The sequence below is a fragment of the Adiantum capillus-veneris genome, chromosome 2 (genome assembly GCF_014529385.1).
Source record: "Adiantum capillus-veneris isolate H3 chromosome 2, ASM1452938v2, whole genome shotgun sequence".
Taxonomy (NCBI): domain Eukaryota; kingdom Viridiplantae; phylum Streptophyta; class Polypodiopsida; order Polypodiales; family Pteridaceae; genus Adiantum; species Adiantum capillus-veneris.
Genome location: NC_140932.1, coordinates 131,162,475 through 131,234,563, shown reverse-complemented (window position 1 = coordinate 131,234,563; position 72,089 = coordinate 131,162,475). Strand labels below are relative to the sequence as shown.

Sequence of the window (72,089 nt, the reverse complement as noted above, 5' to 3'; positions counted from 1 at the left end):
TTTGAAGACTTTTTTGGTACACACACAAAGCATCCAATCTCCCTAGTGTTTGACCTTTGGACACAACCTTTGAATTTTGGAACGTTAGCATTTTGGAAGTCTTAATGGGCTGAACCATAGGGTCTTTAAAGCCCATTGTTGTACATTGCTCTTTTGCAGATGCCCCCCCCCCCCTTTGGATCCCTATTTTCCCTCCTTTGGATCCCTACTGTGGTCGGTCTATCAGCTTCACCAATATTCTATCTTTTTCTCCCCTAGAACTTCCGGATCCCCATATTAAATGATCAAATTAGCATGAGAAAATCATTTAGGAGAATTAGATATTATCTATAATGATAGATTGGAGACAAAGTACACTCACCATCAAGCACTTTGGCAGCATTTCCCAAGCTTCCAAATCTCACACCTCAATGTAGAGGTCAATTTGAGCGAGAATATCTATGGACAGCCCCTGAAAATATGAGCACCAATCCTCCTTCTTTCACCAAAGCATCTGATATATATAGTCTCTCACATATTCTTAGACGCTTGATTGCATGTATTCCAGAGCCCTCTGAGGTTCTCAAGCGCGAATTTTTGCGAAATGTAAACAAGAATCTTGCTAGTGGAAAATCTCCCAAACCCTTAGATAGACCTAACATATGGGATTTAAGCCTTTGTTGGGATGGAGTCCATAATGTTGGCTATCATATTGTAACCAAATCTGGCTTGAGGTCTTTGATGATTAGACCAATAATTAATTTTTTTGGCATTAATGTTGTTCAGTGTGCGATGATATTTCAAACTACATCTTTAATCGTATTGTCAATTACGTCTTTAAAGTTCTTCAAGTTAAGGTTTTAAAGTATTTCAAGTTGGATCGCTGAATTCTCTAAACCATCTCTCTTTTCCAAGTGCTAAGACCTATCTCATTAAAGTTTATTATTTTGCATTTTAGTTATGGAAGATATTGCTCCCGACCAGAATGCACAATAGCCTAATGATCCTTTGCTTAATCATACATTGACTCAACAAATTTATAAAGAGGAAGAGATTTGGGTGGCTCAAGGAGATTTCAACGCTTTGGATGCATCCCAACAAGACGAAGCAGAACTTCAAGGGGAGACACTGAATTACAGGCAATGCAGATAGCTATGCCCGAATCACTTTGTACGCAACACATTATTTCAAGTCAATGGAAATGCTAAGGCTTCCGATCCCTTGAAGGTTTCAGATTTCCAAAACATTGTCCTCGCAAGAAATGTCCTTGCAAGATTTATCCAACTATACAGATCGCCACCAAATAATAATCAAGTAGAAATTTACTTTGTGCAATAATGCTATTGTTACTATGTGTTGCGGCTCAAAATTGATGGGAACGATCATCCCACTATAGGAAGTGTTGGCAAAGGAAGCCTAATTGAGAAGAGTCATGCACAGGAAGACAATCAAGAAGACCCTCCTCGCAAGAGAGGATATACATACTTGCCCAAAGAAACCGCAGTCATTGAGCAGCTTGCAACCCAAGGTGTGGATTTGGCAAGTTGTGATAGGACTTATTCTGCAAAGTTTTGATAAATATTTTTGTTTGGAGCAAATTTTGTTCATTCCAGTGTTTTTCCACAGTATAGGACTTCATTCTAATCGTTTTCGTGAAGTTTCAAATTTTGACTCCGGGACACCTCTGGGGAACCAGTTTTGAGGGTCCTATGGTCAAAATATGGAAAAGTTTTGTAGCAGTTGTAGTCCTCAACACAAGGAAAATTATTTCTTCTTTGAGCTTTTACAGATTCCTTCATTTTGATGCCCGTTTCAGCACGTAGATTAGAGAAAAAGTGAGAAAATGTTGTTTTAGACTGTTTTTGTAGAAATTGCTGACTTGCAAGTAACTTTTTGGGAAAAATGAGCAGGATATGAATTTTTCACATAACACGACATTCGAAGAGCTCAACGAGACAAACAAGTTCATATGAGACAGCCTCGGTCAAATTCTGAACCGTTTGGGAGTTACGGCTCACTAAAAATGGCCAAAAGTTTCTAAATTTGCTAACTCACGAGTGTGGGTTGCGTTTTGTGGTTTTATGTGTTTGAATGCAGGACGTCTCCTTCTGAACCTATTTTTGGGCCGTTGTGTAAAAGACTGGAGGAAGGTCGAAAATAGCCACTTTTTGGCGTGAAGAAGATAGGCCGTATGCAGAAGGAGGCTATTCTACTGTGATGGCACCTTGAGATTGAGGGTGAGAATGAGGGTGAGAGTGAGAGCCATGACTACCTCTCTATTGAAACATGTTTAAGAAATGACGTTCTATAGCCTTTCAAATAGCATTTAAGTGAGGATCACTTCACACACAACACCCCTAAGTGTTCCCTATTTAAGGTCTGTGTACACATTAAGCACCAACAACTACTCACTTTTTGCACAGCGGTTCTAAATTTTGGCTCAAAATTTTCCAACATGAATTAGTGTACTTTGCCATGCAACATGACACTCAGGTCCTTGTGATGTCCCCCCATTTCTTAGAGTTTACATCGTGATCAATGAATCAATTTATTTTGCTAAGGTTTAGTTTTTTTTTTTTTGCATGCTTGCATGACAGAACTCAATATGCAAATATGTTCTAAAGAACCAATCAAACATTTTGTAAAGACAGCTAGATTGAGTTTTTCCACCACCATGTCCGGTGTTTTTGAAATATTTACCCACCCCTTGCTTGATTGTGAGACTTCTCCATCCCTTGAGTGCTCCATATGTCTAGAGATCCACATTCATGCATATAATAGGCACCATGATAAAATAGTAGGTGATGCACACCTTGGAAATTGTAAAGTCATTTGAGGAGAACACAATTATTAGATTAAGACTACAAGACAAACCACGTAGTGGTGGTTAATGTTTCTTTCTCCCCATGTGCACATAGTGGTAGATGTGAATTCACATAGTTGTCCTTATAATTATTTGAATTATTGTGCATATCAAGAAATAATGTGCATGAGCCTCTCAAAGGACACCCAAACAAGCTTTGGTTTGTCCCTTCTACGTTGATGTTTAGGAACATTGTGCATTTCACAATCCTTCCATAGCTCTATCATTTTTCTTTCTCATCTTGATTTTTATTTAAGTTCTGATTGCAATGACTACTATTTGGTTTTTGGAGGAACATGCATGCCTTTGCTCCACTCATAGAAATGTGTTGAGCAATTTCATGGTTGTCACCTCTTTTTTTGTTGGCCACCACTATTGAGACATGCCTCCATGTCATCTAATAGAATTGAGAAAACCTTCATTTTTGTGCAAGGCCTCCCTTGATCTTTCTACTAGCATCAATTGAATGCATAATCAATGTGTAGTTTGAGCAATTGACAAAAAATAACATGAATGCATGCAATATAATGAAATGAAAGTTTGTGAGTAGGGATCGAATGTTCGGTTTCGATGAGGAATCTCTAGAGACTTGATCTGGCTCTACTAACATTGGATAAGAGAGTACGGATATTTGCCTTTCTCTTTTCATTTTGGCCAATTTGTTACCGTCCTCTTGGTCCATACCATGCTTATCACCATGTTGATGCTTTTTTATAGAAATTCTTCCTTTTTGTCCATGCTTGCTAGGTTTGTATCCCTTTGTACATAGAATCCATGGAATTAATGTAGAAGCACCTTGTTTGCATTTTAGCATACACTTTATGGTTCTTAAGTTTCATCTCAAATGACACTCAACATCAAATATTAGAAAACCTTTCATCTCAAGCTTGTCACCTTCAATTTGATAATCAATAATTTTTATAATCCATGGAATTCTTGAGAATATCCATTCTAGCACTTCATGTTTCTCCATTGGAACTTCAATTCCAAGTCATCGTATCTTTTTTTTGCATTAGATATTGAAAGATGGATCATGAATCTCAACCTCTGAAGAATTTCTCTTTGCACAATAGTGAGGCTTGTTCATTAAGGTGACACTGAGCCTCTTGAGTGTGCATCTTTTGACAATTTGACATTCATCCCAATTTGAGGACAAAAAATCCACTTATTCTCAAGCACTAAAAAAATAAACACATGCCAAAAATTTTCAATAAATCAAATGCCATGTCAAGGTGAAAAGTACCAAAATTTTATAATAAATCAAATGCCTTGTCAAGATGAAAATTAACTACCAAGATAATATATATATATATATATATATATATATATATATATATCAACCTTTGGCAGGGAGACCATAAAACCTTATCATTACTTGTTAAAGATTTTGTAGATCAACACAAACATTGTTGAATCTTGTGTAAAAAACCCTTTGAGTTCTTGAAGATCTATTGCACACCTGATCTTGCTTCCTTGCATGAGGTCAATGGGTGGAGTCGGATAGCCTCATTAATTGAATTTTTAATATGCAAATACTCACCTATGCAAAGCACTATGTCTATGTCACTAACCTTCTTTGCAAGGTGATCTTATGAGGCACTGAAAACAAGTTTATGGTCACTCCTTGTTTTTGTGGAACATATTTGATGAGATGGTGGATCTCTTGGTAACCCTTTCAACTTATTCCAACCTCAACACATGTGCTCTACACTTCAAGATCTATCACACAATTAAGAAAGAGTATACATTATGTGCTTAGTGACCTCCTTTTGAATTGCCATTGCTTGAGGTGCATTGAGGATGGTCATAATATTTTATTTTCTTGAGGCAACTACCCAATAGGTTTGCAAATTGCTAAATTGTAGCACTTCCACATGCCTCTTGAATGAAGTTCCTATTAAAAAAAACATGTGAAAAGATCTTGAAGTAGAGAATTTCATCTCATTGAACCCCAATCATGACCAAAAATTTGGTACCTTGTTGCAGTGACCCTCCTTTTGCAAGTTCCACCTATGTGAGCAAGTGTTTTGATAGAGTTAAGGGTCTACTACCATTGTTGGCTACCCAAAGGTGTCTTTTTCATGTGAAACATTGTTTCTTGTAGCTTTGCAATTGATGCATCTTTTTCTTCAATAATTTCTATCACTTGATGAAGCTGGCTCTCAGGGTGTTTGATGAAGCTCATGCAAATGAACAGTCATTTCTTGGAAATGGAGAGCAAGAAATTGAATCTTGCTTGTCTCGTAGATTAATAACTTCTTATAATAGAGAAGGAGCCCCTGATCTTTGTTACCAATGTATTGGCAGAAGGTTGGTAAATGGAAAATGCATGCTAAGAGCAGGATCCTTAGGATACAAAGCACCTTCTATCCATAGGTCCACATTGGTCTGCCCTTCAACTCAATGATCTCTCATTATAGAAAATCCCCCTTGAGTATTTTGTGGTGTTGACGCATTCTCCTTTGGTAAAAAAAGTGTATGCCAATGGTTTGACAGGAACATGGTAACTTCGAGATATTGATGATATTGTTTAGCAGTTCCATGCTTCAACTTGGGCAATTGATATCACAATCAAAGTGGCTGATTAGTGATGAAAAAAAGATTTGGAGAGAAATGAACTTGTGTTTTTCAAACTAAAAATAAGTTCAAGAAATGGAAAATAGATGTCAAAAAGTGATTTCGTGATATACATTTACGTTGGAGTCTTCTTTGAGAGGAAAAGAGAAAAAGAGATTTATAGATATATGTTGGAGTCTTCTTTGGAGGAAAGGAGAGGATTTCAAATTTTTTTCATGAAAAACGCTATTTTTTTGTCAATACTCACCCACGTTTTTGCTTATGTGGCAAGTAGTGAATCTTTTTTTGGGAAAAATCCAAAGTAATTTTTTTTTAATATGTGTGTATGTGTGTTAAGACCCCCTTTTTAGAGGGAAACAAAATATTTTGGAACGGGTTTTAAAAAGGTGATTTTGTCATGCCATTTTTGTTGAGGTGGCAAGTGGTAATTATGCTCCACCCAACCTTCAAGTTAAACAAGTGAAAGGGTCACTGTGGCTTTTTAAAACAATAAGAATGTGATGACCCTACAAACTTAATGAGTAAGGTGCTTGAGAAGCTTCCCATGCAAGGGGGGGGGGGGGGGGGGGTAAGGTGGTTGAGTAAAAAAGAGACCCTACAAACTTGATGAGGAAGGTGCTTGAGAAGCTTCTTATGCATGAAAGTCCCAAAGTTAGGGGAATCTTTGACTTAACCTTCCACTCACCCAAAGGGCACCCCTTTTCTCAAAGCGCACATGGGACACATGTCAGACTCTCCCTATGATTAACCACATGGTGTGCTTGAATGCTATTGGTTGGGCTAAAGAGGGGTCCAATGAGCTTCTAGTTCCCTCCAACAAATATCTAGATATTTTCAAGCTCTCTCTCTCTCTCTAAGGGGTGAGGAGGACACTTGTCCAAAGACTACCCATGTACTTGAATGCATGCTGCATGTGATTGGCTAGGGGGGAGAGGGTCCAATGAGCTTGAAACATGTGTAAAATCTACAACTTGCCCCAAGCAAGCAAGGGGGGTGCTGAGGGGATATACACCACACACACACTCATTTTGTGGATCATTCTCACTTGGTGAAAGTTGAGGAACTCCACCTCCTTCTTGGGAGAAGTGAGCCTACACCAACACTCTTGGCTAGGGGGGAGAGGGTCCAATGAGCTTGAAACATGTGTAAAATCTACAACTTGCCCCAAGCAAGCAAGGGGGGTGCTGAGGGAATATACACCACACACACACTCATTTTGTGGATCATTCTCACTTGGTGAAAGTTGAGGAACTCCACCTCCTTCTCCAAGCTTGGGAGAAGTGAGCCTACACCAACACTCTTGGCTATGGAATGCAAATCCAACCAAGAGCCATGCTTCAATGCTTGACATCTTCTCCATCTTCATTACTATGCTATTATGTATTCTAGCAAGAAGAGTGATGATAAGTGAGAAAATATTTCTTTCTCCGATGGAATGTTTATTCTTCCTCTTCCCTATCCTCATTCCCCGCTAGTTGTCTCCACCTTCGAAGGTGTTTGAGGACTTGGGGCTGAGGCTTGAGATAGTTAATGGTTTCTACAAAGTTTCTGCCATGTTTGTGATGCATGAAGCTTTCCATATTCTTTGCATCACCTAGGTCACAAGGAACACAAAGATTGTATTGTATCAAGTCTCTCTTGATGGGAGAAACTATAATACAAATGCGTAGTGGAGGGGGGACCTGCTCTGTACGAATCCGGTCCTCAACTATTGTCATGTTCTCTAAACTCTCTCTCTTGCAAAAGTATTGTTCATGCCAAGTTAACTAAGTACCATGTTTATGTTGCTAGCCCTCTCTGCCCGAAAAAACATTTGCAGGTTTGGTCGTCAGTACAACATTTGGTATAGGTGTCGGTAGACACTTCGGAGCAGGCATCAAAATATTTAAAATAGATATCGGTGTGTCTAAGAGCGTGTGTTCCGATGATTATTTCATAGGCTATTCCGACGGTGCACATACTGGTGCATATACCAACGACGTGATACCGCTGACTGTTCTGATGCCTATTTAAGTGCATTTAAGTCTTAAAACAAAGTTTGTCTCGTTGCTATCTGCGCCAATTTTAGTGCAGCGTGTTGTAGTGATTATACTTGAAGATAGATTTTGAATTTTTTTAATTCTATAAATTCGTTATAAAAGAAGTTGTACCTGTAACATACTACTACTCCTACTCGCTCTGCTTTAAAAAAAATAGAGCTATTATAATGAAGATTCCATCCATACTAAGGTTGAAAAACCCTCTCCCTCTCACCATATTCACCCCTGCCATAACTCCCCGCTCCCCTGCCCCTACGTTGGCTACCCTCACAACCCTTGTCTCACCCATCGCCCACAGTGCCTAGACCCGCAGTTGCATGCTCAGGTCTCCCTGTCCGCCAATAGATTTACCTTGCTCCTCTAAACTAGCCATCGTCCCCTCCTCCGTAGCCATAGCTAGATCTCTCTCTCTCTCTCTCTCTCTCTCTCTCTATCTCTCTCTCTCTCTCTTTCTTTCTTCTACCCTAGTTTGCATGCTCCCTCCTTGAAAGAAAATTGTAATGTCCACCTGGGTTATCTTGAGTAATTCCATCGGCTATCAATTCAAGGATCCAAGAGGGAAAAGGAGGGGGTATAAGTAGAGGGCTGGCTGGGCAAAGCCAGAGGGAGAGAGAGAGAGAGAGAGAGAGAGAGAGAGAGAGAGAGAGATGCCATGCAGTTCTCTCTCCTTTTCTGTTTTCCAAAAGGTGAATCAGAGATAGAGAGAGAATCTTGATAGATTCTTCTCTCAGTTTCTTTCTCAAGAAGGGTATCACCTACTTTGTGGCTTTTGAAAAAAAACTTCCCACCCCTAAAAGTTTACCACCCACTCATGCTTCCACCCTGATGTGGCAACCCTTGCCACTGCTTCGAAAAGCAAAAGGGTGTCAATTGTCAGTACAATATGTGGCTTCTTTCGATGGATGTGTGGTGTACTCCACCCTGGTTGAACTTTAAGGCACACTCACGAGGCATTATTAGATAATACTAGCACCATTTCCTCTATTAGCTAGCACTTAGTTTTTACATTAGGTTTAAGCACAAAACCACGAACCCCATTGCATCTTTCCTTGGAGATAACAATCAAGTGTATCACTGTCACACATCTGCTAATTGCACTTTCATTTCATAGTACAAATTCTCATGATTTTTACGTTCTCCCTTGCAAACGTTTTCCTATCACACATGGGTGTAATTGGTTTGTCAAATCTAAAGGATGTCTTCACTTTGAAATTAAGCTCTTAATTCCTCTGAGAAAATGCCTTGTTCCCTTTATCTCCTATCAAGAAGGCCCAAACTTTGTCCACGTTCAACAACATATGTCAATGTAGACACACATGCATGACCTACATAGACTACTTGGTCACCTTCTTGAATTGTTCCAAAACAGAGAGAAAAACGGTACATATCAATCCGCCTATTTTTACACTAATATTCTTGTGCAAGAAATTTAACACCCGTCAGAATATTGCCCTCACAAAGATCCTTCACAGCTTTCAATGTTAAGATCAACCAGGCTGTATAAGACATGTTGAAAGAAGGGAGTTATTATGGGCCATCTATCTCCCCCTCTATCTTCCTCTTCACTACATTGAAATTTGCCTCATCTCTCTCTCTCTCTCTCTCTCTCTCTCTCTCTCTCTCTCTCTCTCTCTCTCTCTCTCTCTCTCTCTCTCTCTCTCTCTCTCTCTCTCTCTCTCTCTCTCTCTCTCTCTCTCTCTCTCTCTCTCTCTCTCTCTCTCTCTCTCTCTCGTTTGTGCACGCGCACCTCCGGGTGCATTATGAATTGGTAGCTATTTGAAGTCTAACAGTCGACTAATCATGGTTAATCATTTTGAGCAGTTTCCAACTATTTTGGAAGGTACAAAAAGCCAGTGTAAATCGTGGCTAGTTCCTACCTCCGTTATCAAGGAAAACGATAAAGGTTTACAATCTTCAAAGCTCTTTATTAGCCAAGATATGAAGTGTAGAGAGAGAAGGCTGATGATCGATGAAAGGACAACAAGCTGAATAGTAGGGCCACATGACCAGGTCCTGTGGCTACTATCTGATAGCTTTTGGAGAGCTATCAAAATATATTAGCTAGAAGTAGATTCCAGTGGAACCTAATCTAGAGCTTAAAGGTTCATTGATCATGCATAAAAAATGATTTTTATACATATGTAAGAAGCTATTTAAAGATGACAAGAAATGTGCAAATTGATTTTTGACTGTGAGTAGTTCCAAAGATAGGTAGACACAAGATAACTATTTTTTAAAACTTGATGCTTTCTTTAACTTTAAAATCAGATTAGGCTTCTTTTACTTGAAACTTAAAGCAAATTAAAACTCTTGAAAATTAGAGCAGGCCATCCTCAAAAAATTAGCCAAATTAGTAGCTAGAATTTGCATTGATTCTATCAAAGTTGTCTTCAACTTTTTTATTAAAAAAAACATATCCATTTAATTGAACAATTTGACATGACATTGAAACATCAAAGTTGTGTGTGTGTGTGTGTGTGTGTGTGTGTGTGTGTGAGAGAGAGAGAGAGAGAGAGAACAAGTGTGTGTGTGTTTGTGTGTGTGAGTGTGTGTGTGAGAGAGAGAGGTATGCTATGGCCATGGTGCAACAATAACCTCTGTGGAGTGTGCAAGAAGAAAGACTCCATCATGCAGTGTAGTTGTCTCATGCCGCAAATATATCCTCCCAAGATTTTTCTTGATTATTTGTTATTGTACTTGATGATAGATTTTAAAGTTTTTTTGTTTTGTAAATTTTTTATAAAAGGAGCTATTTTGTGGCTATTGAAAAACAACTTCCCACCCCTAAAAGTGTACCACCCACTCATGTTTCCACCCAGATGTGGAAACCCTTACCACTGCTTCATAAAGCGAAAGGGCATCACTTGCAAGTACAACCCGTGGATTCTTTTGGATGTGTGGTGTGCTCCACAGTGGTTAAACTTCAAGGCACACTCACGAGGATAGATACTGGTAGGACCATTTCTTCTATTAGCTAGTACTTAGTTTTCACATTAGGTTTCAGCACAAATACCACAAACCCTGTTGCACTTTTCCTTGGAGATAACAGTTAAGTGTCTGACTATCACACAATGGCTACTTGCACTTTTCTTTTTATAGTACATATTCTCATGATTTTTACGTTCTCCCTCACAAACTTTTTCCTATTATGGGCCTCTGAGCCCCATCTTCTTTGTAAGAATGATGGCATGTATCGCCGTTGGATTGATTTTAGGACGCTCAATAGGATCACTACCCATGACCTTTACCCCTCGCCTCAAGTAGACAACCTTCTAGATGAATTACGCAACTCACGCTCCTTTCCTTCCCTAGATCGTTCTAGCCTGTAGAGATTGTCAGGCCCCCCTTACACTATAATCATGCCCATAAGATCTCTTTTAGAGCCCCAATCGGCTCGACGAGATCACTAAGCATTTAGCCAACATCTTTCAAAGATCACCAAACACCATTTTCTATGGCCTTATTCAAGATGGTGTTGTTAATTTGGCCTACCTTGAAGACACATAGATGCATATGCATACATGGCATCCAAACCTATCAGTTCTTTGTGAAGTCCTTAAGTGCATTCAGATATACAAGGTACGACTTCAACTCAAGAACTGTAACTTTGAGGTACTACTAATTAAGCTCAGATTTATGGGCTTTGTCATCTCTGTGTAGAGAGCATTGAGATGGACCCATCCAAACTTCTCGCCATTCGAAATTACTCCCCTTCCTCAAACACGAGGAACCTTCAAAGATTTCTTGGTTGGACCAATTTCTTTATGCGGTTCCTACCACAAGTGACATCTATTACTTTCCCTCTTTGTCAGCTCCTCAAAAAGGGCGTGGAGTTACAATGAACAAGTGCATGCCAGGACAGTTTGAGCAAGGCCAAAAAACTAGGTTGGTGATTAGAGGAGGCTCAATTATCAACTATTTGAGCAGATAACTGAGTCCCCCCATTGTGGTCACACGTAGATTATTGAGCCCGGTCTGCCCTACTAAGCTTACACTTGTGTAACTACAAGCCAAAATCGGCAAAGTTGTTGCGCAAGGGAACTCCTTAATGACGCAATGATTGCATGATTGTGTGGCATATGTGTCTCGCCTCTACCTTGGCCGCCAACTTGCGATAGGTAGTGCAAAGCTTGCTAATATTCAAGCCTGCAACGCTAGGCACGTACCTTCTAAAATCACCGGATAGTGTGGCCACATAACCTCTAGGTGGTAGTGAAAGCTCTCCACTGAAAAAGCGTGTGACCATTGAGTGTCTTGGTAGCCTCCTTTTATTTTGAAATGGAGCTCGTTATGCACAATTACAAATTACTCATAGCTTGATAGCTAATTCTCACATGAGCGGGGGAGTGTGCCCTTAAATCTGTTACAAATAAGTCATTTACGACGTCAGCGTCTCCCGCCCAATACTCTCTCTTTCACGCTCCCTTCTCTCTAGTCTCTCTCGAGCCTTGAAGCCTCAGCTATGGCTACCTGCTGCTTTCTCCAGCATGCTCCGGCCTGGTAAAAGTCCTCTCTCTCTCTCTCTCTCTCTCTCTCTCTCTCTCTCTCTCTCTCTCTCTCTCTCTCTCTCTCTCTCTCTCTCTCTCTCTCTCTCTCTCTCTCTCTCTCTCTCACACACACACACACACACACACACACACACACACACACAACAGTAGCAGAAGCGTCACCAGCAATGCTCGAGCCTCTAGCCTTCATGTATGGCTAGAGTATGTATGCAGAAAGCGGCATTTCATCTCATTCACTGCATTACCACTTTGGCCAGAGAAACAATTTTATGTCTTTGGGAGAGAAAGGCCACCGATATGCATTTCAAGAATAGCTATAAATGACACTAGCTGGTGGCCCGAGAATATGGCTTTAGTTCTTTTGAAGGAAACCTTAAATCCAGTTGATTGTTACAAAGTAGTCTTCCCTGATGTAAATTCTATATCTCCAAGGATTTTAAGTGATAGGCTTGCTATGATCAAAAGCCTTGTTCCGAGCAAGAAATTGTGTCTTTCATGAATGTATACATCATCTATATTAAAAGATCCAACAAGCGTATTCAGATTAGTCGTTCTCTGTAGGTCTCTCTATAATTATTGAAGTTGCACAATGCTGCAAAGTTTTATCTAATGTGGATCTGTGACTTAAAGTATGTAGTATTACAACGTTCGACACTAGGATCATGTGTTAATGTGGTGTTTGGGCCATTATAGTCCGTGTAACCATGGCTCGTGACATTTAGGTGATACAGGCATACATGGCTTTCACCTCCAAGACTTTCAAGTGTACATGCGCGTATAAATGTGCATTTACACCTAAAGGATATCAAATGTTGAGCAGAAGCACCTTTTTTCAACATAGAAAACAGGAGACACTGCAGAAATTTCACCCTGATTTCCATCACAACAGAAATCTTGAAGCCCTTCAGGGGCAATCACCTAATGTGAATGATCTTGATAGTACACCACCTCTCCATAGTGCATCCGATAATGACACCACACAAAGAATGTGGTGTACATGTTCTGCATTTTGCCATGGTGAAAAATATGTTGGGAAAACGACATTTTTCAGGCATGCATAACTAAGGAGTGTTGCAGGTAGTCTAGCAAGTGAACTTGGGTTTGTAAATGAAGATGACATGGAGGTAAGGCACTTTGATGACAATGTACCAGACATGGAACCATCAGATGCCTCTTTGAATGTGGAAGAGGGCTTTGAAGAGGGCATAGATTTGAGATCAGCAAATACAAGTAGAGCACGTGAAGACTACAAACAACCTACTGGTCTAGATCATGCGCCGCTTGGAATTGCAATTTTATCAAAGATCATTCAATTTTAGACATTGTGGGATGAATATCAAGTTCCCATTAGCGGTCAAGACGAAATTCTTCGTCTACTCTTCAGTGACATGGGTGGGGCAAGAATAGGCAAGCATGACTCCACTAGAGAAGATCCAAGCCTGAGCAAAATCTTGGTTCGACTTGAACATGATTGGGATGGTCTTTTGTTTGATAATTATAGGGTGCCTACTTGATGGGAGCAGTTGCAATCTCTATTTCAAGGGCTTAGTATGGTACAACCTCTTCAATACAGAGTCTGCATGGGTGAAGAAGGGAATCTCCATGAGCCAGAGCTCCTACGTCCAAGCAAGGAGGACAACTATGAAGGATGTAGTGTGGAAATTTGTGCATGCATTAGTAATAATAGAAGAAGGAAAGCAAAGCGTGATTGCTTGGCATGTCGTGAAAGGTGCCCAAGTTGTCTCAAGCCTCGCAAGGAGACACTAGCCTTTGATTATCTCCCAATTGGGAGACAAATTGAGCTTATGTTGAAGAGTCGTTCTTTGTCCCATGGTATGCTCTCCATGTGGAGAAACCGAGACAAATGGTTGGGAAAGTCACCTGAACTACAACCGGAGTCTATCTATGACTTTTGAGATGGTGTCGTATAGTCTAGCACTTTTGGGACCCACATCAAACATTTGAGCTTCCAGTTATCTATACAACCCCAGGGTGTAATAAGGTGTACACAACGTTTTCTCCTTCATCCCGTCCGCCACAGGAGATTCAACAAGGGTGGAATGAGCAGACTCAAGAATATATTTTCGTGTGTAGAGATTGTCGCAGACGTATAGTCACTAGTAAGAAATTGATTGAGGTATGGTCTTAGTATTACTGGCATGGTATTTTTATTTTCATTTTTTGAGTATTTTCATATGGCATTATAATTTTCCAGGGAGATCCCCGTAACCTGGCACTTCTATTGCATTGGGATGGGTTCCAATCTTCTCACACCACACAGAAAGATAATGGGGTGGTAGAGATAAAAATTTTGAACATGAGAAAATCTTCCAACGTTAGTGTACTCCCAGTAATGTTCCTCCCATTTAGCTCCAAGAAAGTAGCCCGAAACAATAGTGGTCTATTTGGTGCTTTTCTACGTCCTCTTATGGAGGAATTGCAAGACTTGTTCACGTTAGGAATAACAGTACACTACAACTATGATGTTAACAAAAAAATTGGCATGGGAACTGAATGGCAACAGACATGCATATTACGTGGGATGCTTATGATGGTCAGTGGAAATTATCCTGCCCAGTGCAAAATAGGACTCTTCAAGGACGGTGGCAAGGAGGGTTGTCGAAGAGACAAGCCCAAAGAAACTCTTGACGCTAGTAATCCAATGTATAGAGGGCGATATGTTTATGATGATAATAGACGACAAGCAAGATATCCACCAACAAAATGGTCCATTTTGGAAATGTCCAATGCAGTAACTCAGGCTAGAAGTGAAACCTCAAATGAAAAGAGAGACTAATCTTGCACATGCAGGACTATCTGGAGAGTCGGTGTTATGGAAGCTCTTTGACTTATATGGCTTTGACTTGTCACGTGACTTGGTGTATGATACAATGCACGTTCTTCCATTGAATTTGTTCAATAAATATACATCAAATGTCGTGCGAGGATTGCAAAATGAATTGAAAAAGAAGGTGGATGAATGTTGCAAGCTTGTATACAATCTTGCACTACCATCAATTCGCAATGGCAAATGGCCACACACTCCTCGCAAGTACTTGAAGGTTTTAAGGCAGAGGAAAATCAAAAATTTGTTCAGTGGTGTCTTCCATATGTATTGAGTGTCATCAACAAGGTATCAAGACCCGTGTATGAGCTTGGTCTTCTCCTTATAGACATTGCCCACACATTTTACAATTTTAGTCGTGAAAAGGGTTGGACAAAGGAGAGTATCAAGATGATGCGATCATTGTTCTCATCTTGGCGAGTAAGGAGCGAGGAATTCTTTGGTCCAAACTCTTCACCATTGGAGCATGTTGCTGGGAATGGGGAATTGCTTTATGACATTATCCGGCATGGATCTGATGATATATATTGGTGCTACACTTTTGAAAGGATGGTCTCCATATATATGGGAGTAAACACAAATAAAAAACATAATATGATAACTTATGTCCACTTTTACAAGCGTGTTTTGTTTACATGGGTTACGCACATGCTTCAAGAGGAGAAGGATGGATTCTTGCCACACAAGAGGAATTTGTCATTCTTACACCAAAGGTTGATACTCCCAGATGATTTCACTCTACTGCATCCTATGAGTCAACAATGTTCTATCTTCCATGAAAAAGGGCTCTTGGAACTCTCATCTCTAACAAGAGCCAGGGAGCTATGGCATAAGATTTTGGCAGATCATGAACCAGCTTACTTCCACAACATGATTAGAGCAAAATGGATCGGTATAACCAAGAAGAAACGCACAAAGAGATGCCTATCAGATGAGGAGAAAATGTACTTTCAGCAACTGTGGTCGATGACAATTAGTGAAGGTGAAAATACTCTTGTCACAACCTACCAAAAGATACTTTACCAGGGTGAGGCTTTTAAAGTTGGTGACCATGTGACTGTAAAGCATGACAATGGTGATACTGATGCTCTTCTTGTAGGGCATTGGAAGGCAAAAATAAAAACATTGTTCTCTATTGAGCACAATGGTCAATATTATTTGTATTTTGGGGTAGAGTATTATAGACAATGCATATCCTCACACAATGGGGTTGACGAACGAATAGTTCATCATGCAACTGGAATGAGCATTGTGCAACAACAAACTATGCCATACACTTGGGATTGTGTAAGACCAATCTCATCTTTGATGCATAAGTTCATACCTCTTCCGTTGATAGGTAACATACTAGTAGCATATGAGGTGAAGGATTTGATTCAAAGAAAGAGGCTTACAACTCTCGGAGAGGTCAGACATGCACCCCTTGGGTAGAGGTTGGTGATATCGTTCTGGCAACCAAAAGTGATGGTGAAGATGATCTTGTACACGTAGTTGTTCGAGAGATTGACCACCAGGGTAAAAAATGCAAATTAGCTTGGCTAGTACGCGATAGTTTTGATCATTGTACATGGAGTTTACAAATCCAGCAGTACGATGAGAGAGATTGTAACTCATGCAAAGTAGTGATACATGACTTTATTGTAAATAGTAGGAGGTGCATGTCTTCAAGAAGTGGTGCACAATTAAATTTGCCAGTACAGTTTGGAGATGCACAAGTTACTTAGCCTTTCATGTATCTAACATTAAAGTAATTTAATCGATTGGAAAGAATATTTTGTTGTGGGTTTTAAGTTTTGTTCACATTTTATATGATTTAAGGTATAACTTGTGACATTATAGCTATTACATGGCTTCTCCATCTGAAACAATGTCTCTCAAAGAGACAATAGCAATGCTAGAGAAAAGGGTAAAAGAGCTAGAATCAAGTGGTGGAGAGTCCTCTAAGGTTGATCATAAGAATAGTATGGCAGCTGGAAGATTGTCTCAAAGGCATAGCAAGGCTATACAAGTTGCAAAGGAAGACACAGTTGAAAAACCAGTTCCAACATATGAGCAACTCTTTCGCTTCCCACTCAAGAAAAGTGATAGAGATCCAGCACTCTTGTATGGAAAAGAGTTCCTTGCAAAGTATTACACTCACAGTGTACATGCAGTCCATGGCTCCAATCTGAGAACTGTTAGAGGTTGGATAAAATCATTTGATTCCAAGCTTTGTGACCTATGGCACAATATAATCTAGAGGGGAAGGATGAACTTGTGAGCTTCATTCAAGAGCACCATGATGAAATTGAGGAGATGAAGTTCCATGGTGCAGAGTACCATTGGAAAGTGGAGGACATCTACACATTTTTCTTGCGTCATAGGCAAGCGAAGCAAAAGAATGAAAAGAAAAAATCAACACTGGTCAATACCATAAATTTAATATCTGTAAGCCACATTATCATTAATTTTTCATAGTTTTTAGCTATAATAATAAGATTGATTATGTGAAGTTGTGCATTGTAGGGAACCGACTTAGTGAATACAAAGGTGGAAGACAAAGAAAAACAGCTTGTGGGAGTTTCTACATCTTTTTTTTGTTTTTTTTTATTAAAGTTATTTACAAATGTTATATAATTGCAGGTTGAGGAAAATCATTTGCAACCTATCAATGAGGATGTGTATCATCCTCATATTGACTTTGAGAAAGTCCACAACTATTCAGAGGAAATTTTCACTGGCATGCAAGTTGAAGCCCTTCTAGATGTATGTTTTCTCAACTTATACTATCTCAAATTATTTTGTACACTTTCTTTAATCTAGTTATTTACTATTAGGATGTAGAAGAAGAGGATGAGGCTTTAGCTTCAAATGGTTCTTTCTTGGCTCTTATTGAAGATGTCACAAAGGTATGTCTATGTTATTGTCATTTACAATAATTAAACTAGCTATATATTTAATGTGTTTTATTCTAAGAACATGCAAAGGTTGATCTCATTAAAGAACAAATGGATTTTGAGAGCTCTCATGAGGAAAATCAAGTAGATGTGAGCTCTAGAAAGAGTAAGCGTGCACCTAAGGTTTACTCACATCTTTTAACTTTTATATATATCATATCCTTGTATGCTTTGAGCTTTAACTTAAATATTTTGATGCAGTGGAATCAAAAGATGATGGATATGATGCAGACTAAAAAGGCAAAAAAAGATTGCGCCAAGAAAAAGGTAGTTGTTATCTATTGCCCAAATGTTCATAGTCTAGAGCTCTAACTGAACTTTTATGTTTTTTTCTATGCATACAGAGTGTACTGAAGAATGTTCTTAATGAGAGTGTTACTCTTCAAAACACAAAGGCCTTCAATGAACTCAAACATTGGTTGCATGAATATGTAAGGAGATTGACTTAGTTGTACTCATCTTTTGGCATGGATTAATCTTTTTCTATTAACACTAGGTTGGTAACCTAACAGGACATAAAAGTGTCCTTTCAGGGTTTTGAAAAAAACCTCCAAAACCATAGTAGATCCACTCATTTTGTAAAATCCTTTCATGAGTTATAGTTCAAGGCCTACTATACATGGAAAAAATAAGAAACTTGTAAAATTTCTCATCTTTTGGTCACACCAAGCCTCCAAAGTTGATGGACCAATACATTTTCATCAAAATAGTCATTTCTTACGTTTTGTTGCATAAAAAGAAGATTAGGGATTTTTGTAGGATTTGAGATAAATTCCCTAGTTAACTTCAATGGGTTGGTGATCAGAACATATGATTGCTTCTCACTCACTATTTTTTGTTTTGCCAAAAGAAATAGGTACAAAAGAGTTGAATTTTTACCATTCTGCAAACCTATCATCAAAGTTTCTATAGCCACGCTCAATACAAATAATATATGCATGTTTTCTTAGTTCCCTATTGTCCTTTAGGTTCATAAGGAGCCATGGAGCATGTCAAAAGAATAATACATCTCTTACCAAGAGGAATCTTGGGGACAAAGATGAAGTACTAAATACAACAAACATAAAAAAACTAGTTTCAACATTATGAGTTGTAAAATCCCATAGAAACTATTCAATATCTAGCCAAATTTGATCCTTATGACTAGATATGGTTACTACCTACAAAATGCATGTAGTTGTCACAAGAAACTAATAATATTGAAAAAGCTATACTTGATATACTAGAACGTTTCGTTTTCTTTTATAATTGAAAAAATCAACCATCGTTGTCTACTATGCAAAATAGGGTATTAGGTGCCCCAAAACTCAAGGAATATTAGCTTTATGTTACAATATGCGACATAGAAAATCAAAAATGCATTTGGATATCATGAAAGCCACCAAAAAAATCATAGAAGAGCTAAAATTGGCTAAAAAACAGGATTTGATAATTTTTGTAATTTGGTCATAACTTACAACTTTAACATTTATTTCTCCCTAGAAGCATCAGGACATGTTGAGGACTACTAAAGATAGCTCTCTAGCATTATAGACCTCACAAACATGAATAAACATGAATTCTAGAGTGGTATAGTTGCAAAAAGTTGAAAAAAGCCAAAAACAGGACCCATTTTTTCACACAATTTAGGTTGTGAAACGTTGTGCAAGGACAAGGTTAAAGATGGAATTGATATTCCAAAAAAATGTCAAGTTTTTTTCAGCTCATGAGACAACTTTCTAGACAGATAGCACCTCAAAATCCATTTTGAAACTCTTGACATAATTCAAGGAAAATGTTCACTTAACAGGACATAAAAGTGTCCGAGGACATAAAAGTGTCTCATTACCAACATAGTGTTAAGTAGTGACTTTTTACAATTGAACTTTTATTTAGGATATGAACTTTGATAAAGACGACCAAGAGACGATTCTAATCAAGTTTTTAGAGGTTCCAACAATTGATGCATTGTATATTACGCTAAAGTCTAGTTTCAATCTAGCAAAGCGTAGTACGGATTTCATAGGAGATCGTCAAGAGCAAAGTGTGGATGGAATGCACTCATCATTTGTGGTGTACCTTTTGGCCACAAACAAAATTAGAATTTTCAAATGTGACTCTTCTCCACTAAATGTGGTTGATGTAATTGTGGTTGAGTGATGTTATGCTGATTTGTTTATTTTAATGTAACCTTGAGACCCAAAGAAAGTGTGAACATTCTAGCGTCAACGCTTTTCAATTATTAAATTTATGACTTAAATTGAATTCTTCAAAAAGCTATTGTGAGTTACTCTTATATATTGTTCTTTTCTTATGAGCTAGTCTCTGCTCCAAATACTTAATGAGTTTGATGCAAAGATTTAATGTCTTTGATGCAAGATCTACGACACATTTGTGAGATTTGCTATTATAATATTATTATTTTAATTATAAAGTCAATAAATTTATATATAATAAAAAAGTTATATTTATGTTATTCACTTATGTGACTCTTTTTGTCTCGCTACTGTATTAGGCAGCGTATATAAAACTAACGTGAATATTACTATATAGATTTTCTTATGTTCCTATTACTAAGTAGTTTTTTCTTGTGCATATGTTGGTCAAACAGCTATAAAGTTTTCTTTTCATGAGTGTTGGCCAAAAAGCTACATAGTTTTATTATGTGGGTCATTTTTACTGCATATATATATAACACTACAAGAGGCTATTCATATTAGCGACGCTCACACAGCGACGCTCAAAAAAAATTTCCCGGCGTCGCTATGAGCGTCTCAAATTTCTTTGTAAATTTGCGACGCTCATAGCGACGCCGACTGGGCTAAAAAATAACAGAGCGCGCCCAAAAACTCAGATCTCAGATCTGAGTTTTTCGGCGCCCTCAAGCAAAGAGCAGGTAATGCTCTCCTTCTCTCTCTCTCTCTCTCTCTCTCTCTCTCTCTCTCTCTCTCTCCACACATACACACACACACACACACACACACGAGGAGAGGAAGGAGAGCCAGGTATGCTCCTTCCCTCTCCTCATTCTCATGTTCCCTTCCCCTCTTTCTCTCTCCCTCTCTCTCTCTCTCACACACACACATAGTGTTTTTGAGAGAGAGAGAGAGAGAGAGAGAGAGAGAGAGAGAGAGAGAGAGAGAGAGTACAAACATAAACAAAAAGGCACACACACATACATAAACAAAGAATGCACACACACATTGAGAGAGGAAAAGAGAGAGAGAGCATGCATAAACAAAAAACGCACGCATTGAGAGAGGAAAAGAGAGAGAGAACATGCATAAACAAACAACGCACACATTGAGAGAGGAAAAGAGAGACAAAACATGCATACGATCCAAAAAAACGCACACACATTGAGAGAGAAAGAGAGAGAAACTAATTTAACGTCGTAGGAAACTAATTAAAATTAAAAGACCTAAAGATCTAGCCGACGAGGAGTTGAACTCAAGACCTATTATTCAAGAGGGAAATGGCATAATCAATCTATCATACTTGGCATGGGTGATAGAAAGGTTATACCATTTATCTCTTTTTATTGGCACACACATCCACACACGCGCACACACACAAGAAGAAGAGAGTTTTAACGTCGTAGGAAACTATCCTAAAAGACGTTAAAGATTAGGTTGGATGTAGACTTATGTTAAATTAGATTAGATTTAGGTTTATTTTTAATTAGATTTACGTTTATTTACGCTAGATTTAGATTTACGTTATATTAGATTAGATTTAGGTCTCCATAGACTGCGACGCCTGCATGAAGCGGGTGAAGAAAGCTCTCAATGGAATATAGGGTATTGCTGTCTTCACTCATGGTGGGCTCCGTCGATCCAAAAGTACTGGTGAAATGTCTTCAGAAGATAGGGAAGAAGGTGGATCTTCAGGGCGGCAAGAGTCACTACATCCCTGACACAATGACCATCTAGACAACCTCTAGTCATTCAACAGCAACTTCAAAGTTAGTAACAAGAGCAAGAACGGTCTAAAGGGCCAATTGCTGTCGTCAAATGTGGATGGGGATGAGGCAGCGTCACCGCCGGAAGTTAACTCTCACATCTTTAGTTATGAGAATGCCAACTCTTGCCGAGTTATGTGACAAATTATGTGTTAAATCAGTTTTAAGGTTCTTAAAATCTCTGTTAGTTTAGTTCTTTGTTTTTAATATAACATAATTTATGTTGGATTTAGATTTATGTTATATTAGATTAGACTTAGGTTTATTTAGGTTTACCCACATACACACACACACACACACACACACAAGAAGAAGAGAGTTTTAACGTCGTAGGAAACTATCCCAAAAGACGTTAAAGATTAGGTTAGATGTAGACTTACGTTAAATTAGATTTAGGTTTATTTTTAGTTAGATTTACGTTTATTTAGATTTACGCTTATTTACGTTAGATCGAGTCCACGCAAGAATTACTTACGGTTTAGGGTTTAGAGTTAGACGAACAGTGAAAAGATCTACTGTGAAAAGATGTTAAGACACTACAAGAGGCTCTTCATATTAGCGACGCTCACACAGCGACGCTCAAAAAAAAAATTCCCGGCGTCGCTATGAGCATCGCTATAAGCGTCGCTATGAGCGTCGCAAATTTCTTTGTAAATTTGCGACGCTCATAGCGACGCTTATAGCGACGCCAGCTGGGGTAAAAAAATAACCGAGCGCGCCCAAAAACTCAGATCTCAGATCTGAGTTTTTCGGCGCCCTCAAGCAAGGAGCAGGTAATGCTCTCCCTCACTCTCTCTCTCTCTCTCTCTCTCTCTCTCTCTCTCTCTCTTTCTTCTCCACACACACACACACACACACACACGAGGAGAGGAAGGAGAGCTAGGTATGCTCCTTCCCTCTCCTCATTCTCATGTTCCCTTCCCCTCTTTCTCTCTCCCTCTCTCTCTCTCTCACACACACACATAGTGTTTTTGAGAGAGAGAGAGAGAGAGAGAGAGAGAGTACAAACAAAAACAAAAACGCACACACACATACATAAACAAAGAATGCACACACACATTGAGAGAGAAAAAGAGAGAGAGAGCATGCATAAACAAAAAACGCACGCATTGAGAGAGGAAAAGAGAGAGAGAACATGCATAAACAAAAAACGCACACATTGAGAGAGGAAAAGAGAGAGAAAACATGCATACGATCCAAAAAAACGCACACACATTGAGAGAGAAAGAGAGAGAAACTAATTTAACATCGTAGGAAACTAATTAAAATTAAAAGACCTAAAGATCTAGCCGACAAGGAGTTGAACTCAAGACCTATTATTCAAGAGGGAAATGGCATAATCAATCTATCATACTTGGCATGGGTGCAAGAAAGATACTTTGGGAGCCAGAGTTGACCTTAGAAATGTGGATCGTATGGAGCAATATTGGCCGCAAACAGCGTCTTATGGATCGATAAAACTCCCTAAAGCACCATGGATTTTCACAGGAGCCCAAGAACGCAAAGTAAAAGAGGCCATTCGATCTTTGCGGACCCCCACTGGCGTAATGCACTCGCTCCGAACGTGTTTTACTAAAGAAGGAAAGCTTACCGGTTTGAAGTCACACGATTGGCATAAAATGTGTCAGGTACGTTCATAGTGGTCTTTAATATCATTGCATAAAATGTGGACTTTAATATCATTGCTGCACATACTTTACAGTTTATTTTACCGGTTGCCATTGAGGGATGTTTGTCTCTCGACATCCGTAACACAATCTACAAACTTGCAACGCTGGTGCAATGGATCTCACAAAAGGAGATCAACGTAGACTCCATACCATTCGCCAAACTAAATGCTGCAGAGCTTGTGTGCATGTTTGAGAAACATTTTCCTACTACCATGCTAACCATTCAGGTGCATCTTCTTGTTCACATAGTTGATGAGGTGGAAATAGTTGGCACAGTTCATTCCAGATGGATATTCTTCTTAGAGCGTTTCATGAAAACGCTTAAGGGATATGTGCGTCAAAAGGCACGTCTGGAGGGTAGCATGGCAGAAGGTTGGTTGGTATCAGAGTCCCTAGTGTACATTGGAGAGTGGCTAGACGGATTTGATAAATCCCGGGACACGCTATGGCGAACCATAGATGATGAGCGCATATCTGGGATTGTCATGTGCAATCTCGGTGTTGAGAAGAAGATGACGGAAGATCTAGAGGCTAAAATCAACCGATTTTGCATGCTTCACAATCCAGTGATGCAAAAGTGGATTTCACAATATGAGGATGCAAAGCAAGAGCGACAAAGGGCACGAATCGAGTGGAGAAGGGGAAGACGACCACCGATGCACTATCCAGCGGTTCTGGAGAGCCTACCAACCTTCATGAGCTTAAGATGGTTGCACAACCAATTGAAAAGCACACAACAATGCGGTGACGAAGTGACTGAAGAAGAGTGGGAGTACTCTCGGGGTTGCGCGACCAAGGTAAGTTTGCAATGTACGACTAGCAAGTGACTTTATTTATAAACGTTTGAACGGCCACTCATAATCTTTGTTCGTTGTAGTATAAGTCATACACAGCAGCATGGTGTAAAGGTCGACATTTTAGGGTGGAACGAATCGACAAAAAGCGTTTTACTCAAGATTGTGGAATCATGGCAAAATTTGAACAGTCTAGTCGACGACGTTCCTCTGATGCAGATCCTGTGGTGGCGGAACTCACTTACTTCGGCACGCTGCAAGAGATTTTGAGGATCGATTACAGAGGATTTTTTGTCGACTTGTTCGACGTGCAATGGTTCAAGATAATCATGGAGGGTCGCAACGCTACTGTGCGTAGAGGAGAGTCTGGTTTTCTTGAGGTGGATTCTACTAAGAAATGGACTGACCTAAGAGACACTTTCGTACTACCCGAGCATTGTGAACAAGTAAGTATATAAATAGTTAACATCCCCCTTTTACAAGTTATGTGCTTGAAAGCTCTCATGTAAGTTATGTGGCTCTGGCAGGTAATATTTCATCCTACAAAGTCTACATCAAACTGGTGGTACGTCATAGAGGTAGCCCCTCGTAGTGCAAGGACGTATGAAGGCTACCATGTGCCAATCACAACGACATCAATGGAGGAGATCAGAGAAGATGCTCAATCAGAAGCCGCTGCGGTGGTGCCAGAAGAGCATCAAGATGCTACTACTCTATATGGGGTGCATGCAGAGGAGCTATAAAATGAAACAGAGGATATGTGTTTAAACGGAGAGCTCTATATAGATATAGGAAGTTATGCTGAGTTATGCGAGGATGAGAGAGAGATCTCTTAAAGCCACAAATATTGTATTTGAACGATTTTACTCCGTGTTGTAAAAGCTCTGGCTCTCTAAGTACCTTCCATGGTGTATAACGCTCTTTTCTACTTGCGCTCACATCTTTTGATTGAAAATTCTGAGTTTTCGACTTGCCTCTTCTATCACTCGATTCATTGCGTCATTGTATTTATATGCGTCATTACGTCATTTTATTTAATGGTCTTTGCGTCATTGTCTACTCTATTCATTCAATATTTAGTTTAAATATTCGTGTGTTTAATGCAGGTATGGATGATGAGGAGTTTCTTTCTTCTTTGTCACCGCAGTAGAGACAGTAATACGTGGAGCGTCATCGCTCTGGCGCATCATCGCGCGTTCCTACACCATCCGCATCTCCCTCTCTTTCGGAGCATTCGGCGCGCTCCGAAGCTTCGACGTCGATGAGACGAGCTTCACACTCGTCTAGACACCGGCGCTCTAGTGGTGGCGGTGGCGGTTGTTGTGGGAATTCCGCCAGTGATGCCTCCACACCGCCTCGTGTTCGACGAGGCTCTTTACCCTCCCCTTCTTTGCCCGCCCCCACACCAACCACAGCATCGCCATCTACGCCAGGTTTTGCACGGCTGACTGTTCCTAGAAGCTACACACCTCTACCTACTCCGCCAGGAGCCACCCAATCGACACTCCTCGCTTCGGGGCCCAGACGCCGGTGGAGACACCTGACGTCCGTACCCCCATCGACACGCCGCTAGAGACCCTTGCCGGGACACCCAGGTTCACGCGTCATCGGCCAGAGGGCTTGCCTTACTCCGTCGACATCAGCGGCGGCATCATCATGGATGATGACGGCAAGAAGGTGATCTCGCGCATGCGTGGTCTTTGCTCTCAGCTGTTTAGACACTACATACTAAACAAATGGAGTGAAGTACCAAGTGATTTAAAAAACAGAGTCATCAGCATACTTCATGATGAGTTTCCCGTTCCAACAAGGGATCAGCGCTTCAATGAAGACCTGATGAAGATTCGAATGCGCGAATACTGCAAACACAAGGGTTCCGAAGTGCAAAAAGCAATCAAGAATGGGTGGAACAGGCCAGATTGGCTGGCCAAAGAAGATTGGAAGAATGCGAAGAAAGCAGCGCGCGAGAATCCCGACAAGTGGAAGCAACAAAAGGATGCAGCCAGAGCGCGAGTAGAGGCAGGGAGCTCGCACCACTTGGGGAGCGGCGGATGGGCATCATTTGAGGCCGATTTTGTAAGTCTTTTCACATTGCTCTTTATGCATGTTCGATAGTTTAGGGTTTATGAGTTTTTTAGTTCTAACATAATGAAATCTTTGTATGTTTTGACAGTGGTCGATGACAGGACGTGATCCCACACCGTACGAGCGCGAGTACACAGGCAGGAAGGGCTTAAACGCCCTGATGGACATTCTCAGTTCTCGCGCGGCATGGTTAGTATTAGGGTTTACTTTTTTCTATTTTTTGTATTGTTTTATAAATGTCGTTATATGTTTATACTTACTGAAAGCTGTCTTATTGTCTTTTTTTGCAGAATCCAACACATACGCCGCTTGGACGCGATGAGACGTCTGACTAGACGACGTCAGTTTAGCCGTAGCTAGATAGCATTAGTTTAGGGTTTCTCATAGCTTATGTATCATGAGACGGATTTTATACGTCTTTTTGAACCATGTATATTATTACATTTGTCACCGCAGTTCCTTTTGCCAATCAATTCTTTATGCCTATGATGTTGTACAATTGTCATTATTACATTTGCCAATCAATTCATTTTGCTTATGATGTGTACAATTGTCAATTTTGCAAACAATGCGTCTTGTGGGTGACTATTTTGGGTCTATTATCTACCTTTGCACTTTTTTAAAAAAGTGAATCAAGTACAATATGGTTGATGGGTGGCAGGGCATTCAATGCCCTGCCACTAAAAAAAAATTCTCTCGGGCGTCGCTATAAGCGTCGCTATTTAAGGCTCTGTAGCGTCGCTATGAGCGTCGCTATAGTCTTCTGTGTAATCGTCGCTATAGGCGTCGCTATATGCGTCGCTATATAGCGACGCTCATAGCTACGCCTATAGCGATGCCTATAGCGACGCTCGTAGCGACGGTTTTAGCGACGCCGGGGGTTATAAAAACCCAATGTATTTCCGTCGCTAACAGCGTCACAAGAGCACAGAACCTCTTGTAGTGAGATGCTGTGAAGTGCTACAGCTAGAGAAGAGGCAAAGGGGTTTTGTCCACTACATGCAGTATCATGTAGACGTGGGTCTGTAGATTTCTTGTACCCACAAATATAGGTATTGACCAATAAACACGAGATTATAACCCGGTGGTTCTGATCTGCGTGCACCTCTAGACCGAGGTGTGCGGGAATTGGACATGACTAGAGAATGTGAGGTAAAGAGAGAGAGAGACAGAGAGAGAGAGAGAGAGAGAGAGAGAGAGAGAGAGAGAGAGAGAGAGAGATAGACGAAGAATTCCAATAGAATATTAAATTTGTTGTCCAGATTATAAGATTTTTATCCTCATTATGAGTAGTGACGAGGATGTGGGACCGTCCAACCGAAACACCTATCTCTCAACGAGGGTCTTATGTCCTTGTAATCCATGCAAGCATGCTGTGCGACGGACAAGACGTGTTTCTTTGCAGCACGTTCACGAATTTGGCGAGTTCGATCCATCTATTATAGATCGAGTTGTTGCCAATTATAACTCGTCGGACTCTGACGTTGGCCAACAAGCAGCAATCTTGCAACCCAATAGACGTGTTCGCAGGCGCTTTGGTCAAGCAGCATATGTGAGGCCACAAGATGTAGCCTCTCACAGCTCGGGGGATGATCATGCAGAGCACATTCCCAACGAGGCAATGTTTGAGCCCGAGCTTGATGAAATGATCGAGACGATCATGGATTCAGAAAGGCTTATCTATGATGATATGAAAAGTGAAGCCTATATGCCATTGTATAATGGAGCACGTATGTCTAGATTGAAAGCACTCCTGGTTCTTCTCAACATGCAGGCAAAGTTTGGATGGAGTGACACTAGCGTCACAACGCTTTTCAGGTGATCTATTACAATGAGTTTACTTTAATAAAACTCTAAATGTATAATGATCTGATAGATTTTTACACGACTGTATTGTATTTTTATGTTGTGTAGACTGCTTAAAGAGCACATACTACTAGCTGACAATGTGATGCCACATTCCCGAGATGAAGCAAGAAAGATTTTGCGAAACTTGGAGATGGATTACAATTCTATCCACGCTTGTCCTAATGACTGCATTCTTTTCAGAGGGGAATACATAGACATGGAGAAGTGTCCGAAATGTGATTCCCAAAGATATCGAGTAGATCTCCACGGGACAAAAATTCCACAAAAGGTTTTGCGACATTTTGATCCTCTGCTTCCTCGCATCAAGCATTTCTTCGAATGTAAGTCCATGGCCGCCCTAGCATCATGGCATGAGGAGAATAAATCTTCGGATGGTGTGCTACGAATTCCTGCAGATTGCGCAGCCTGGAAACATATAGATGGAACATGGTCGGATTTTGCCAGGGAAGCTCGAAATTTGCGCTTAGGCCTGGCTATGGATGGCGTAAATCCATTTGGTCAAAGATCAACATCTTACAGTGTATGGCCCGTTGTCATCGTCAACTACAACATTCCCCCGTGGTTGACTACGAAGAAGGGGCACCTATGGCTAAGCTTGATTGTGCCAGGGTGATATAAAGTGGGGAATATGGATGTGTATCTTCATCCACTATTGGAAGAGCTACAACAATTGTGGATTGGCATAGAGGTGGTGGACGACAGAATGCTTTGATAAGAGGCATTCTAATGTGGACCATGCATGACTATCCCGGGCTAACAGAATGCTTAGGTGATCTATTGACACTCCTCACTCAGACACTGTAAATCTTTTTTTTTCCCATAGTTGATCTATTATCATGTGTATACATGCAGGGCTTCAAACAAGCGGATACAGAGCATGTGTCACATGTGGACCTAGACTGAATGCACGTAGGGCGCCCTCACTGAAGAAGCAAATCTACGAAGGTCATCAAGCGTATCTTCCAGAGAATCATGTGTTACGCGACGGCTTTTTGGGAAGAGAGCCACCAAGGATGTCTGCACAAGCATGGTTAGAGCAGAAGGAGATGTGCGATGATGGATTGCCTTCAGGGATGAAGAGACTATCTCTATGGTACGAGTTACCATACTGGCCCTGACTCATGATCAATCACTTGCTCGATCCAATGCACATATTCAAGAATGTGGGTAATCTACTATGGGACCATCTGACCGGCAAGAAAGATACTTTGGGAGCCAGAATTGACCTTAGAAATGTGGATCGTATGGAGAAATATTGGCCGCAAACAGCGTCTGATGGATCGATAAAACTCCCTAAAGCACCATGGATTTTCACAGGAGCCCAACAACGCAAAGTAAAACAGACCATTCGATCTTTGCAGACCCCCACTGGCGTAATGCACTCGCTCCGAACGTGTTTTACTAAAGAAGGAAAGCTTACCGGTTTGAAGTCACACGATTGGCATAAAATGTGTCAGGTACATTCATAGTGGACTTTAATATCATTGCATAAAATGTGGACTTTAATATCATTGCTGCACATACTTTACAGTTTATTTTACCAGTTGCCATTGAGGGATGTTTGTCTCTCGACATCCGTAACACAATCTACAAACTTGCAAAGCTGGTGCAATGGATCTCACAAAAGGAGATCAACGTAGACTCCATACCATTCGCCAAACTAAATGCTGCGGAGCTTGTGTGCATGTTTGAGAAACATTTTCCTACTACCATGCTAACCATTCAGGTGCATCTTCTTGTTCACATAGTTGATGAGGTGGAAATAGCTGGCACAGTTCATTCCAGATGGATGTTATTCTTAGAACGTTTCATGAAAATGCTTAAGGGATATGTGCGTCAAAAGGCACGTCCGGAGGGTAGCATGTCAGAAGGTTGGTTGGTATCAGAGTCCCTAGTGTACATTGGAGAGTGGCTAGACGGATTTGATAAAGCCCGGGACACGCTATGGCGAACCATAGATGATGAGCGCATATCTCGGATTGTCATGTGCAATCTCGGTGTTGAGAAGAAGATGACGGAAGATCTAGAGGCTAAAATCAACCGATTTTGCATGCTTCACAATCCAGTGATGCAAAATTGGATTTCACAATATGAGGATGCAAAGCAAGAGCGACAAAGGGCACGAATCGAGTGGAGACGGGGAAGACGACCACCGATGCACTATCCGACGGTTTTGGAGAGCCTACCAACCTTTATGAGCTTAAGATGGTTGCACAACCAATTGAAAAGCGCACAACAATGCGGTGATGAAGTGACTGAGAAAGAGTGGGAGTACTCTCGGGGTTGCGCGACCAAGGTAAGTTTGCAATGTACGACTAGCAAGTGACTTTATTTATAAACGTTTGAACGGCCACTCATAATCTTTGTTCGTTGTAGTATAAGTCATACACAGCAGCATGGTGTAAAGGTCGACATTTTAGGGTGGAACGAATCGACAAAAAGCGTTTTACTCAAGATTGTGGAATCATGGCAAAATTTGAACAGTCTAGTCGACGACGTTCCTCTGATGCAGATCCTGTGGTGGCGGAACTCACTTACTTCGGCACGCTGCAAGAGATTTTGAAGATCGATTACAGAGGATTTTTTGTCGACTTGTTCGACCTGCAATGGTTCAAGATAATCATGGAGGGTCGCAACGCTACTGTGCGTAGAGGAGAGTATGGTTTTCTTGAGGTGGATTCTACTAAGAAATGGACTGACCTAAGAGACACTTTCGTACTACCCGAGCATTGTGAACAAGTAATTATGTAAATAGTTAATATCCCCCTTTTACAAGTTATGTGCTTGAAAGTTCTCATGTAAGTTATGTGGCTCTGGCAGGTAATATTTCATCCTACAAAGTCTACATCAAACTGGTGGTACGTCATAGAGGTAGCCCCTCGTAGTGCAAGGACGTATGAAGGCTACCATGTGCCAATCACAATGGCATCAATGGAGGAGATCATAGAAGATGCTCAATCAGAAGCCGTTGCGGTGGTGCCAGACGAGCATACCGATGCTACTACTCTATATGGGGTGCATGCAGAGGAGCTACAAAATGAAACAGAGGATATGTGTTTAAACGGAGAGCTCTATATAGATATAGGAAGTTATGCTGAGTTATGCGAAGATGAGAGAGAGATCTCTTAAAGCCACAAATATTGTATTTGAACAATTTTCGCTCCGTGTTGTAAAAGCTCTGGCTCTCTAAGTCACATCTTTTGATTGAAAATTCTGAGTTTTCGACTTGCCTCTTCTATCACTCAATTCATTGCGTCATTGTATTTATATGCGTCATTACGTCATTGTATTTAGTGGTCTTTGCGTCATTGTCTACTCTATTCATTCAATATTAAGTTTAAATATTCGTGTGTTTAATGCAGGTATGGATGATGAGGAGTTTCTTTCTTCTTTGTCACCGCAGCAGAGACAGTGGTACGTGGAGCGTCATCGCTCTGGCGCATCATCGCGCGTTCCTACTCCATCCGCATCTCCCTCTCTTTCGGAGCATTCAGCGCGCTCCGAAGCTTCGGCGTCGACGAGACGAGCTTCACACTCGTCTAGACACCGGCGCTCTAGTGGTGGCGGTGGCGGTTGTTGTGGGGATTCCGCCACCGATGCCTCCACACCACCTCGTGTTCGACGAGGCTCTTTACGCTCCCCTTCTTTGCCCGCCCCCACACCAACCACAGCATCGCCATCTACGCCAGGTTTTGCACGACTGACTGTTCCTAGCAGCTACACACCTCTACCTACTCCGCCAGGAGCCACCCCACTCGACACTCCTCGCTTCGAGGCCCAGACGCCGGTGGAGACACCTGACGTCCGTACCCCCATCGACACGCCGCTAGAGACCTTTGCCGGGACACCTAGGTTCACGCGTCACCGGCCAGAGGGCTTGTCTTACTCCGTCGACTTCAGCGGCGGCATCATCATGGATGATGACGTCAAGAAGGTGATCGCGCGCATGCGTGGTCTCTGCTCTCAGCTGTTTAGACACTACATACTAAACAAATGGAGTGAAGTACCAAGTGATTTAAAAAACAGAGTCATCAACATACTTCATGATGAGTTTCCCGTTCCAACACGGGATCAGCGCTTCAATGAAGACCTGATGAAGATTCGAATACGCGAATACTGCAAACACAAGCGTTCCGAAGTGCAAAAAGCAATCAAGCATGGGTGGAACAGGCCAGATTGGCTGGCCAAAGAAGATTCGAAGAATGCGAAGAAAGCAGCGCGCGAGAATCCCGACAAGTGGAAGCAACAAAAGGATGCAGCCAGAGCGCGAGTAGAGACAGGGAGCTCACACCACTTGGGGAGCGGTGGATGGGCATCATTTGAGGCCAATTTTGTATGTGTTTTCGCATTGCTCTTTATGTTCGATAGTTTAGGGTTTATGAGTTTTTTAATTCTAACATAATGAAATATTTGTATGTTTTGACAGTGGTCGATGACAGGACGTGATCCCACACCGTACGAGCACGAGTACGCAGGCAAGAAGGGCTTAAACGCCCTAATGGACATTCTCAGTTCTCGCGGCGGCATGGTTAGTATTAGGGTTTACTCTTTTCTATTTTTTGTATTGTTTTATAAATGTCGCTATATGTTTATACTTACTGAAAGATGTCTTATTGTCTTTTTTTGCAGAATCCGACAAATACGCCGCTTGGACGCGATGAGACGTCTAACTAGATGATGTCAGTTTAGCCGTAGCTAGATAGCATTAGTTTAGGGTTTCTCATAGCTTATGTATCATGAAACGGATTTTATACGTCTTTTTGAACCATGTATATTATTACATTTGTCACCGCAGTTCCTTTTGCCAATCAATTCTTTATGCCTATGATGTTGTACAATTGTCATTATTACATTTGCCAATCAATTCATTTTGCCTATGATGTGTACAATTGTCAATTTTGCGAACAATGCGTCTTGTGGGTGACTATTTTGGGTCTATTATCTACTCTTGCACTTTTTTTAAAAAGTGAATCAAGTACAATATGGTTGATGGGTGGCAGGGCATTCAATGCCCTGTCACCAAAAAAAAATTCTCTCGGGCGTCGCTATAACCGTCGCTATTTATGGCTCTGTAGCGTCGCTATAGTTTTCTGTGTAAACGTCGCTATAATCGTCGCTATGACCATCGCTATGACCGTCGCTGTATAGAGACGCATATAGCGACGCTCGTAGCGACGGTTTTAGCGACGCCGGGGGTTATAAAAACCCAATGTATTTCCGTCGCTAACAGCGTCACAAGAGCACACAACCTCTTGTAGTGTAATAAAAGGTTCCGTTTTTACTAGTTTGGACTTCTACTGCATATGCTCAAGTTTTATCTAGGAAAGTCTTTTTTTTTGGCTATGTAGGAATTGAATTAAAGTTCCTTGTGATATTCTCATGATTTTTACGTTCTCCCTAGCAAACATTTTCCTATCACACATGGTGTAATTGGTTTGTCAAATCTAAAGGATGTCTTCACTTTGAAATTAAGCACTTAATTCCTCCGAGAAAACGCCATGTTCCCTTTATCTCCTATCAAGAAGGCCCAAAATTTGTCCACGTCCAACAAACACGTGTCAATGTAGACACACACGCACGACCTACATAGACTACTTGGTCACCTTCTGAATTGTTCCAAAACAGAGAAAAAGCGACACAGAGCAACCCTCCTATTTTTGATACTAATATTCTTGTGCAACAAATTCAACACCGTCAGAATATTGCCCTCACAAAGATCCTTCCCAACTTTCAATGTTAAGATCAACCGGGTATAAGACATGCTGAAAAAGGGAGTTATTATGGGCCCATCTCTCTCCCCCTCTATCTTCCTCTTCACTACACATGAAATTTGTCTCATCTCTCTCTCTCTCTCTCTCTCTCTCTCGTTTGTTGTGTGTGTGTGTGTGTGTGTGTGTGTGTGTGTGTGTGGTGTGTGTGTGTGTGGTGTGTGAGAGAGAGAGAGAGAGAGAGAGAGAGAGAGAGAGAGAGAGAAAGAGAGAGAAAACAAGTGTGTGTGTTTGTGTGAGTGAGTGTGAGAGAGAGAGAGAGAAAGAGAGAGAGACAGAGGTATGTCATGGCCATGGTGCAACAAGAACCTCTGTGGAGTGTGCAAGAAGAAAGACTCCATCGTGCAGTGTAGCTGTCTCATGCATGCTGCAAATATATCCTCGCAAGAATTTTCTTGATTATTTGTTATTGTACTTGAAGATAGATTTTGAACTCTTTTTGTTTTGTAAATTTGTTATAAAAGGAGCTATTTTGTGGCTATTGAAAACAACTCCCACCCCTAAAAGTGTACCACCCACTCATGTTTCCACCCAGATGTGGAAACCCTTATACCACTGCTTCAAAAAGCGAAACGGCATCACTTGCAAGGACAACCCGTGGCTTCTTTTGGATGTGTGGTGTGCTCCACAATGGTTAAACTTCAAGGCACACTCAGGAGGCATTATTAGATACTGGTAGGACCATTTCTTCTATTAGCTAGTACTTAGTTTTCACATTAGGTTTAAGCACAAATACCACAAACCCTGTTGCAGTTTTCCTTGGAGATAACATTAAGGGTATCACTATCACACAATGGCTACTTGCACTTTTCTTTTTATAATACATATTCTCATGATTTTTACGTTCTCCCTCGCAAACGTCTTCCTATTATGGGCCTCTGAGCCCCATCTTGTTTGTAAGAACGATGGCATGTATCGTCGTTGGATGGATTTTAGAGGCTCAATACGATCACTACCCATGACCTTTACCCCTCGCCTCAAGTAGACAACCTTCTAGATGAATTACGCAAGTCACTCTCCTTTCCTTCCCTAGATCGTTCTGGCCTCTACAGATTGGCAAGCCCCCCTTACACTATAATCATGCCCATAAGATCGCTTTTAGAGCCCCAATCGGCTCGACGAGATCACTAAGGATTTAGCCAACATCTTTCAAAGATCACCAAACACCCATTTTCTATGGCCTTATTCAAGATCGTGTTGTTAATTTGGCCTACCTTGATGACACATGGATGCATATGCATACATGGCATCCAAACCTATCAGTTCTTTGTGAAGTCCTTAAGTGCATTCAGATATACAAGGTACGACTTCAACTCAAGAACTGTAACTTTGAGGTACTACTAATTAAGCTCATATTTATGGGCTTTGTCATCTCTGTGTAGACATCATTGAGATGGACCCATCCAAACTTCTCGCCATTCGAAATTACTCCCCTTCCTCAAACACGAGGAACCTTCAGAGATTTCTTGGCTGGACCAATTTCTTTATGTGGTTCCTACCACAAGTGACATCTATTACTTTCCCTCTTTGTCAGCTCCTCAAAAAGGGCGTGGAGTTACAATGAACAAGTGCATGCCAGGACAGTTTGAGCAAGGCCAAAAAACTAAGGTGGTGATTACAGGAGGCTCAATTATCAGCTATTTGAGCAAATAACTGAGTCCCCCCATTGTGGTCACACGTAGATTATTGAGCCCGGTCTGCCCTACTAAGCTTACACTTGTGTAACTACAAGCCAAAATCGGCAAAGTTGTTGCGCAAGGGAACTCCTTAATGACGCAATGATTGCATGATTCTGTGGCATATGTGTCTCGCCTCTACCTTGGCCGCCAACTTGCGATAGATAGTGCAAAGCTTGCTAATATTCAAGCCTGCAACGCTAGGCACGTACCTTCTAAAATCACCGAATAGTGTGGCCACATAACCTCTAGGTGGTAGTGAAAGCTCTCCACTGAAAAAGCGTGTGACCATTGAGTCACTTGGTGGCCTCCTTTTATTTTGAAATGGAGCTCGTTATGCACAATTACAGATTACTCATAGCTTGATAGCTAAGTCTCACATGAGCGGGGGAGTGTGCCCTTAAATCCGTTATAAATAAGTCATTTACGACGTCGCCGTCTCCCGCCCAATACTCTCTCTTTCACGCTCCCTCTCTCTCTAGTCTCTCTCGAGCCTTGAAGCCTCAGCTATGGCTACCAGCTGCTTTCTCCAGCGCGCTCCGGCCTGGTAAAAGTCTTCTCTCTCTCTCTCTCTCTCTCTCTCTCTCTCTCACACACACACACACACACACACACACACAACAGTAGCAGAAGGGCCACCAGCAATGCTGGAGCCTCTAGCCTTCATCTATGGCTAGAGGCTGCATGCAGAAAGCGGCGTTTCTGTGGCCCATGATGACCATGACAAACATTGACTAACCACAGAGCTAGTCCTCATTAGCGTTGCTGATAATATTGTCCTTTCTTCCTGATGGCCACAGTAACGACGTAGGTGCTGGAACATAAAAGATGCATGGGGATGTTAACGGCTCCTCAGAAATTAGGAGGATGCCGTGACGATGCGCCCCATGCACATTCCATCGTTTCATCTTTGTCTGTCTATCTCAGCGTTTCATGCTCCTGTTGGCTGTCTGTCTCAGAGTGTAATCTTTGTAAGCGTTTCATGCTCCTGTTGGCTGTATGTCTCAGCGTGTAACCTTTGTAAGCGCTCTCTCTCTCTCTCTTTCACACAGGATTTTGTTGTATATAATTTGATACGACAAAAATGGCACGCACTCACTGCATTACCACTTTCGCTACAGATCAGCGGACCTTGGAATTCTTCTCAATGCAAGCAGTTCACAAGAAGAACGCCGCTTCCTTCTCTTCGGAATATTGTTGCTCAGCATTTGCGGTTGCAGTTAAAGCTGCCAGAGATGCAGGAACAGTAAATGCAGGAGTCGGTGCCAAGGCCTGTGGCGCAAGCAGGCGTAGCAATCCTTGGCATTGTGGGGTCCTTGTATGTGCTGCAGTCCTAATTGTTCTCAATTGCTTTGTTTTATACTGCCTATTGGTGGTGTTGGCTACTGTCTCTTCTATTCTTTGAACAAAGATGATGATGACCGTGGAGGTGGGAATTCCTCCAATGGCAGCGATCCAGATTTGACACTGGAGGAGGCCAGGAGAATAACTGCCTTTTTGTTTGACACAGATTTGAGGTGTTTCTTATACGTACATTGCTCTCATATTGTTTTGGAGGTTTTTTATGATTTATCAATGACTAGAGTCTGCGTTATGTTGCACAAAATGGAAAAAGCAAGACAAAAACTGTTCTAACAATATCTTGTGTAGTTACTCAGGGTTAGCGGGAGAGAGAGAGAGAGAGAGAGAGAGAGAGAGAGAGAGAGAGAGAGAGAGAGAGAGAGAGAGTTCTTCTTGCTCCTCTATGACAGAGCTGGTAGACAGAGAAGATTAGAAATCCGGAGACCTGAGAGCTCTGAAATGCAGGCTGCCTTTGTGCTACGGCTAGTAGTGGCCTTCCACAAGTTTGTCAATGTCAACACACTCAAAGAATTTCGGAAACTAATTGATAAAGCAGGAACATAAGTGCGTCTGAAACCTTAGCTACCTTTATCTCAAAGAACTGTCTCTATGGTGGAGAAATGAGCCCTAACTGCAGTTTAGATTGATGACAATACAAAATCACACTAAATGCACCTGCTTTCCAGACTTTCCAAATCCAAAAGTGAATAAGATTAATGGATGATCCATGATAAAAATGTAAAGCCTCATCTCTAGTCAACTGATTCTCGAGTACAACCTTGTAATCTGCAACAATTACTTAGGGAGCAACCACCTTGCCTGACACCAAACAGGAACCATAGAGGAAAAATCATGAATCAGAATAGAAGAAGCCAACCACCCTGCTGAAGATCGAAATGTTACAATAGGTCATCTCCCTCCTTGCATAATACTTCTTCCATGGGTATTTGCACCTGGTATGGCGAAACAGGCATCATCATCATCCTCTCTCTAAAGCATGATCCTCTGATTACATGGCACATGAGTAGCTCAAATTACACCGTCTCATTGACGAGTGTCAGGCAAAAGAGGCATCTGAGAGTCCGTGGCCATCATTTTCATCATTGCAGTCTCATGCCTTGCTGGGCTCCCACAAGTGGGAATGGCATTCACAAGACAATTGTCCCCTCCGACCCTCTCTCTCTCTCTCTCTCTCTCGGGATAGTTTCATCCTCTTCTTCTTCTTCTTGCCTCTCTAATACACACAGATAATCATGGCCGGTTTCTGCGCATTGCGCAGGTGCATGCTACAAAGAATTGGGGCTGCCAAGGTGAGCAGGGCGGGGGTCTGCAGTCGAGAGGGATGGCTCGCTCGCACCTCAAATTTGTTTTCAATACAGACCCGCGTAGCATGCACTTGGAAGGATGTGCACTCCCCAAAGAGAGAGAGGCTGCAGTCGCTAGCTCAACCGCTCATGCATGGAGGGGAGTAGCAGCTAGCTCGTAGCTATCGGCAAGATGCATTGGATAAAGGGACTCTCAAAGGAATTAAAATACCTGGGGCAGACAAGGACCTTTGTTTGCAGCAGTTTGCAGATGATACAAATGGAATTATGGCTAGGGATGTTCAGACTTTCACCACATTTTGGAAGTGTCTAGGAGTCTTTTGTCAAGCCAGTGGAGTGGCTTAGTCATAAATCACTCCAAGAAAGGGTATAAAATCTCCTCTGGCACTGCTCCTAACATCATTCTTAATGCACGATGTAAGCACATTCCAGATGGATAAATTTTTAGACCCCAATGGGATTCAAAGTGACTCTTACTCAAAGATGGGATTGGGTACTCTCCAGATTCAGGAATGAAATCTCCAAATGGAATAATTACAATTCTTCTATTGCTTCAAGAACATTTGTTCTAAACCACTTTATACTGTCCAGCCTAATATACTTCCTATCATGTTGGACCCCTGCCAAGTACCAGCTTCAGAAAGCCTTCTCAATGGCAAGGAACTTTTTATGGGGAGGAAACCAACACCTCCACAAAATTCCTAAAGTAGCATGGTCTATCTGTTGCTTACCAAAATTATAAGGAGGACTGGGGATCCTCGACCTGGATTCAATCTCCACCAAAATGGTTGCAAAATGGCTATTGAGGGCAGCAGATTCCAATGATTACTAGGCTCTTGTCATCAAAATAAATTCCATCGTTTCATCTCTGTCTGTGTGTCTCAATGTTTCATGCTCCTGTTCGCTGTTTGTCTCAGCGTGTAATCTTTGGAAGTGTTTCATGCTCCTTTTGGTTGTTTGTATCAACGTGTAATCTTTGTAATCTCTCTCTCTCTCTCTCTCTCTCTCTCTCTCTCTCTCTCTCTCTCTCTCTCTCTATCTATCTACTCTACGTTGAAAGCCATGGACATCCGTAATGAGCTCGTAGATAGATAGATAGATAGATAGATAGATAGATAGATAGAGAGAGAGAGAGAGAGAGAGAGAGAGAGAGAGAGAGAGAGAGAGAGAGAGAGAGAGAGAGAGAGAGAGAGAGAGAGAGAGAGAGAGAGAGAGAGAGACAATGCCATAAAACGAAGTTGATTGAACGTTGGGAAATTATTCAAAGCATTGTAAAGTCGATCTTTACAGGTTCCAATTTTTAATCGCTCAAGTCCTTGGATGTGCTCAAAAGAGACATATGTATGCGGCAATATGAGCGACCTTCTCTGCTTATAAGTTATGGCTACACTCAAGATTTTGTTGTACATAATTTGATACGACATCTGGCTGCTTTTGCGAATTAATGATATCTAGCTGCCTTCTCTTTTTGCTGACTAAAATAGAAAAAAAGTTAAGTTATATTTTCAAGCATTTTTTGATAGACCAAAAATGTTGATTGGTTGAAATAAGATAGTGGGAACTCATTTAAATGGAGAGAGTGTAAATCTAATGATGGACATATCTTGAATTTTGAAATATGAAATGAATGCTCGTTTATGAAGGAAAGAATTTTGGACTGCTTTTAAAAGGATGAAACATTGAAAGCAGGTTAAAAATGATAAAGATTTAGGCCTGGTGGCTCCACAAATCCATCACCTTTTGCATTTTGAGTAGTTCTTTCACCACCTTTTCATTTCATTGCTAAAAAAAAAAAGAGCCACAAGGTTATTCAAGAAATAGAATTTTTTTTTAAAAAATCTTACTTTTTGATTGGTGCATAAATTAGTTATCATTTGTTTTATTGCTTGGATCTTGGGAAAAGCAACCAATGGATTTTTTTTCGGTGAATGAGATCTTGACAATATCTACACTACTCTATTATGTACTCTATTATCGTAATAATATCGAGGGCCTCTTTCATGTGGCATGGAACGAGGTGGCGAGCTAGGAGCTGTGAGCCAAATTAGGAAAGGCGTACGATGCCAGCCATAGGGAGGCAAAGAGGTAGATGGTGCCACAGGTGCTCGAGGGACGATAAACCGTCATACTAGGGGGAGAGAAAGAGAGAGTTGTTGCTCCCACCAGCAAAATTGAGCAAGAATTAAGGTTGCGACATCGCTACCAGATAGCCCTGGCACAACGTGCCGGGCGGCTAGTCTCCAGCCACAATAGGATTCTTAGGAATCTTCCACTACTGGCTGCCGTTCTTGATCACAACTGCTCCGGCCAGCCCTCCGAAAGTGCTTTTTTGTGAAGAGCGTCGCTCTAATTGGGTGGGAGGCAGACGCTAGCTATGGCTGGAACAGGTGGGGTGTGGGCTACACCGGCCAGCCAGCCAGTTGCCGGCCAAAAAGGGGGAGGCACACGTAGGCTCTCGCCTCTGTAGGATTCGTTTTGGCTGGCTGGTTGCACTCGTTTTGCTCATGCTAAGGTCACCATCGGCAAGTGATCGATTTTTGTTGCTTTCTTTCAAAAAATCGTTAAAAATTGGAATCAGAAAGGATGCGGTCTGAGCAAAGGGCAAAGGATGAAGGAGGTTGGGGTCCCAGCGGGTGCGGAGTGTAAGCAGAACCATCTTTCCCCTTTCTAGTTGAAGCCTCCCACAGACTCTCTCTTCTCGCTCTATAGAGTCTGTAATGTTCTAGCTCACACATGTCTCTCTCTCTCTCTCTCTCTCTCTCTCTCTCTCTCTCTCTCTCTCTCTCTCTCTCTCTCTCTCTCTCTCTCTCTCTCTCTCTCTCTCTCTCTCTCTCTCTCTGTCTGGATGCAGAGGCATCTCTCCGATGGTTGCAAGGAGTACTCGAGCTACACCTGTGCCCCCACTGCCCCATATTGTGGAAGAACCAAATCTTAGTCTCTCTCTCTCTCTCTCTCTCTCTCTCTCTCTCTCTCACACACACACACACACACACACACACACACACACACACACACACATACACATACACACACACACACACACACACAGCTCGCCAGATCTGTTCTGGTTCCCCTCATCAAAATCCCTTATGCAAGAATGCCGCCAAGAATGTGCGTAAACTGCATGCCAGTTTTGTTGTTGTGTGTGTGTGTGCGCGAGAGAGAGAGAGAGAGAGAGAGAGAGAGAGAGAGAGAGAGAGAGAGAGAGAGAGAGAGAGAGAGAGAGAGAGAGAGAGAGAGAGAGAGAGAGCCTTCTTATTCAAGACCTCTGAGGAGCTAACGTGCTTGCTCATGTGTGTATGTGTTCCTACCCTACAGGGTTTCTTCAGGCAAGACATGGAAGCTCTGTGTGGAAAAGCAGACCATGTCACTTATGGATGACATGTGGGAGATAGCAAGCAAGTTCTGTGTATTAGAGCTATGGATGCCAGAGCTTCTAGTGTGCAGTGTGTGGATGGGAATGAAAGCAAGTCAGGGTGCATACGCTTTTGTGCAGGCACCAAAGCAAGCAACAATGGTAGAAATTTAGCGTGGGTGAAGGAGTAGCTCTTGGAATAGGACCCTCATTTAAGAGAGTTCTCGAGGAGGGAGGGAGGGAGGAGTAATAGTACAGGGAATAGTCTCCCTAATTTTAGCTGATCTGTGCAGTTGTGCACGAGTGGCCTCACAATGTTCGTAGCCTAGTTAAAAGCTCTCTCTCTCTCTCTCTCTCTCTCTCTCTCTCTCTCTCTCTCTCTCTCTCTCTCTCTCTCTCTCTGTGACACACACACACACACACACACACCCGCCATACCTCTCTACTCATAACCTTGATCTCTTTTTCACTCTCCTGCCGCAAAGCTTAACGATTTTCTGGCGCTCATGAAATTAGCTGCGCTCCAGCCCGTTGACCTTCCCGACTTTTTACGCCATGCGATTGCCCTTCCGATTTTAACCTAGATTTCTCTGTGTATTGCTTTCAAAGCTGCGCAACTCTGTGGCAATTGGGGCCACCGTTTCTCTGTCAGCGTTTGCAACCCTACCTTTTGGCTGATTAAGTTAATGATCATGTTTTGTAGGTTTGTCTTGATTAAAGCATAATTGAATGAAATTCTGCAATCGAAACAGTAATCTTTTTTATAAATATGTTGAATCATTTTCATGAGTTTTGTAGCCATCTGGAGCTCAAGGAAGCAGAATGTATTCGCATGTCTGTGTCTGTTTACTAAGGTTCTGCATTATGGTGTGTAGCTACATCATGACTTATGATATTTGTAAAGTTTATCAAGCTACTCAAAGCTGGCATTCAAACCGTATTTTCTATCATGCAGACTTTGAAGCTCAAAAATAATGACAAATGAGATGGTGTGCAGTTTCAATATTTATATTGCAAGCCTTGTGATTTTATCACTTGTTAAATAAAAAACAAGTGGCTAAAAAGATTATGGTTTGATACGTGGATAAGTGAACTCATTATAAATTTATTTTTGCAATGTATCTTTATAGAGATTTAAGTTTTGTTTGGTTTTGAAAGCCTTAAAATTCTAGTGAGAACGTACTAAATATGAGGCCTATTTATTTGATAAACTCCAGAGGAAACTCATAATAGTTTTTTTTTTCAAAAGATTCAATATCTACAATTTGTATATTATATATTATGGAGGCGATCAAGTCGACTATACAAACACCATAGAAAGAATAATATATGATTACTTTAGCTTTTGTGCATAGAGGGCTTGTTTAGTAGTGTAAGATCCATAGATAGAGAGATTCTCATGCATGGTTTTGGTTACACATTAACATGGTTACATAGTGTGCTCCTATTCTCGAAGGTGTGCCCTAAATTTGTCATGAGAGCTCTGGAGATTGTGCAAACATTTGCCATGCCTCGGGATCCAAGTGCAATATAGAGAAGTCAAGAGTAATCTCCTTGTCGGAGAACGACTCTTTTGACCATGTAGTCTGGACATGAGAGATTATCTCAAAAGGGAGAGTATGTAGACACTTGGGAGTCCATGTAGGAGTGGACGTAACCCACAGTCAAAGATTTCAATGGGTCCTTGAAAAAACAAGCTAAAAAATGAGAAGATAGGAGTTTGTTCTCCTCCCCTTCCAAAGCCGGATTAGAGTCATTAATGCTTTTATCATCCCGTATATTGCTTTCCTCAGCCCTGTGCTCAAGATGGCTAAGCATAATTGGAAAGAATTCTTAAAACCAATAAAAAGGTTTCTTTGGAAGAACAACACGAAAACCTCACGGCCATGGTAGTGGGCTAGACGGGAGGTAGTTGCTCGCCCGGTAGACCAAGGAGGGCTCGGCATTCTTAACCGTGTATCCCATGTTGAGGCCCTTTGTGCCAAATTTATGGTCTCATTGGCTAAACAGGACCAAGCTTGGGCTATCATGACCAAGGATATGCTTGATGCAATAAAAATGGGATCGAAAGGGGGAAAGTGGAAGGGGGTTGTGATGCACGACAAACTTCTCTTCGCAAAGTGGTATTATCTTAGATCTAGTGGACTCTTAGGGGAGTTGATGAGGAAGTGCAAAAGTGCAGTTGAGGTTTTGGAATGGGGAAAAGTAACCAGAAACTTTAAGAACTCCATTTTGCACTGGTCTCCTTGGCTCTCTAAAATATTGGGGCCGTCGCAAAGCCCCTATTGGATAGAAATGGCCAGGAATGTGAATAATAAGGGGCTCATTCGACTAGAGAAATTCTGGGATGGCAATACGAAGTGCTGGAAAACTGGTGACTCTTTAGCCATCCAATTTCAACTGAATGGCTTTGAGATCTTACTAGTCTACAGGGTGATGAAAGAGCTTGATAAGGTGGTGATGCCAATTTGTGAATCCAACTTTGAATGGGACGCTTGGAGATGGCCCGGGAGTAGCCTCCTTTGGAAACCACACTCTAAAGGCATTTAGCAAGCATTAATGCACGAGGATAATTGGTGTAGCCCCCTCAACAAATTATGGAAGAGGCACTGGCCGGAAAAACGGTGGGAGGGAGTCATAGAGAACATCTGGAATCCAAGGTGGCCTCAGTTTATGAAGATATTTCTATGGAAAGTGATGTGGGGTGCTCTGTCGATGGACGTAAAGATAGAAGAAAGAGGCATTGGGTCCGATCGTTTTCTCGAGGTGCAGAATAGCTAGTGAAGACCTAGCCCACCTTTTCATGGGATGCCAGACAATCAGGGACATGGCTGGGAAAATATGCAAGTGGATTCAAAGGACATAGCAAATTAAGTTCTTCAAGAATGATCTGTTCTTTGGTAGTAACAGGTTGAGAAGTCCTGCTCTTCTTGTCTGCACTCAAATAATCAGGTACTACTTCTTGCACCTTATTTGGCAAGCAAGGAACCGCCACGTGTTTGAGGGGGATCTGACTGTGGCAAGCTTTTGTGAAATCATACCATCCCGTTCTCTGTCGTCACCACTTTTGTTACAGAGAGGAGCTTGAAAGTCTTTCCAATGCAAGCAGTTCTCAAGATGAAAGTCGCTTTCTTCTCTTTGGATTGTTCCTCAGAAATCTCCCAACTTATGCAAAGCATTTGCGGTTGCAGTTAAAACTGCCAGAGATGCAGGAACAAAGCTGGTACCTTGTAAATGCAGGAGTCGGTGCCAAGGCCTGTGGCGCAAATAGGCGTAGCAATCCTTGGCATTGTGGGGTCCTTGTATCTGCTATAGTCCTTTTTCTCAATTGCTTTGTTTATACTGGCTATTGGTGGTGTTGGCTACTATCTCTTCTATTATTTGAACAAAGATGATGATGACCGTGGAGGTGGAAATTCCTCCAATGGCAGCGATCCAAATTTGACATTGGAGGAGGCCAAGAGAATAATGGAAAAATACAAGTAACAGCTGACATTTTTTATCATTGTCTTTTTGTTTGACACAGATTTGAGGTGTTTCTTATACATACATTGCTTTCATAAATTTTTTGGAGGTTTTTTATCATTTATCAATGACTAGAGTCTGCGTTATGTTGCAACATCAAAGTACAAAATGGAAAAAGCAAGACAAAAATTGTTGTAACAATATCTTGTGTAGTTACTCAGGGTTAGCGTCAAAAGAAAGAGAGAGAGAGAGAGAGAGAGAGAGAGAGAGAGAGAGAGAGAGAGAGAGAGAGAGAGAGAGAGAGAGAGAGAGAGAGAGAGAGAGAGAGAGAGAGAGAGAGAGAGAGAGAGAGAGAGAGAGAGAGAGAGAGAGAGAGAGAGAGAGAGAGAGAGATCTTCTTGCTCCTCTATGATAGAGGTAGACACAGAAGAAATCCAGAGACCTGAGAGCTCTGAAATGTAGGCTGCCTTTGTGCTACGGCTAGCAGTGGCCTTCCACAAGCTATCTGAGCAGACGGACTGGGTGGATGCAGTAACTATGCTGGCTGGTGGCTTTGGCGTTTTAGTGCATGGCGCAACCATGCCCATGTTTCTTCTTTTCCTCGAGAAGCTCATGGACTTGATCTGAAGCTTTTCAGACTCTGATTGCATGGCCAAGCAGGTTTGCAAGGTAAGTAATAGCTTTGGTTTCCTACTATTCCTTCTGTTAGAATCAACAACAACAGGGTAAGGGAATGCCATTAGAAGGCTTGACTTTCCAATTATGTGTTTGTTTCTATGATTTTCTTTGAATAGCTTGAAGATTGTTCAAGCAAAGAGCTTGATTTCATGATTTATATCCATCCCCTTGACTGAAACATTTCCTCTTGATGATTATTTGCAGTATGCACTCTATTATTCTACCTGATCTTGGTGCTATTTGGGACTGGATAGACTGGTAAGCCTACGTTCTCATTCGCACTTAGCATTTGGATAATTAGCATAGAATGTCATGAGTACAATTTATTTGAAAAAGAAATATAGACATTCTATTGTGTAGTGTAGATGTCTCAATGTGGATGCATGTTCACCGGAAAAAAACAAGCTGCATGATTAAGGATTCGCTATGTGAAAGAGCTACTTTCGCAAGACGTGAGCTTTTCTAACATCAATATATCTACTGGTGAGGTTGTAGCTGGCTTTCCAAGTGATACCAATCTTGTCCAAGAGCCGATTGGGATCTAAGGTTCAATTTTTGAGCTTCTTAGTTCTCTTGTACAGGTGTCATTTCATTTTATTTTTTTTTGCAAACTCATTGAGTGTGCTTGTGATTTTTGTGTTTTTTTTTACTGACAGGGAACTTGTTCCATCACATGGGTCAATTTGTGTGCGGTATGGTGCTTGCCTTTCTCTCCGTGTGGCAGTCATCTTTGATCACTTTGGTCTGCCAGTCATTGTGCTGGCCAGAGGATTTTGTGCCTATGTGATGATCGGAATTGCTGCTAGAAACCAAGGTACATACTCATGAGCAGCAAAGTGGCTTTTGAGGTTAGACCCTTTATTACGCTTGTGCGTGCATCAAGGATGTGTTCCCCTGCCCGCATGGTGATTCAATGTACATATATATTTCTTGCAGGGTATTGCGCAACTGAGGACAATGCACTCTTTTTCTGGAGAGAAAAAGATTTTCAATTCTATTCAGACACTGTGCAATCTATCAAGAAGCGGGGAATCAAAGCAAGCTTTGCCAAAGGGTTGGGAAAAGGATTACTATAAGGAATGGCCTTCATTTTGCAATTACATATCGTATGTTGCTTTTTCCTAAGTGACCTCTGCAGTATGCATGGACGGACTCGGGAGCTACTGGCAAAGCCATCAGTGCCACCCTTGCACGGTCTAATAATGATGTGCCCTTCACTTGCTTGCCAAGCTCATTTGGGTGCTGCCAATTTTGAGTACAAGCAAGGTAAACAACTCGATCAACATGCCAAAGTCTGGTATATCCGTACTCTCATTTATAAAATACACATCTATACATGCTTTATGTAATTGTATGAATGAAGCTTGGATACTTGTTGGCCATGTCTCTCTAAGTTGTGTGCATATATCTTAATGGTGGCTTAAAATGCAGGTAAATGTAGGCTGAGGACACGAAATATATTGAAAGTCATAATAGTCAATGGAGCTATTGATGTTTTGTCATATGGATGCTTACCATGGCTTCTTGTCCCCAAACAACTGTATTTTCTTTAGGCAAGGGCAATTCTTGAAATTGTTACTGAGAATTTCACTATTTAACTTCTTGGAGGGTGCTTTGTTGTCGAATAAAACCTTGGCTTTGCTAAACCAAGTACATGGCTATTGTGCTCACATCCATGCATGTGTTTGTGTTTCTTTTGTATGCCAACAGTTCTTAACTTGATTGCCAAATCATGACCAAAACCTCTGTGTCATACCATAACCATAACCTCCGTGCCATACCATAATTGCAAAACCATAACCATAACCTAATTGTCATACCAGAATCATAATCGCAAACGGAATGCAAAACCATAAACATAAGTGTGAAAATGTAGTGTATACAATCATTGCATAAGACTATATCAAGAAGACCACAACTACAAAAAAAGACTATACCAAGAAGATTGTATCAAGACGACTGAGTGAGACTGTATCAAGAAGACCCTCATGGTAATGCCTCCCAGTTGACATCCTCTCCCTCCTTCTGTAGACAGCTGGGTCAAAAGGGCCACAAGTCCATGTTGGTACCCATACTTCTCCTCTCGGCGTGTCATAAGGCGCTTCACGGAAACTTCTTGCAAAATTATGGTTTAATCATGAGATAAATCTTCAAATAACGTACATAATTTCAAGAATTTAAAGCATACGTATAATACTTACAAACTTATGTCAAAGTGTGTGGTAGCCTCCACTCCCAAGATGTGACTCTCTAGTAGACTCCAAACGTGCTCTGGCTGCATCTCTCTACTACTGAAATCTATCAGGATTGTCTTGTGTCTCTTGTGCAATCCCCACCCACTTCTCTGCGTCCAACTAGGACGGCTACTCAAAACCTCAAAGTGTGGATAGCATGTGTAGGCTACTCCTTCATTTTTTTCGTTTTTCTTTACGAAGTATGTATGCCATTATGCGTTGTACTTCTACAAGTGAAGAAAGCTTTTGACACACCTTTTGTGTTCATTATAGTAGTCTGTAGACTGTTTGTGAGAAATGTGACAAGTTTTTGAAAGCACATAAAAGTTAGTGATATATTTCAAAGTGCAAATGCAATCCCTAAACTTTGAAAACAAAAAGCATGAAACCTTGAGTGTAGGTAGCATGTGTAGCTTGCTCCATGCCATCTCTTGAACTACCAAGAACTCAAAGTACGTGAGTATCTTTCTCCAAATGGTAGAGGGGCAATGGGTGCGTTTTGAAAGTCATGTGGTACTTTGCAAGAAGTTCACATGGGTGAATTTGTGTGTGTCAAGATTATTTGTTTTCTTAGTTTTCATGTCTTTGCAAGCATGCTTGGCTTTGTCTTCGTAGAGTACCTGGAAGAGACACCCCCCCCCCCCCCAAAAAAAAATAAAAATAACAAATAAAAAAAGAAAACCACGCGGGCTCTTCCCCGCATAAAAAGATATCGATAAGGGCTCGAGAGAGTAATGAGTCTCTTTTGTGATCTCACTAAGAACCCACGAAAATGGATCTCAATTGTAAAAAAGGAATAAAGGTTAGGAAATTTTGAAAAATCCAACCAAAATATATACAAGGATATATTGGGAATTTTTGAAATTTTAGCGATATTTTGGGTATTTTCTCAATTTTCATGGTGTTGCAAGAGTCCTTGGTTTTGTTGGCAATGCCTGAGGCAGATGCCAACGCAACAATTTGATTTTACTACAAAAAGTGTGGCCCTATATTTCGGACCAGTAATAGCAATGTCCTTTTTAAGAGTTGACGAGTGTTTCTCTCTCTCTCTCTCTCTCTCTCTCTCTCTCTCTCTCTCTCTCTCTCTCTATCTATCTCTCATGTCTTGCTACTCCTAGAGCTTAAAGGACCTGGCTAGCTGTGAGTTCGCGTGCACATTGACACTCACACAGGCTCGCGCGATATGTTATAAATGGAGCATTTCCAACAGACGCAGCAGCAAGACTCCTCGGCTACAAAATCTTACACATCGCTATGGTCATTATCGAGAATCGAGCGGAGGAGGTAACGCACGTGCACATGCACACACACCCACCCATACACACACACACACACACACACAGAGACAGTGAGAGAGAGAGAGAGAGAGAGAGAGAGAGAGAGAGAGAGAGAGAGAGAGAGAGAGAGAGAGAGAGAGAGAGAGAGAGAGAGAGAGAGAGAGAGAGAGAGAGAGAGAGAGAGTCTATTTCACTGCATGCATCCTTACATGCAAGAGCTTTTGCACGTGTGTACGCTTGGCACATTGTGCTTGGACTCAGGTAGGAATGGATATCCGCCTTCGACCTGAGGCGCACATCTCTTCACTTGTCATAGTTCATAAAAATCGGCTCATAGCTGTGCATGTCCATGTGTGTCCCAAGTGTTCATGTATGTATGTTGCCTGCACTCTGACAAGCTATAATTGCTGCACATTGTAATTGCTTTGGAGGAACCATGTTCCTAATGCATAAATATAGGTAGGGAGCCATGCTCCTTAAAGCCTTGTTTTTCCCATTTGCTCGACAGCACAAGAGGATACATTAAGGAGATACTGGCCAATGAAATCAATGGCCAACTAAATTCATGCAGCCTTGCTAGATGTGCATGGTAGGGTATTTTCATATTCAATATAGAAGAAAATTAATTCTAGTGATTTGGAAACCTTGTCGAATAATATTCGCATTGAAAGGGTAAAACTATCGACATTAAAGATAAAAACAAAAAGCTTACATGTGCAAGAATTCTTTGCACATGGTCATTGTGAAGTACCTCTAAAAACGCGTTAGATCACCCTAGCCAACAATGAGTCAATCATGTCTATGTCTGTGTGCATTCAAAGAGAAACAACTACCTAGGATCCATGCCCTCTTAGAGAGAAAGATGGTGCTTGCTGGCTTCTTGTATTGCTATCATTGGTCAGCCCTGTTGTCTACCTTTTCTTTTCAAGTAACAAGACGTGCTTGACTTGCCTTTGTTGCTAGGAAACCTTGCCACATTGTCATGATCAAAACCCACTTTGATCTTCAGGTCTATGGGATGCCATTGAGCCTTGCTCAGATAAGTTTTCCTTGCAAGTCATGAGCCATGCTAGACTTGCCCTTACCGCTAGGAAACTTTGCCTTGTTGAAGCCTTGCTCCGTTGTTCAAACACGATTGAGGTACCATGGTGCAGCTTATGGTGCTACATACAAAAAATAATTTTTGCTAGTTTTCGACCTTGTTCAACAGAATTCCGTACTCAAAGCATAAAAACATTTACATGAATGGCACAATCAAAACGTACCTTAATGCTGAGCATGTGTCATCCCATCGCAACTCGCGAGAAAACCCTCGTGGTAAAATTCTTGTGTGTTCCCATGCAAGCCACATAGCTTATGTAAAAGGATCTCTTTAAGGATTTGAGGTCGCAAATCAACCTCCATGCAAGCTCATGTTGAAGCTTTGAGATCGCAAGTCGTCGTCTATGCAGGCCCATGATTCTCCCTACCATGCCTTGCATAGTTGTGGTATGGGTTTATTTTCTGTTTTAGCCGTCGGCTTACCGAATGATGATATTCATACCTTGAAATTTTTTAAGAATTTTAAGAACTCCGTTGCTAGAGCTGGATGCATTTGGGTGGGTACACCCCTTAACTCAAAACTTGATTGACCAAGGCTAATGGACTTGGCCGGAGAACGTTTGAAAACAAAGCTAGAAAATGGTTATGGCATTGCAGGTGACACAGATGAGCCAAAGGGAGAGACCCCACGTGGTACAATGCTCTGCTGGTCATGGAGTAGTGTCATGAAATGCTTCCCGCACCATGGCGACCCCAACTAGACCAATCTCCCCCGATTTGGCTATGGTCAAATTTTGCACTCCCCACGCCTAAGCGGTCTAGCACATGGCCCTTCGACTTCATGCTTAGCCACAATGAACACGGTCATTCTCGACCCCCTTCTCCACGGCCTGCATGTACATGCAATTCATGCAAGAGCAAAGAGACCAACATTTTGAGAAGATGCTCGGGCAAGCGAGGCCTCCCCTCTGACAACACCTCGCGGCCAACTTTGCTTTTCCCCCCAGCGAATAGTGGCTCGCCAACTGAGCTTGGGCTTCTTTTGCCTATCCCAGTGTGACAGGGGCCTAAGACCCTATCAACCCCTTACTTATCATGACATGCTCGCCTATGTTCATTCGAGCACCGAAGGAGCCTATGAACGTTTTCCTTTTTTTAAATTTTCAATGGAACTCGACCTTTAGCTATGATGTTGTCATGGAAAACATTTGTGAGGTCCCTACTCCTTTCGAGAGGAGCGGAGTACCTTTGATACGTCTCCAATCCTGAGAAAGAAAAACCAACAGACATTGCCTTAGCAGGGAACGTACCCACTTTCCACACCGCACTCACCCTTCTTTTGTTACCTAATTACTACCACATTGTTTAAACATACATGTTTCTTTACCTTATTCATGATACTCATTCATTTCAACATCCCTTCAAACAATATTACAAATAGTAATCAAGCAAGAAGTAGTCTATTTTTAAACCACCAATTTTTGAATTAGGTTTACTTAAGAATCTTTACTTGCACCATTAGGTCCGATCGATATATACATTATTCATAAAAACCCTTGTCATCTTGAGCGTCTCATACCACTCGACAAGTACTCATTGTGCCAACCTGGACGTACTCCTGCCACAGAAACAACAGTGCCAAACTGGGTGTCATCCTCACGCCATGGCAAAGCATAATTGCAGTATCCAGCTAGGGCATCCTTGATGTACTTCCACTGCAGCATCAATTGTGCATGTCATCTCATGTATAGACATACACTCTTTTCTATGGAAAACAACTTAACGAAACAATATTTTCTACTTGTCATACATATGCCGAGTTTCTTGGGGTTACGCCCCTTGGTTTCGGTCTGTGTTTTCCTTTCCTAAGGTGATTAATATATGTTTATGGTCTCGCATATACAATGATGCATAACTTGAAATTGCAATACTAACATGTACCATAGCTTCGATTGGTTTGATTGGTAGAGACATAGCATATTCCGCAGGAGTTCCCCCGTTACTTGTACCGGCTTCGTGATCATTAGTGCCTTGGGTTTGAGCATGCTTTGGGGCCATTTTTTTGTACTACACTTAAGTTACACACTTAAAACTTTAAATTGGTCAATATCCTTGAAATCTAAGGTTGTTTTAATATATAAGTAGCCTTGTTATTTTTCTTGAATATTGCTTTACTAAAATTTTCCAAGGAGAGGCTGTAATTTAAACCCTCGCCAATTCGGATTCGCAGTAAGTGTTACTACACTACACCTAATTTCTATATCTCCAAATCTTTTCTAATCTTAATTAATAAAAAATTAAGTGTATAAACTACGAGATTTTTAATCCAATTCTAACTTCAGTTTCTATACTTCAACTAAATCAATTTTTAGTATTATTCAAAATATTAATTAATTTAATTGATCATAAGATTGGTGTATGAGAATTTCATCATGCATAATAAGAGTGTGATGAGTACTCTTATATATTAACTTTCAATTAACTATGCATAAGTTATTAGTTAAGATGTACTAACTAGAGAGAATAGGTATAATTAGAGAGATTTGGATAAGGGAGAATACACACACACATCCTTTCTAACACTAATTGAATCTTACTAATCCATTAAAGAGAATAGAGTAAGAGATAACACACACATCCTTCCTAAAGCTAACACTACAAGAGGCTATTCATATTAGCGACGCTCAAAAAAAATAATTCCCGACGTCGCTATGAGAGTCGCTAATTTACAAGTAAATTTGCGACCCTCATAGCGACGCCGGCTGGGCTAAAAAAAATAACAGAGAGCGCCCAAAAACTCAGATCTCAGATCTGAGTTTTTCGACGCCCTCAAGCAAGGAGCAGGTAATGCTCTCCCTCTCTCTCTCTCTCTCTCTCTCTCTCTCTCTCTCTCTCTCTCTCTTTCTTCTCCACACACACACACACACACACACACGAGGAGAGGAAGGAGAGCCAGGTATGCTCCTTCCCTCTCCTCACTCTCATGTTCGCTTCCCCTCTTTATCTCTCCCTCTCTCTCTCTCTCTCACACACACACACACACATAGTGTTTTTATGTGTGTGTGTGTGTGTGTGTGTGTGTGAGAGAGAGAGAGAGAGAGAGAGAGAGAGAGAGAGAGAGAGAGAGAGAGAGAGAGAGAGAGAGAGTACAAACATAAACAAAAAGGCACACACACATACATAAACAAAGAATGCACACACACATTGAGAGAGGAAAAGAGAGAGAGAGCATGCATAAACAAAAAACGCACACATTGAGAGAGGAAAAGAGAGAGAGAACATGCATAAACAAAAAACGCACACATTGAGAGAGGAAAAGAGAGAGAAAACATGCATAAACAAAAAAACGCACACACATTGAGAGAGAAAGAGAGAGAAACTAATTTAACGTCGTAGGAAACTAATTAAAATTAAAAGACCTAAAGATCTAGCCGACGAGGAGTTGAACTCAAGACCTATTATTCAAGAGGGAAATGGCATAACCAATCTATCATACTTGGCATGGGTGATAGAAAGGTTATACCATTTATCTCTTTTTATTGGCACACACATCCACACACACGCACACACACAAGAAGAAGAGAGTTATAACGTCGTAGGAAACTATCCTAAAAGACGTTAAAGATTAGGTTAGATGTAGACTTACGTTAAATTAGATTTAGGTTTATTTAAGTTAAATTAGATTAGATTTAGGTTTATTTTTAGTTAGATTTACGTTTATTTACGCTAGATTTAGATTTTCGTTATATTAGATTAGATTTAGGTCTCCATAGACTGCGATGCCTACATGAAGCAGGTGAAGAAAGCCCTCAACGGAATATAGGGTATTGCTGCCATCACTCATGGTGGGCTCCATCGATCCAAAAGTACTGGTGAAATGTCTTCAGAAGATAGGGAAGAAGGTGGGTCTTCAGGGCGGCAAGAGTCACTACATCCCCGACAATGACCATCTAGACAACCTCTAGTCATTCCACAGCAACTTCAAAGTTAGTAACAAGAGCAAGAACGGTTCAAAGGGCCAATTGCTGTCATCAGATGTGGATGGAGATGAGGCAGCGTCACCGCCGGAAGTTAACTCTCACATCTTTAGTGATGAGAATGCCAACTCTTGCCGAGTTATGTGAAAAATTATGTGTTAAATCAGTTTTAAGGTTCTTATAATCCCTGTTAGTTTAGTTCTTTGTTTTTAATATAACATAATTTACGTTAGATTTAGATTTATGTTATATTAGATTAGACTTAGGTTTATTTAGGTTTACCCACACACACACACACACACACACACATGTACACACACACAAGAAGAAGAGAGTTTTAACGTCGTAGGAAAGTATCCCAAAAGACGTTAAAGATTAGGTTAGATGTAGACTTACGTTAAATTAGATTTAGATTTATTTTTAGTTAGATTTACGTTTATTTAGATTTACGCTTATTTACGTTAGATCAGGTCCACGCAAGAATTACTTACGAACAGTGAAAAGATCTACTCTGAAAAGATGTTAAGATGCTGTGAAGTGCTACAGCTAGAGAAGAGGCAAAGGGGTTTTGTCCACTACATGCAGTATCATGTAGACGTGGGTCTGTAGATTTATTGTACCCACAAATATAGGTATTGACCAATAAAGACGAGATTATAACCCGGTGGTTCTGATGTCCGTGCACCTCTAGACCGAGGTGTGCGGGGATTGGACATGACTAGAGAGAGAGAGAGAGAGAGAGAGAGAGAGAGAGAGAGAGAGAGAGAGAGAGAGAGAGAGAGAGAGAGAGAGAGAGAGAGAGAGAGAGAGATAAGACGAAGAATGCCAATAGAATATTAAATTTGTTGTCCAGGTTATAAGATTTTTATCCTCATTATGAGTAGTGACAAGGATGTGGGACCGTCCAACCGAAACACCTATCTCTCAACGAGGGTCTTATGTCCTTGTAATCAATGCAAGCATGCTGTGCGATGGACAAGACGTGTTTCTTTGCAGCACGTTCGCGAATTTAGCGAGTTCGATCCATCTATTATAGATCGAGTTGTTGCCAATTATAACTCGTCGGACTCTGACGCTGGCCAACAAGCAGCAATCTTGCAACCCAATAGACGTGTTCGCAGGCGCTTTGGTCAAGCAGCATATGTGAGGCCACAAGATGTAGCCTCTCACAGCTCGGGGGATGATCATGCAGAGCACATTCCCAACGAGGCAATGTTTGAGCCCGAGATTGATGAAATGATCGAGACGATCATGGATGCAGAAAGGCTTATCTATGATGATATGAAAAGTGAAGCCGATACGCCATTGTATAATGGAGCACGTATGTCTAGATTGAAAGCACTCCTGGTTCTTCTCAACATGCAGGCAAAGTTTGGATGGAGTGACACTAGCGTCACAGCGCTTTTCAGGTGATCTATTACAATGAGTTTACTTTAATAAAACTCTAAATGTATAATGATCTGATAGATTTTTACACGACTGTATCGTATTTTTATGTTGTGTAGATTGCTTAAAGAGCACATACTACTAGCTGACAATGTGATGCCAGATTCCCGAGATGAAGCAAGAAAGATTTTGCGAAACTTGGGGATGAATTACAATTCTATCCACGCTTGTCCTAATGACTGCATTCTTTTCAGAGGGGAATACATAGACATGGAGAAGTGTCCGAAATGTGATTCCGAAAGATATCGAGTAGATCTCCACGGGATGAAAATTCCACAAAAGGTTTTGCGACATTTTCCTCTGCTTCCTCGCATCAAGCATTTCTTCGAATGTAAGTCCATAGCCGCCCTAGCATCATGGCATGAGGAGAATAAATCTTCGGATGGTGTGCTACGAATTCCTGCAGATTGCGCAGCCTGGAAACATATAGATGGAACATGGTTGGATTTTGCCAGGGAAGCTCAAAATTTGCGCTTAGGCCTGGCTATGGATGGCATAAATCTATTTGGTCACAGATCAACATCTTACAGTGTATGGCCCGTTGTCATCGTCAACTACAACATTCCCCCGTGGTTGACTACGAAGAAGGGGCACCTATGGCTAAGCTTGATTGTGCCAGGGCGATATAAAGTGGGGAATATGGATGTGTATCTTCGTCCACTATTGGAAGAGCTACAACAATTGTGGATTGGCATAGAGGTGGTGGACCATGCATTCTAATGTGGACCATGCATGACTATCCCGGGCTAACAGAATGCTCAGGTGATCTATTGACACTCCTCACTCAGACACTGTAAATCTTTTTTTTTCCCATAGTTGATCTATTATCATGTGTATACATGCAGGGCTTCAAACAAGCGGATACAGAGCATGTGTCACATGTGGACCTAGACTGAATGCACGTAGGGCGCCCTCACTGAAGAAGCAAATCTACGAAGGTCATCAAGCGTATCGTCCAGAGAATCATGTGTTACGCGACGGCTTTTTGGGAAGAGAGCCACCAAGGATGTCTGCACAAGCATGGTTAGAGCAGAAGGAGATGTGCGATGACGGATTGCCTCCAGGGATGAAGAGACTATCTCTATGGTACGAGTTACCATACTGGCCCCCACTCATGATCAATCACTTGCTCGATCCAATGCACATATTCAAGAATGTGGGTAATCTATTATGGGACCATCTGACCGGCAAGAAAGATACTTTGGGAGCCAAAGTTGACCTTAGAAATGTGGATCGTATGGAGAAATATTGGCTGCAAACAGCATCTGATGGATCGATAAAACTCCCTAAAGCACCATGGATTTTCACAGGAGCCCAAGAGCGCAAAGTAAAAGAGGCCATTCGATCTTTGCGGACCCCCACTGGCGTAAAGCACTTGCGTAAACCTTTCAAAAGACGATTAGCTTTGGCCAAGTAAGCTTTTGGTCGTCCATTCTGGCCTTGAATAGTGACTTCCTGATCTTGGTTGTCCACAAAGGTAACACTTCCTTGGACAGAATGGATATTGGCATTATGACTGGCTAACCAATCCATTCCAAGAATTCCATCATAGATTCCTATGGGTAAGGTTTGAAAAGTAGCAGAAGTAGAGTATTCTCCCAACTTGAAATCTATTTTTTCCATAGTGTACTGAGATAACACCTCCTTTCCATTAGCTAATTGAACTCTCATCTTTCTTGCAAGGTGTTGATTAAGTCCTAACCTCCTTAAACATTTAGGTGACAAGAAAGAATGAGTACTACCACAATCAATAAGAAGCTCAAATTTTTCACCTTGGTGATTTGTAGGTGTTTGAATGAGATCGTACTGTTGTCTTGCTCCTAGGTTATCAATTGCAGCATGTAGAGTTGCTCTTTCCTCTTGTTCTTCTCCAATGTTGGTTCTCCTATGATAGCATTAACTGTGGCAGCCATTCCGCGCCCTCGACCTTGTCCTCAATTTCTTCCTCCACGATTTATTATTTGATCTCGCCCTCTCTCCCTTGATTATGTATGTTTATTGCAGAGACTTGCCTAGAACATACATTCCTGAAATGTCCTAGCTCATGCATTTAAAGCATCTAAGATCTGTATTTTGAGTTCTAGTTGCTAGAGCTGCAATTATTGGATGAGTTTGGTGAACTGAGTGAACTGGCCTTTGGTTCCACATCATAGGTCATCCTCTCCTTGTAGCATTCCTTATATTTACATTTCGTCCCCGTTGAAAGTTTGACATCTCTTTAGCTAAGGATTTAGCTCTTAAAAGAGCATCTTGTAAATTTGTAGGCCTCATGGCTTCTAGACGAGTATTTAATGGAGCATTTAACCCTTGGCAGAAACGGGCTACTTGTTGATCTGCGGTCATTGGTGGAGCATAGTGCCTAAGAGTTACAAATTTGGAGTAGTATTCTTCCACTGTAACATGAAACTGACGTAAGTTGAAGAATTCATTCATCTCAAGGCATTCATGTGCAGGTGGAAGATAACATCCTTTGATAGAATACTTAATGTCTTCCCATGTCTGAGTGTTTTGATCTACTTGGTTATCTTTATAATGCTAATTCCACCAAAGCTTGGCATCCCCCGTGAGACAAAACATAGCCAACATTTTTTGGTTATCGGGAGTAGTACCAGCTGCAACAAAATAATCCTCCATACTTTTGAGCCACACTTCTGCATCACGCTCAACTAGAGTTCCTTCCTCCTTGAAAGAGGGAAGTTTAGCTTTCTTGAGAAGTAGCTTTTTCACTTGAAGAGATGTGTACACCGCACTCTATGCTATATAGATAAAGTAAAACTTTATTTGATACAATAACTTTAATCTACTTTAAGACAAGACTTGATCAAACAATAGTATAGGCAAAAGTCAATACTAATCCAAACTTTATTCATATACACATTATTTGCTACTAGGTTGGTAGTCTTTGAGTACAAGACTTTGAAATATCCTATATTTTGAGTTTACTGATTACAAAATGATAGAGTAAAGGATCAAAAAAATAAGTTTCCTTTGACCCTGAAAAGCTAGGCAATACAAACATGGGTCGAATCCTACCACCATGGATAACTTTGGTAACTTGATTATAGACCCATTGAGTTTGAGATATCTTTTCTCCTCCCAAGGTAATGGTAGCATCCGGATTCTTAGTATCGATGAAAATATAAAGTTCGATAACTTTTAATTCCTCTGTCCATCGAAGTTTCTTGAGGTTAGTAGCCATGCACCATATCTTGTTAGCATCAATGGTATAGACTCCTCCAAATGGACTACAGTCGATGCCCCATCCTCTTTGCACCCTTGGGATAGGTGGTGCAAACACTTTATCCAAAATCTTTATTACCAATTTTTGAAACTGATAATTTGGTGATTGGCATGCATTTTTGAACGTAATGGTGAACACCTAGAATTTTTGGTAGGCTGAATGAACATTTTCTTGTATCAGAAAAGTCAAATCCTCAATACCATATAAACATTCAAAATAATTTTCCTAGATGTTTCTATTGTTTCAAACATTCACATCCTTCAACGTCCAAAGATCAATCTAGAAAAGTCTGCTAGCTTTAACATAGGCTTTGATACCAATGTGAGGTCACTGCTCCTTTTGAGAGGAACGGAGTACCTTTGATAGGTCTCCAATCCTGAGAAATAAAAATCAACAGACATTGCCTTAGCTACTACATATGAACTGTTAGTGAAGGATCGATCCTATCTTGCTATGGTGGAGTGTGACCACAGAGGGGGTTGTATTAAAGATGAAAATCAAGCCAAAATAGGTTGTGTGTGCTTTTGCAGGTTGATAAATAATTTGGCCAATCTCTCTCTCTTCCAGCGTGGTATGTCTTTAAGGATTTGAGGTCGCAAATCAACAACCTCCATGCAAGCTCATGATGAAGCTTTGAGATCGCAAGTCGCTCTAGAAAACAAGGTGTCCACAGGACGAGTGGCACTACTAGTTGAAGAAAAAAAATGGTGCACACCAAGTAAACAAATAGACAGCACCCGCACCTGGAGAAGTTTAGCCATAACATCACCTTCAAGTTAAAGTCAATGTGCATACAACATATAATTATAACCACTACAAAAGGATGAAACCACCCGGCCAAACAGAGTTGGCAAGAAAATCAAAATATGCCAACATTTTAAATGGTTTGTATATTATGACCGAAAAAGGGCTTCAGTGAATGACGTTATGTGTAGAGTTAAATACCCGCCAATGGTCTTAGTCGTATTGAGTAATTGAAAAGGTTTCTATACTTTTTGTTGAGTAGTCCCGTAGCAGGTACCAAGGGCTCAATCACTTCCAGGTTCTACAAGCTGCATGATGAAACTTTCAGGACCATAATTATCTTGAGTTCGCAAGTGTCGTAAGCTTGTTCAATACCCATATGTTCCACTGATCCATTAACAGTAACCTAAGGTACGACCTTAAGCTGAGCAATTTCTAATTATTTTCTGGTCACAAGCTCAGTACAAAGACCCAACAAATGATTCATGGTGTTGCAGCATTCAAAAGAACGAACTAGTAACCGATGAGACAAAAGCTTGCCTGAAGCCAATGATGGAAGACAATAACTCCTTTCTCATTTTCCACCCTCAAACATAACCTTATATTAAACAAGGAAGGTTACGCATAACTATTTAGTCACTGTGGTTCTTTTAGTACTTGGTTAAGGAAGAGAGTTGAACCATCTAAGAACAGCAGCTGCTGTCTCATTACTGCGTGTGAAGATGTAGACCAGACATGCCAGTAGGCTAACAGAAGGAAAATGCAGCTAACCTTCTTAGCTTGCACATGATTGAAGAGTCCAAATGTGCTTGCCAAGCCTTGCAGATTTGTGTCAGAGGAGGGCGGCACAATGATTTCGGTAGGGTCAAAGAAGTGCAGCAGAGTAGTAGTGTTTGTACAGGAGTGTCCACAAACACTTTTTTTCTTGTGTTTTTTATGTTTTTCAGAGCCTTGATCTTAAGACTTGTCTTGTCTACCAATCATTCTCCAAATCCGTCATTTCAGGCAGCACGAATGTTCACAAAAACCCAAAATTATGGATTTTTGGGTCTAGAAAATATCTTGTTGTGAATGTGATTCCAACTTCAATGGATCTCCTATCTTATCTATATCACTAAGAGTGTCTATATGAAATACAATCTGGGGGTAAGACCCACTTCATGATTACTAGATCACTTACTAAGTGTTGATGGTCAATTCTTGTAACCTTCACACTTGTACTTACAAGAAAAGAAGTCGACAAGCTGCCAAGGTATAGTGGAAAATTTCAACTTCCAAAGTTCACTTCAATCACTAATGGCAGCTAGTTGAGCAGTTTTCCTGCAAAGCTTAACCAAGTGGGTTGACATATGGCAAATGTGATACTCCTAGAGAACATGAAAGGGGAGAGTAAATAGTTCTGAAAAGAAACTAAATACTTTCTACTGCAATCATTTGCAAGCCTTGCTGAAACATTTGGCTAAAATGTTTGAACCATATAAAAGGTAAAACATAAGTCACTTCTAGGTACAAACAATGGAACTTTTCCATTAACAACACATAGCCTTGAGACACATCATTGAAATAACTGCGCCAGTGTCAATCCCAAAGACTCATATTCTCCACACATGGAATATGTCTAAGATAAGTATGTTTGAAAAAAGAACATCCTTCAAGTACAAGATATACTTGTGTGTGGAGGTAACTGCAAACACACTACGACATGCATGAGAGGGACCCTCAATAACCTTGCTCCACACTAGCTAAACCAAACTCCTTGAGTTGCTAGACCATGTTGTATCCCATGTGACAACATGTGCCAAAGAAAACCTTACATCTAGGTCCATAACTGCATAATGTAGGAATGTATGTTAGACATTATAGTCCAAGATACTTTGCTCTTACATGACCTTGGCATGTCTATTAAAGAGCAAAATGGAGGAAAACATAGAATTTTATGCATCCTACGTGGAAAAGTAAACAAAAAAACTTTCAAAAAAAGAAACAAAACCAAATCAATTGTGTACCTCGAGGTTGAACATAGTGTTCACTTACCTACAATCAAAGGCACCTGCTCGAATTTCTTGCTTGGAAAGGTCTAGGAACACTAATTAAAAATTAATGAAATTCAAGTAGTATTGCACATGTAGCCCCGGTTGTTTCCTTTGCAATCCAAAACCCTTGGTTAAAATCATAGGTTTAGATCTATTTTTGCTAAATGCATGCACACTAGGTGTTATGGGCCCTAGTGTTTAGCAAAGACTGATTTGGAGCAGTATGAATATTCATCACATTAGTTGCATATGAAGCATTTTGCACTCTATGCGTAACATCTCTATGAAACTACTTTTGGATCTACCCATCACCAATAGAGGTCATGGCTCGGTTTGGTGCTTGTGGATCTTTCAAGTTAACCAAGATGGTTATTCACAGGACATTGTTGATCCTCAACAATATTGTACGACATTGTAATCCCCATTTACCAATCATTTTGGGTGACTCTCTATAAACCACGGGGAACACACCTCAACACTGTCAGTTATCCAAAGAGGATAGGTAGATTACACGTGTAATCTTGTGCTAAAGGATATGCAAAGAGTGTACCTTAGCACCAAGAAATCCAATTAGCAAGCATGTATCGCTCTAGTTGGAGTTTGTTTAAATACCATTAGGTAAAGCATGTTTGTGACTAGGTTTAGTCTCTTCATGTTTAAATCAAGTTCTTAACCTTGAACATTAGTTATGGTGGGGTTTCTTATTGATGAGATAAGATAACAAGTCAAGGACTTATACTTTGCTGATCAGTTTTGTTAGCCAAATATTTTCATGAAAAGTGAGAAGACTACGTTGTATATGAGCCAGCTACAGAAGACGGTTGCAAAGGGACAAGAATGTCAAAAATCAGGATGTCACTCTTGGTTTTATTGAACCTCCTAGAACCGTGTTTCGGTCAAGCGAACAGTTGAATCCATGAAGGATGCCATCGTGGAAAACATTAGCGTTCTATGAAGATACGATCACTTTTGTTTTTGAGGATGAAAACTCTTATCCAAGGGGAGAGTAATGTCAAGCCTAGGGTAACTAGATCGAGTGGAAAACCAAGGGCCAGGATGGGCATGCGATGGAAAGAGTGCCTTTGAAGTGTTGGTCATGCAATGTCTTATAGCTGGAACATGTTATGTGTGAGGCATTTTAGTTTCAAAAATTGGTGATATCTCATGTCCACTTCCTTTTTTCGTATCATTGCTTCAAGTAGAAGCTGTATTGAAACAATCATGTGAACTCACTTAGGTCCATGGTTTTGGTTTACCCACAAAGTATTTGCTAGCATTTTGCATATTCTTTCTATCGTAACCCTACATATTCCTGATTGGACCTCGTGCAAGTGGTTGCCCACATGCACCCTTAGTCAAATCATCTTTTGATTCAAATGGAAAAACATAATAAGCTAGCCTTAATTAGATCCACATGGATAGTTAGAGAGTACAACCTTTTTGAAATAGTGACAAATTGTACTATGTTTTCCATCTTTACAAAACAATCCCTTGCTCACTTATCTATCCAAATAGCCATGAGAAAAGGACACATTGAATATTTTATTGGTCACAAAGTAAGGACAAGGTATTCGGTGACTAGCACCCTCATACACACATGACATTTGATCATTCCATGAATATAGCCAATGATGTTTATGGAAAAGCTCTAGGTGATATTGTCAGTTCTGAATATTCTCCCAGTTCCTTAATCATGTGCATTAAACATTATAAGAGTAACATTGCAAACAATGAGGACACCCAACCACTTTGGAACATGATATACTGACGGACATCATAACTGTTTTGAATTCCCAAGGTCTAGTATGTATCACAGAGCATCCTAGTATTCAAGTAGCTTTTGACACCTGCTTATTTTACTAGTATCATATGTTGGCAACGAGATTGGTTTGACTAGTAATGACTAGCAATGCGACATGATCTCTGGGCTTGATAAGTGGCAAGCATAAAACCTCAAAGTGTGGATAGCATGTGTAGGCTACTCCATTTTTTTTGTTTTTCTTTACGAAGTATGTATGCCATTATGCATTGTACTTCTACAAGTGAAAAAAGTTTTTGGCACACCTTTTGTGTTCATTATAGTAGTCTGTAGACTGTTTGTGACAAATGTGACAAGTTTTTGAAAGCACATAAAAGTTAGTGATATCTTTCAATGTGCCAATGCAATCCCTAAACTTCAAAAACAACAAGCATGAAACCTTCAGTGTAGGTAGCATGTCTAGCTTGCTCCGTGCCATCTCTTGAACTACCAAGAATTCAAAGTGAGTATCTTCCTCCAAATGGCAGAGGGGCAATGCTTGCGTTTTGAAAGTCATGTGGTACTTTGCAAGAAGTTCACATGCGTGAATTTGTGTGTGTCATGATTATTTGTTTTCTTAGTTTTCATGTCTTTGCAAGCATGCTTGGCTTTGTGTTCGTAGAGTACCTCAAAGAGACCCCCTCCCCCTCCCAAAAAAAAAAAAAAACACGCGGGCTCTTCCCCGCATAAAAAGATATAGATAAGGGCTCGAGAGAGTAATGCGTCTCTTTTGTGATCTCACTAAGAACCCATGTGGAAAGATTTTATAGAAGGATTTGTGCCAAATACATGCTCATATTTATGATAGAGGGTTATTTAAGGGGACATGTGGGGTACAACAAATCCTTGAAGAGCTCGAAAACTGATCTCAATTGTAAGAAAGGAGTAAAGATTAGAAAAAATTGAAAAATCCGACCAAAATATTGTGGTGTGTGATCGTGTAGGTAGAGTCCGGCCACCTAGTGTGGTCGGACATGTTATGGTAGTAACTGCTTGATGGTAATATAAGAAGGTGCGGATGAGAGAGAGGGACAGGGAGTTCCGGCCATACTTGTCTCTTACTCGAGCACATCACATTGGTGGAGTTCACGGGCAACTAGAGAGCTTCTTGATTTTCATTTTCCATTTCTTGGTTCACGAGTACGTAGCTATGGCATTCTTGTTTGACACAGGATAACTCCTTAATCGCTTTCACAATTCTACTGGACCTTCGCATGCTTTCACAGGGCTTACTTTTTGTACGCTCTGTCAAGCGAAGTGCCTCGGGAGAGGCGTCAACACTCAGCTATTGTAGGCCAGCAGAAGCTCCTTTCTTACAAGTCCTGTTACAAGTCTTGAGCCGACAACAGCTATATTTTCCTATCAAGGCCAATTCTTGTAATACCTCAAGAGCACACGTTGCTGCTGGTGCTGTTCCTCCTCATTACGAGAACACTGCTTCCAGTGTCGTTCCAAGCTCAGCCAATGATGGGATTCCATTGCTCAGTATCATCTGGAACTAGTATTGTCAGTAACCTTTTCTCGCTCTGCTGCTCATCTTCTTCCGGTTCCATTGAACCCTTCAAGAAGGAGCAAGTCACAGCGACTCACATATTTTATCCAAGGCCATGTGGAGCTCTCAGATTCTAAGCAGCACCTGGAGCCGCAAGAAGAGCAGAAAGAAGTAATCGTGAAAGAGAAAAGCCAGAAGAGCAAGAGTCCTCAAGCAGGGAACTGATACATCCTGCAATGAGAACCACCAAGGATGAGAAACCAGGAGCTTTTCTTTTTGAGATTTTGCAAACTCTGATGAAATTTGCTCTAATTTTGAGATTGTTTTCTAGCAAGTTTGTGTTCTCACCTACCTGGTCGGAAGAGTAGCTTCTCTTGAAGGTCTTATTTGGTCGCAACTTTACTTTTCTAGTTGTTAGTAGTTGGTTTTCAATAAGCAAACCACCACACCAATACCCTTTGTGGATAATCGATGTATGTCCCAAAAATATCACGTCTTCGTTGTCATGACACAGTCCCTAATCATTCTGCATGTAGCCATTTGTATTGGGATAGCGGCCTAGTGCATTGCCTATGTCGGGATGTTTCTTTGTCGAGTCGAGTCCTCTTAGAACATAGCCTCTAAGCCCCCAAGTCGTTGTAAGATGTGACTCCCCCCACATGAGGCATTGGAGTTGGTACAGTCCCTTCAGTCTTGTCCAGTCCCTTCTCAGTCCATCTTTTTCTCCCTAAAGGGGGAGGTGTGGTGTGTGGTCGTGTGTGGAGAGAGATTGACGAGAGAGAGAGAGAGAGAGAGGGAGAGAGAGGGTGTGGGAGGTGTAGGAGGGGGAAGGGAGCTTGAAGCAAGCGCGATGGCGGAGAGGAAGAAGGCAAGGTATGCCACGAAAAGGCGGCATACTCTGCCCTTCTTCTTTTTTTAGGCGCCAGGCATTACCGCGATGAATATTGTTGCGGATGTTACAGTAATTATTGTCACGTAACGTCATTTCAACGAATACAAACGTATCCAAGGTGGCAAAGGAGGGGGCGGGGGTACAAACCACCCCTCTACCCTTAGATATCAATAATTTTCTTTGTAGCCTTTTGAGTGTTTTTATGAAGACTTTTAATTTTTTTATGAGTACTTATTTTTGTAGTACTTGTAGAGATTTTTAAGTGCATTTTTAAAGTACTTTTAGATATTTGCGATTAAAAAACTAACCCATTTAGTGCGCACACCAATTGTACTTTATTTAAAAAAATAAAGACACTCACTGCACTTTATTCTCTTTGACTATATAGTTCTTTTTTTAATTGAAATATATCTATTTTTTTAATTAACTGCTTATTTTTTAGGGCACATATGACTGAATAAAAAATTTATTGCGTGTACAGGATGTTGACTGGATGATCGTGGTCCCCTAGAGGACCTGAACGTGATCGATGGCTCAAGAAAAGACTCCCTTGTCCACTACAAGAGGTTGTGTGCACTTGTGATGTTGTTAGCGACGGAAATACATTGGGTTTTTATACTCCCTGGCGTCGCTAAGACCGTCGCTAACAGCGTCGATACGAGAACATTGCTATAACCGTCGCTATATAGCGACCCTTATAGTGACGATCATAGCAACGTTTACAGGCCACCTATAGCGACGTTTATAGCTACCCTGCAGAGCCTTATATAGCAACACTCATAGCGACGTCCAAGAGGATTTTTTTTTTGGTGGCAGGACATTCACCCATCAAGCATATTGAATGTTTCAATAATTGAGTAAACCTAAATGAATCCAAGATAAGCCTAGATTCACCTTTGCAAGAAAGTGCAAGCTTAGATATAGACCCAAAGTAGTCAACACAAGACAATATAATCATTAACTCCATCATCCATAGTATTGTTTGCAGAATAGAGATACAAAACTAACAAAAGTAAATTGATGAAAGTATATCAATGACAATTGTACACATCATAGGGAAAACCACTTGATTGTTAAACTTTGCAAATGTAATAGTTACAACACCATTGTCATTATTGAAAAAATATACATGGTTTTCCAATAGTTACAAAAAGACGTATAAACGTCATCTCATGATACATATGCTATGACAAAAGGAAACTAATGCTATCTAGCTACGGCTAGACTGACGTCGTCTAATCAGACGTCTCATCACGTCCAAGCGGCGTATCTGTCGGATTCTGCAAAAAAACCAACAATAAGACAGCTTTCTGTAAGTATAAACATATAATTTATAAAACAATACAACAAATAGAAAAGAGTAAACCTTAATACTAACCATGCCGCCGCGAGAACTCAGAATGTCCATTAGGGCGTTTAAGCCCTTCCTGCCTGCGTACTCGCGCTTGTACGGTGTGGGGTCACGTCCTGTCATCGACCACTCTCAAAGCATATAAAGAATCCATTATGTTAGAATTTAAAAACCCCTAAACCCTAAACTATCAAACCTAAAGAGAAATGTGAAAACACTTACAAAATTGGCCTCAAATGATACCCACCCGATGCTCCCCAAGTGGTGAGAGCTCCCTGCCTCTACTCGCGATTTGACTGCATCCTTTTGTTGCTGTCGGGATTCTCACGTGCTGCTTTCTTTGCATTCTTCCAATCTTCTTTGGCCAATCAATCTGGTCTGTTCCACCCATGCTTGATTGATTTTTGTACTTCGTAACGCTTGTGCTTGTAGTATTCGCGCATTCGAACCTGGGTGTCCCGACAGGGATCTCTAGTGGCGTGTTGATGGGGGTACGGACTTCAGGAGTTTCCACTGGAGTTTGGGCCCCGAAGCGAGGAGTGTCAACTGGAGTGACTCCTGGAGGAGTAGCTAGTGGTGTGTGGCTGCTAGGAACGACCATCAACCGCACAAAACCTGGTGTAGATGGCGATGATGTGGCTGGTGTGGGGGTGGGCAAAGAAGGGGAGGGTAAAGAGCCTCGTCAAACACGAGGCAGTGTCGAGGCATCGGTGGTGACATCCCCACAACAACCGTCATTGCCACCACTAGAGCGCCGATGCCTAGATGAATGTGAAGATCGTCTCGTCGACATCGAAGCTTCGGAGCGTGCTGAATGCTCCAAAATAGAGGGAGACACTAAAGGAGTAGAAACACGTGATGGTGCTCCAAAGCGATGACGCTCCACGTACCACTGTCTCTGCTGGGGTGACAAAGAAGAAAGAAACTCATCATCATCCATTTCTACATTAAACACACCAACATTTAATCTTAATATTGAATGAATGGAGAAGAAAACATGGACAAGTAGAGAGAGAGAGAGAGAGAGAGAGAGGACTCATAAAGGTGGATTGTCCCAACGCTCTCTCTCTCTCTCTCACACAGATAGGCTGACCGGATTCCATCTCTCTCTCTCTCTCTCTGTCTCTCTCCCACACACACACACAGTCCTTGCTGGTGGTTTAATCTCTCTCTCTCTCTCTCTCTCTCTCTCTCTCTCTCTCTCTCTCTCTCTCTCTCTCTTGCTGGCCAGTGCGCGACAGCATCAACGTTTCCATCTCTGTGTGTCACTCATTCGCCGGGTGACGCCGCCTCCTCTCTCGTACACGCCCAAATGTTTTGCATGGTGGCTGCTTATATCACAGTAGATCTTTGTCTGTAGCATGCAGGTACTCCATTCTTGCAATGTAGCTGATGCCTGCTCAAAGTGATTAATTCTTACTCTAGATTTGGCGGGCTATGTAGTGTGTGTGTGTGTGTGTGTGTGTGACCCTTCGAATCGTCATCTTGCATCACTAATTTCTGTGTAGGCTCAATTTGCTCTTCCATTGGTTGATCATGACGGCTTATTGTATGGCAGCAACAGTCGAACATGCAGGTGGAATTGCTGGTTCGCATGGACTGAGGAGGCTATGAGTGCAGCTGGTTCGCATGGACTGTCGAGGCTATGAGCGTAGAAAATTTTCTCATGTAGGAAAACGAAGTCTTTTTCAGTGTTTTTCATACAATGCTTAACATCATGAGCTTTTGCTCGAGAGGCACTCCATACCTAGCTAGGTACAATTGGGGGCAGGGGACCACCGGGCCAGCGGTCCCCTGCCCCCAATCGTACCTAGCCCAGTGGTCCCTTGCCCCCAGTTGTACCTAGCTAGGTATGCGGTGCCTCCCTCACAGAAGCTCATGATGTTAGAGGTAAGTCACAATTAGTGCTAGTTCACGCATGACCATGCAACATGGGACATAGTATGCATTGCATGATATTCTTAATCCCAACTATTTTTGTAACCGTGATCATTAGCCAATCTTTAAGGTTTATTTTGGGCATTAAGGTATATTTTGGGCAAAGCGCACCTTCATTGACATGCACTAAAATCTAACATAAATCTAAAAAAAAGCTAGTCCATCGAACATAAATCTAGATCTAATTTAATCTTAAACTCAAAATAAACCTAAATCTACTTTAATCTAGCGTAAATCTAAATCTAACGTAAATAAACCTAAATCTAACCTAATTTTAAACTCAACATAAACATAAATCTAAATGTAATCTAATTTAAATTTTAACATAATCTCTTTCTCTCTTTGTTTTCTCCCCTTACCTCTCTCTTTCGTCTCTCTCTTTGGTTTTTTATTCTCTCTCTCTCTCTCTCTCTCTCTCTCTCTCTCTCTCTCTCTCTCTCTCTCTCTCTCTATGTGTGTGTGTGTGTACACTCAACATTCATAAGCATTGTGGGGATGAACCTTTTAAGAAAGAGCTCATGTCCACTCTTGGGTAATTTGATTGCATCTATTGTGTTGCGTATGGATTCAACCAATGTTGTTTGTGCCCTGGGCATTTCAAGGTCTCCAAGAGAAGGATGAATGACAAACTTGCACAAAATATCTGAGCGTGATGCAACATCGAGGGTCTTTATACGTCGATTGAAGAGCATAACAAGGTCATTGCAAAGTCTTTGACGCTTTGCATCATCGGCACCATTTTGATCATTATGTGCCCCACGTGCTACCTGCTCAAGCTTGTTCTTAGCACGTTGCTTCCTCTTTCTCCTAGCATGATATTCCTTGACCGCATCAACAACATACCTAGCACACAGTTCACAATGAGGCTGAGAGAACTCACATACAGTGTGAGATTCTTGCTCCATGCTAGAGAGGGAGAGATTGAGCGAGGTGATAGGCCTACAGAGAGTAAGAGCAGTATATGACAGCAATAGATGTTTGATAGGCCTACAAAGTAAAACAGCAATCTGTGCTCCTACACAGAGAGTTAGAGAGAGACATGAAAACAAGAGAGCGGGAAGACAAAGAGCTGGCTGACGTGCATAGTTAAGAGTTACAGAGCCGTCTTCTATATTTGAAAGAGAGGTGTGGAAATAGTAATGGTGTAAAGAGCTGGCTGACGTGTCTTCTATATTTGAAAGAGAGGTGTGGAAATAGTAATGGTGTAAAGAGTTGGCTGACGTGCATAGTTAAGAGGTACAGAGCCATCTTCTATATTTAACAAAAAGCTGTGGAAATTCTATATTTAATTAAAAATCTGCTTAAAACAATATATCGAATTGAACTAATATAGATGGTTTTATGTACCGGTTATAAAACCTCTGTCCGGGACAAGGTTTTTGGTCCACCTATTCATGCATCCAGCCCAAGTAGATTACGCTATCAACCATCGAGTTAGTTTCATTGTGAGCTTTTGGTTTTGAGCTTTTGCAATCAAAATCATTTTTGCCAGCTTTTTGATTTTAGATTTAGAGCCTTTTCTAATGACACAAAAAAATTAATCCAAAACAAAGACATCAAAAAATTATACACAACAAAAAACATCTATCATCTCACAACAATTTGGCTTAAGATTTTGAGTCTCTTTCAACGATACAAACCAAAAACATGTACAAGCTTTGTTGTTTGGGAGGCGCTGTAGCACGACCTAATCGTAGCCCACATAAAATTATCAAATCTGTGGATCGCAAACCCGGCTAGGGCATGGAAGCACGGGCATCGGATGAATGGAACAGAGGATTCAAGAGATCACCTCTCCAATGCAAGTAGAGATAAGCCATGGCAAGACTAACTCTAAACCTACTCTAGCCATTAATCAATCAATATCCTACACACATCAAGCCCACCGAAGTCCAACTTACCATAGACTAGAAATCCCAAGCACACACTAATTACCACATGTCAATCATGGCACTTTATCAATAGCTACACACACAAAGTGAATGGTGCTAGAGCTTCATAAAACCTGTCTACACACAAGCAAACAATAGGGCACACACACTAATTACAAAATTAAGACCCAACTTAATCAACCTAATTAGTGATGCTAAATATCACAAATCAAAATGCTTATGGAAGAATAGGAGTGGTTACTAGCAAGAAGTACATACATCTCTCAGATCTAGAATAGTGAAAGTGTAATACTACTTCATGACAAGATGAAATGTAGAGAAGAAGAGACTAATGAGAAAATAAGTATTAGATTAATCAAGAAGAGCTTACTCTAATTACAATGGTTAGCACTAGCCTCTCAAGCATAGACATTAAGCTCAAGGCTAGGCCAAAGAGTGAACACTCTACAGAGAAGGAGCTCTCAAAAGTGGATACTCAAGAATGAAGTGTCCTTGCATAAAGCCTTCCTTTTAAAGGCTTTCACCACAATCCCTTCTACTATGGAATTAAGCTTGAGCCTTCTAACTACACATACAACTTTGGAACTCCAAGTGAGCCCAAGACTTATACAAGGTGAGTTGGAAATATTATGTACAACGATAGCATATCTCCCGATTGATGCATATTTGATGTAGCTTGTGTTAGCTGCTAACATTCCCCCCTTACTAATTTGGTGCACTTCCTTGTGTGCTAGTGAAGAAAAACATGGAGACATGGTAGAAACCAAGTCCATGGAAGAAATGTTGAGCTGCAAATCATAAGAACAAGTAATGAGCATCAAAAGGCCAACAAGGATACAAAACATGAAGTACAATGAACAACCATGCAAAGTGAATTTTTTGCTTCTAAAAGATGAGTGAATCATAGTAAAAAACTAAACAACATAAATAAAAAAAACACCTAACTATCATGAAGATTAAACCACTTAAAATTTCAGTTTTATGCATGAAATACAAGCAATCAATTATGACCCTAGGCTA

The 72,089-nt window shown here is 41.1% G+C and overlaps 1 protein-coding gene, 1 long non-coding RNA gene and 2 pseudogenes across 3 annotated transcripts; all 4 read left to right on the top strand.

Annotated features, from left to right (window-relative positions):
* Positions 1 to 12,775: 12,775 nt before the first annotated feature.
* Positions 12,776 to 19,886, top strand: LOC147463632 (uncharacterized; annotated as a pseudogene).
* Positions 19,887 to 24,014: 4,128 nt separating this feature from the next.
* On the top strand, positions 24,015 to 35,381 carry LOC147463631 (uncharacterized). The gene is made up of 3 exons (XM_086497007.1): positions 24,015 to 24,597; positions 24,679 to 24,831; positions 35,256 to 35,381. Exons 1-3 carry the CDS (start codon positions 24,325 to 24,327, stop codon positions 35,379 to 35,381), a joined length of 552 nt encoding a protein of 183 aa, XP_086353133.1. The 5' UTR covers positions 24,015 to 24,324.
* A 558-nt stretch (positions 35,382 to 35,939) lies between these two features.
* On the top strand, positions 35,940 to 39,158 carry LOC147463630 (uncharacterized). 2 transcript variants are annotated; one of them, XR_015190262.1, is made up of 4 exons: positions 35,941 to 36,096; positions 36,509 to 36,569; positions 36,671 to 37,066; positions 37,301 to 39,158. It is a non-coding gene; the product is annotated as an uncharacterized LOC147463630 (long non-coding RNA). The 2 variants fall into 2 exon arrangements; XR_015190261.1 differs by lacking the exon at positions 37,301 to 39,158 and having other exon boundaries at positions 35,940 to 36,096; positions 36,671 to 37,073.
* A 1,431-nt stretch (positions 39,159 to 40,589) lies between these two features.
* On the top strand, positions 40,590 to 45,262 carry LOC147463629 (uncharacterized; annotated as a pseudogene).
* The last annotated feature ends 26,827 nt before the right edge of the window (positions 45,263 to 72,089 follow it).

Bases quoted from the DNA above. Each gene is read 5' to 3' on its own strand.
- LOC147463631 (XM_086497007.1), top strand. From the start codon at position 24,325: ATGGCAAAATTTGAACAGTCTAGTCGACGACGTTCCTCTGATGCAGAT. The intron at 24,598-24,678 runs GTAAGTATATAA...TGGCTCTGGCAG, and splicing joins TACCCGAGCATTGTGAACAA to GTAATATTTCATCCTACAAA. The intron at 24,832-35,255 runs GTGGTGCCAGAA...ATCTCTGTGTAG, and splicing joins CTCAATCAGAAGCCGCTGCG to ACATCATTGAGATGGACCCA.